This window comes from Gossypium raimondii, chromosome 13 (genome assembly GCF_025698545.1).
Source record: "Gossypium raimondii isolate GPD5lz chromosome 13, ASM2569854v1, whole genome shotgun sequence".
Lineage (NCBI taxonomy): Eukaryota > Viridiplantae > Streptophyta > Magnoliopsida > Malvales > Malvaceae > Gossypium > Gossypium raimondii.
The window spans coordinates 16815057-16887145 of NC_068577.1; the positions used below are offsets into that span (position 1 = coordinate 16815057).

The 72089-nt window shown below is 34.7% G+C and overlaps 1 non-coding gene across 1 annotated transcript; it reads right to left on the reverse strand.

Annotated features, from left to right (window-relative positions):
• Positions 1-19486: 19486 nt before the first annotated feature.
• On the reverse strand, positions 19487-19593 carry LOC128036311 (small nucleolar RNA R71). Its single transcript, XR_008193109.1, has one exon. It is a non-coding gene; the product is annotated as a small nucleolar RNA R71 (small nucleolar RNA).
• Positions 19594-72089: the final 52496 nt, after the last annotated feature.

Sequence of the window (72089 nt, forward strand, 5' to 3'; positions counted from 1 at the left end):
TATCAATGATTCTTTGAAAGATGAAGGTGGCTTTATTGTGGAAAAGAGTATAGCAAGAAAATCTAAAAGACAATGGATCCTGGGTTTTAATAATTTTTGGGAAATTGTTCCATTTTTTATTCTAAATTGTGGGGCATCTGGGATGGCTTGACCCTTCTTTGTTAACATGGCTTTAGTAGCGTGTTAATTGAAACGGATAATCTTCAGGCAGTAAAAGCTATTCAGGAGAGGACAAAAAATTGCTCGAACTCTGCAATGATCAGAAGAATTCAACAATTGTTGTTACGTTTTGAACAATGAAATGTGCGCCATATCCTCATAAAAGATAATCAGGATGCTGATAGATTGGTTAAACTAGCACATCACAGATCTTATGATTTAAGCTTGTATGATGCCTCTCCGATATGCGGGATGATTTAGGCTTTGTAATTAGTTTAAGTGGATCACAAAAATAATTATCAGGATATCGAGAATGTCTTCTCTAGTAAATGTGGATCACACTTCATCGAGTGTCAACGAAACAAGAAATTTTAAATCACAATTTATTTATTTGACACCTTATATATGATATTTATTTATATGAAAGAAAAATTCCAAAATTAATGAATTCAATTATTGTGAATTTCGCTAAAAACTAAAATTTATTCCAAAATTAATTTTTAGTAGTGGCTTTTAAAATTTTATATTACAATATCATATAATGAAGGGTAGAAATATCTGGAGCTAGAAGTGAAACACTTATTCTTGCAAGCTTTCTTTTTCTTATTCACATTTCACAAAACAAATTAATAATTTAGAGTTGGGTCTCATTAGATTTGCTTAAGGGTTGGGTCATTCGATTTGGCCAAAAAGCCTGTCTGAAAAGTGGTAGTGTTTGGGTCAAAATAGAGATCCGAAAAATAGGTTTGAGCAAAAATAATGCCCATTTAAAAATGGGTCGGCCTCGGTAAGGAATTTTTGCCTAGGTCCACCCGAATTCACAAAAGGACAAAAAATGCTATTTTCGTAGTTTTAATGTTATTTTCTTGTTGTTTTCTCCTATTTTGATACCATTTCACTATTATGTTACTACTATTTTGTTGTTATTATTTGGATATTGTATAGCACTTGTTTTTTTGGTAATTTTGTTATTATTTTAGAGGCATTTGCTTGTTAAGTTGCATTTATCTTAGTGTTATTTAAGTATACACATTTTTTAAATTAATTTTCAATTTATTGAGAAATATTTATTTTAATATTTTTAGTATTTTGATGTATTATATATATTTCAAAATTATATAAAAATAATTTAAAAAATAATACAGGCGGGCTAGGGCCATATTTTAGTATTTTTATCCTGGTCGGGTGTGGATAAAATTTTAGGCACATTTGTCGGGCCGGGCTAAACACGGGCCTAATTTTTTTGTTAGACCCAACCCGAACCCAACCCGGCCCATTCCTCTAGTTCTCATAGATTTTACATTAAAGATGAACCAATCATTTTCCATGATGGAAAATTGAACAAGTGGCTCATATTCTTAGGCCAAGATTATCTTTTGATTCGAATATGCTAAACGGGCATTATAAAAATAATAATAATATTAAGTGTTTTCAAAATATGTTTCATTACTAAATTATGCTAACGTTTAAGAGTAGGTAAATCAACTTTCCAATTGATGAAAATAAAATAAATATTTGATTTAGTGATAAGCGCGTTTATTGTATATGAAAAGAAAATTCGAACTTTTATTTTTAAAATTCAAAACAAACAAAAATGCTTACTTATGCATATCCATTTATTTATTATTTTCATTATTCTTAATATATAATAAATGCTAACCAACAAACCAATTACTCCTAACAAATTTGGATTGAAATAAAAATTTTAAAATTTTTATATATTAATATATATTTAATTGAGATATTAATTTCTTATTTTATCATAAAGTTTAATTTTATAGATATTTGATTTAACATATTTTTATAATTTTTTTATCATTCCTTACTTATAGTTGGCGAGATTTGGGGATGTTGCACTGATACAGAGGTTCGACTTGAGGGCAAACATACTATCCGCCTTGGTTGAGCAATGGTGCTTGGAGATCCACACTTTCCATATGTCGTACGGGAGTGCACAATCATATTAGAGGACGTCGCTATACAACTTGCTATACGAGTTGACACCACGTGGTCACGGGAAGAAGCAAAGTGTTGGAACCTTCAACTGTATCTAACAGATTGCTTGGATGGTCCCTCGTTGTTGGGGAACAAAACTCCACGAATTTGACATTCTCATGGTTGAAAGAAAATTTCAAGGACTTATCGAGCACCGCCATTGAGAACGAGCTGAGGTGCACTTTCTATGGAAGGGAGTAATTATTAACCGCAGATGATAGAGGCGTCCGCCAGAGTGAAACTAATAAATATAATTTAAATTAAGTAACATTAATTTAACTTATTTAATTGCAACATGTGACTTGACTAATTTAAGTAACCCATTCTATTATATTGTGCACTTTCTATGGATGTCGTATTCTACACTGAACATAGCGACCCTTATTCCACAATAGGTTCATGCGAAAACAAATGTGTGTGCATTAACGTGTTGGTGCTAAACATCTCAACCATTGAGTGGTACAACGCTGATCAAGTTATGTAACAGTTTGGATGCAAAAAAATTGTGTTAGATGATGCACAATGATTTGATGATGTTTACGATAAGACCAATAGGGGAAAATACGGAGCGGATCGGGTCGTGGAACATCAGGATTATGTACCACTATGGAACACCGGTATGAGAGGTGGTGCGAGATACACTCCTATATGTTTGACTTATCCCTGAGGAATACATATAGTGGTACATGGCCCGAAGGTGCCCTTTTTATATGGTGGTCAACCCATGATAGTCCCAAATCATGACTACTGATGAGAAAGTCAACCTATGGCAGAGAGTTCATGAAGACCAACCTTCAACACACACACACTTCAGGACCAATGGGTTAACGCTTTTGGGTAGGGTCTTAGAAAGCAATGCATATCACCGAAGATGGGTGGTTGAGTTCAACTTACATTCAACCGCAGTCACCTATAATATTTGATATGTTTGGATCAACATCTATCGATGATACCATGCACTCCACCTGTAATAGCCCATTTTTAGTGAAATCAAAATGGTGGTTTCGGGACCACAAATCTGATAAGAAAATATTTATTTTATTATTCTAATGTTTATGGATTTTAGTAAGGTCGTATAAAAATTTTGTTAAGAAATTTTGATGTTTACATGCTAAATTGTATGAAAAGGACTAAATCGTAAAAGATGCAAAAGTGGAGTTCTATTAGTTAAAGATATCTATTAGTTATGAAATTTAAATGTGAAAGGACTTAGATGGTAATTAGACCATTTATGTGGATAATGGACATCCATGACATGGTTTTATTGAAATTTTAATAAGTTATTAAGGTTAATTTTGTAATAAGGTAAAATAATAATATTAGCAAAAGATGAAACAAAACATTGTCTTCCTCATTTTAAACCCTAAAGAACCAGCCACCATTGTTAAGATAGGGAGGAAGTTTTGGCCAAGCAAAATTATCTTTTTTGAGCCCGTTTTTAATTATTTTTATGTTTTCGGCATCGTTGTAGCTTAACCTAGCTAGCCTGAGGATTAATTTGCAAAATTTTTAAAGGTTTAGGGTTTTTCCGTGAATGTTCTTTCATGATTCTTGAAGTTTAATGAAAGATTATGAGTCGTTGTTGTTAAATAAGCAAGTATTGTAAACGGATTTTGATAAAATTGTCATTTAGGGACTTATTCATAAAATTAGTTAATAGTTGCCCTTTGGATACTGCTAATTTTAACTCTCGAACTAAACTAGCGATTAAAGCTCGTCAGGCCCACTAGTGACCCCAGATCGCCAGGCTCCAAACTACTAGGCCCTATTCCAGGATGTTACAACTCTCCCCTCTTAAGGAATTTCATCCTCAAAATTACCTATGTCAAAATAGATAAGGATATTTTCATTTCATTACTTCCTCAGTTTCCCAAGTGGCTTTGTTTGTTTTGTGGTTTCGCCACAACACTTTGACCAAAGGTATTCTCTTATTTCGCAAGATTTTTTCCTCATAAGCTATAATTTCAACTGGTTCCTCATCATAAGTAGGAACGGTCCGTACCTTAATATCATCCACTATCACTACATGGGATGGGTCTGCACGATATTTCCTTAGCATGGACACATGGAAAACATCATGGATTTGCTCCAGTTTTTGTGGCAACGGGATTCGATATGCCACTGGACCAATCCTCTCAACCACTTCATAAGGATCGATGAATCCTTGACTTAATTTCTCTTTTTCCCCAAACCTCAAAACTTTTTTTCCATACAGAGACCTTTAGGAACACTTGTTCCCCTACTTGGTACTCAAAGTCTCGTCATTTTAAGTCTAATAAGACTTTTGTCTGTCAAAAGTAATCTTTAGTAGTCCGCATATCATCTTTTCATTTTTCTCTATTTTTCAAACCAATTTGGTCCAACTACCCATTTTTCATCTAGTTCTACCCAACACAAAGGGGTTCTACATTTTCTTCCATACAACACTTTTAAGGGTGTCATTTGGATGTTGGCTTGATAACGATTATTGTAAGTAAACTCTACCAAAGGTAGATATCATTCCCAATTTCCTGTGAACTCCAACACACAACTTCCAATCATATCTTCAAGTACTTGTATCACTCTCTTCGATTGGCCATCTGTTTGTGGATGATAATCAATAGTGAAGTTAAGTTTCATTCCCAAAGCTTCTTGCAGGCTCTTCCAGAATCTCAAAATAAATTAAGGATCTCGATCAGAGGTAATGGAAACTGGAACACCATAGAGTCGCACTATCTCTGCGATGTACATTTTTGTAAATTTATGCAATGTATAATTTGTACAAACTGCTAGGAAGTGCAAACTACTTGTGATTTGATCCACAATCACCCATATCGTATCATTCTTTGTCGAAATCAAGGGCAAGTCTAAAAAAAAGTCCATGGTGATCCTTTCCCACTTCTACCCTAGAGTTGTAACAATCTTGAGGGAAAGTAATGCTCTGCTTTCACCTTCTAACAGACTAGGCACTTTGCCACGAAGTCTCTGACATCTCACTTCAACCCAGGCCACTAATTCAACTCGCGAAGGTCACAGTACATTTTATTGCTTCCTGGGTACATTGAATAAGGGTTACTGTGAGCTTTAGTAAGGATCACATGTGTAAGCTCTTCACCACAGGGTATGCAGAGTCTCTCACAGAAACAGAGTATCCTTTCTTCAGTCAATGCGAAGTCCCCTTGAACACCTTGCTATACTTGGCAAACCCACTTTGCTAATTTTTTATCTGTGACTTACTTCTCCTTTATTTGTTTTGAGAGGGTTAATTTTACTTGCAATTTGGCAAGCACTCCCCTATCACTCGTCATACTCAAACTGGCGAAAAGAGCTCATAGTTCACTCATCGGCTTCCTTTTCCCATAATGTAAGCCCACGTTTGCCTTTCTAAGGTGATATTCTATCACACAATCATAGTCCTTCAGTAGTTCTATCCATCTTCTATATCACAAGCTCAACTCTTTCTGTTTGAAAAGATACTTGAGGTTCTTATAGTCATTATAGATGGTACATCGCTCGTCGTACAAATAGTGTCGTTAAAACTTGAGTGAGAACACTATTGTTGCTAAATCTAGACCATAGGTTAGGTTATTTTGCTCATGAGGCTTCAGTTGTCTAGAGGCATAAGCCACCACCCTGCCTTCCTACATTAGCATGCAACCAAATCCATGTGCAAGGCATCACTATAAACTAAAAAGTCCTTCCTAGATTCTGATTGAATCAATATAAGTGCTTTAGTGAGAATTGCCTTTATTTGTTCGAAACTTTTATGTCTTTCATCTGTCCATGCAAACTCCACATCCTTCTATAATAGCTTCGTTAAGGGTGACGCTATAGTGGAGAACCTTTCAATGAACCTGCGATAATATCTTGCCAACCCAGAAAGCTCCGCACTTCAGTAACACTCTTCGACTGTCTCCTCTCTAAAATTACCTCAATCTTTTTCAGGTCTACACAAACTCCCTCTACTGAAACCACATAACCTAAGGATGCTACCTCCCTTAGCTACAATTCACACTTGCTGAGTTTTGCAAATATTTACTTCTCTCACAGGATTAGTAACACAGTTCGCAGGTAAGCATCATCCTCTTCCTTGGTTCGTGAGTATATCAAGATGTCATCTATGAAGACCACCATAAATTGATCCAAATACTGATAGAACACTCAATTCATCAATTCCATGAATGTAACAGGTACACTAGTTAAACCGAAGAGCATGGCTAGAAATATTTTCACCAATCGAAGAAGACATGTCCTTGGACCATTAAAGGACACCTATAATACACTCTATTGACCAAAATACTTTCACCAAATGAACTAGTAACATTTATACCCTTATCAAGGTTTCCTACTGGAACACCCAACTCACATGCCAGTTTGCTCAAATTTATGAGTGTGTAAAACCAAAATCAATCAAAGAAAACAACAGAATAGTTCGTAGAGTGAAGGTACTTGTGATGGCGTCGATCATTCCTTGATCTTGTGGTTCCTTAAAAGCATATACTTGTGCGAGTCCTCCTGATCAATATAGGTGGAAATAGTGTACGCTAGGGTTTACTGCCCAACCTATCTTGTATCACTACCTCTACCTTGACCTCGATCGCGAACACCTACTCGTACTGGTGTGATAGTTAAATTCTGAGCTTGTAGACTTTCTATCCGGTCTGGGTAGTCCCTTAACATGTTTTTTTTGGATCCACACTTAAAACATCCCCCAGTCAATTTTCGACATTCCTGCATTCGTAGTGTTTACAAAGCGACGAACTTGACAATCTCAGTGAGCTTCCAACACTAGTCACGGTGTCATGCTGCTGTCATGGCTAATCTATTTTGAAATACATCTAACACTTTTTTCAGAGTTATGGACATTCATCCATATTGTCCAGACGTTCGTGACCCTATTACATTGTAACATCTTGAGATTGGGTTTAGATGTTTGGACTTCGCAGCAAGGGGTTCGCCAATGGTACGATGAACATGTGTCTCTTAAAAGACTTTTAGCAGGTTACGCCAACAGGATCAATGAGCGGTGTGCACCTAGGAAGTTTACTTCTTTTTTAGTTAGAACATTATCCATGTATTTAACCGTTTTCCTTAGTCAAGTAAGGTATACTAAGAGTACTAAAACACTCAATGCCTATAAATTAAGTCATTTCCATGAAAATTTCTCTCACCGATTATTCTTTTTGTTAAGTCTTTGTTCTGAACCAAAATTCTTAAAAACCAAGGTAAGTTTATGTACTACAAGGGTTAATTGTCCAAAAAATTAGGTTCACTTGTGTGTTTGAATTTTGTGTGACTTGTTAAGTAATTTCTATATGTTACAAACCATTCAAACCATCTACCAACAAGGAAAAAGGAAATGAAAAACTTGTCTAAATTCTTAACTAATCGTTGAGTGTTCTGCGCGCGAACCATTATGTTTTCAGGAGCTTAGGGTTTTTAAAAAACTAAGTTCCAAGAGTAAGCTTTTCTATAATCTCTTCTTTCAAGATATGTGGTTATGTTTTTAAAGATATGTTTCATGTGTGCTTTTATGTGAATTCATGTTTTAAATGTTTTAAAGATATGCTTCAAAGCATGATTTTACAAAATTTATTTTTGTAAGCTCTTTATGCGAACTCTATGTGAACAAGTATCTTACGTGAGCTCCTATATTGGATATATTGGCATGCCATAGGATTGTGAGTACTCGCCTATAAGTTTGTGATTTGGGCGTTAAGGCTTTGGGACATATGGAGAGATAAGGGATTGTTGAGTATGCTTCATTCAAAGTGACATGTTGGTGTACATGAGAGTGTTTAGCTTTTTGCTACACTTATAGGACATGTTAAGGACTCTTTGAGTCATAAGTAAGGTGTTATAAGGAGATTCTCTTATCCAAGTATACAAATATGACAAGTATAAGAACATATTTTTATGTTTTCAACTGTATAAGAAGAAAAGTATAAGAACAAGAACAAACACCAAATATATGTGAAGTTTGTGATTATGTTTTTGATTTCTAAATGAGAACAAGTTAAGTTTTTAAATTAGATTTATGCGAATATGATATGTGTTCTACAAGTACATGTGAAATTGTTTTGCAAACTTATATGTTTTTTTAACAAGCAGGTAACTGCGAACTGGGTCCCATACCTTTATAGCGAGCCCACCTCACGAATTCATTTTCAAACTAAGTTTTTATTTTAACTTCGTATTTTTAGCATAGTATGATGTTTCCTATATATTCCTTGATGTCTCAATGAACTCACCCGCTTCTCTCTTACTTCATAGGTAAGTAGATCGTGGAAAACAATGGCGAGGTATTGATCCAAGTGACGCTAATTAAGATGGCTACCAGCGAACCCTGGGAAGAGGTGATGTGGTTATATGCTTAGGATTAGAATTTTTATACTAGATGACTTTAGTGTTATAGAACATAATTTTTTCCTTAAGATTATTTTATTATTCAAATTCAGGACCCATGGAGTTAAATACTTGTTTGTTTGATTATATTGAATTCCTTTAGTATGAATAAAGATCCAAGCTTCATTCAGTTTTGTGTGTGCCCTATTATGTTCTACAAATTTTGACTAAGTATGACTTAACCCCTTATGTGAACCAAATTTGTTGTGAGGTATCCATGCATGCGACCTCTATAACCTCCTAAACCCGGTCTAGATGTTACGACAGAATGATGAAGGCCACATTTGACACCTTAGTGTCGAACCGACTCTAATGACAGTTTAAGACGTTCAAGTACTATGTTTTATAAAATCATGGTTTCTATTGTTAACTTTGGAAAATGTCCCTTTCTTAGCCCAACTATGCTTTAATCAAATTAGCGAATTAGGTGAATTTTTATAAAACTTAATTGTCGGCATTGCTTTAGAAAATCATTTTTAATACCTTCTTAGTAGAGGAAAAATATCATTACTAGTTAAATTATTAACTTAGCCATGTATCATGCATAGTCCAATTTGAATATGCAAGATTTGTAAAACCAATCCAAGTATGAGTGTCATTCATGTATGGTAATCCCCAAAACACAAACTATTCCAAACCACAGTTTTAAATAACTTACAATCCAAAAATCAACTAATAAAAATAATAAGAAAATAAATGAAAAATAAAATTAAAGGAAATTAATATGATGAAATTGAGTCCGAAGTCCATCGTACGTTTGCATTAAATTCAGATCCTAAGTTCGTCAATTATCTAAGAAGTTAGGTAATGGGGTGTGCTTAAGAAGCTTAGTGTGAGACTAAACAAACATGCATTAAGCATTCATTCCAGCAATTTTATGGAGATGCCCATAGCATATTCAAACATTATCAATAACAATTTAAATGTGCATGATCGTGATAAATGCACATGTGAGATCCTACCCATACCATCTGCTACACACCACGAGTTCCCCAAAAGCTGTTTGCCAAACTCCAACAATTACAAGCATAGCTCGATATAGTAAAACCACCAATAATTAATAATGTAGAAAATCTGTTGAATATCAAATAGTGCGATACAATCGCCAATAACACATAATATGCGATAAAACTGCCAATCCCCTCGGTACTCCAAATGTTGTGCACTGAATATGAATATACGCGGACTTAATATGTCGTTAGTACTCCATAGAACTTCTCTATCAACCACAAAATATCCTAACCCAATACATATGCAATATTTCACACAAACTCATACAAATTTATATTTCAATACTCTTCATATTTATTTGACATGTTCAACATGTCCTTAATAATCACATACTTTCGATAAAAGGAAATAGTGTTCCAAATTTCAAATTACCATTAAGATGCTATCTATTAATATCAATCAATTTCACATACTTTACGAATTTCATTTTGCGTAAATAGCAACCTCGTGAATATACATCATAGAAGATATTTCATGCATTTAAATCATGCATAAACCTAATGTCTCAATAATTCATACCATTCAATCAAACATTCTTATATCACATAATACAATAAAGCATAACAATCTCAATCACACATTCATACTGTCAAACTAGCAATTTTGCCAACATATCAATCTTTTAATGCTTGAAACATACATGGTTTCGCCACTCACAAACTAATATTTTGGCAATTAATTCAATCCAAACAGCAAGCTAATTTATCAAATATAACATGAAATTTATCATTATCAAAAAAAATTTACGAGTTTAGGACCCACACCTTATTTCTCAGTTCCTCGCAGCACTCTATCAAATCTTTCAATTTTCCTTAATAAATTCTTATATGAACCTAAACCAAAGTTCATTATAAATTAAATAAATTTACCTTTAAACCAGCCCTTAAATACCCACTTATGGGTTCAAACCAATCGTTGAAATTATAACTATTTTACGAATCCAAACTAGTTAGGTTTCTTACAGTATTTTTATGTTAATTGTACGTGCGATTGTTCTTCGGCTTTACGGTTGATTTGGGACGTTCAGGCCAAAACCTAATTATATAATATATTAGAAAATCAGTAGCTAATAATAATTAAATTCCTTCATATAATCAATCCATAACCTTTACCCAAAAACTATGCCGAAACAACAAACTATTTTACGCTTAATTGCACTTACGCTTCCCAAATTGTGAGTTTCGAATGGCCAATCGATCTAGAACGATTTTACCTAATTAAAATGGGTTTAAAGGTTGATTATAAGGTTTCAAGCACTCAAATTAAGGATGAAATTAAATGGGAAAGATTCAAGAAACAAAACACCCCCTTTTCTACACATATGCGCACGCACCACCACCCATGGTGGCTAGAATTAGGGTTGAACTTTAAAACAATTTGAGATCTAATTAAAAGCTAGAAAAATACCTTTAAAAACATTAAAAATTCCCCAATTTCTAGATTTGGAATTTTAGGTTTTTAACTTAGAAGATTACCCATGAAATTAAAAGAAAAAGAGGTCTTACACAAGCTAATGGAGATGGGCGGCAATGACACTTTCTTGGAAAGGTTGGAGTTGATCTTGGAGATTAAAGATTTCAATTTTTGGGCTGTTCAAATTGAAGAAAAATTTTAGAAAGGTAGGGATGAAGATGATGCTCAATCTTGAAAACAAAAGAAGGAAAAATCAAGAGTGAATGGTGGTGATAGGTGCGACGACAACAATGGTGGGAGAATGAGAAATGAAAGAAAAAAATATCAAGAAAAGAAGAGGAGGTTAGGGACGGCTAAGGTAGGAGAAAAGAGAGTTAGAGACTGATTATTTGATTAAGAATTGTATTTATACCTAGGTTTACTAGGCTTGGATTACAATAAATTAAAAACAAGGGAATTTTACAAAAAATAATTTATTTTACAAGAGATGGAACTTGAACTTGGGAGGTCCAACTAACTTTCATACTTCCACAATTAATTACCAACCATTGAGCCAATTCCTTATTTTTGATTTATTTCTACATTTTTATTGAAATAAATTTTGGGATGTTACAACCACTATGTGTTTGCGACCTTGTATTGTATGTGAACCCTTATTAGTGAAAGCCTTAATTATTTGCGAACCCAATTAAAGTATGCGAATCCTTGAAGGTATGACCTTTCTTGTTACAAAGCCCATACCATATGCGAACCATGTTATATGTTCTTATACGAACCTATGTTTTTATGCAGACCTTAATAATAAGTTCTAAGTACTTGTGTATTTTTGTTCGAATATGCGAACCTTGAAGTCTTTACTATTTGTTGACATGCGAACCCTTCCTCTTTAGAGCATTTATGTTGCAGTTGGACCAGTTTTCAAAATGCAACTTAATATAACACTCATCTATAATTTTTTTCCACATTAGTTTTCTTCTCATTCCCCTATTTGCCATTCCTTGTTCTTCCTTGCTCTCCCAATTGGTTTTTTATTTTGAAACTATATTACTTTGATTCCCATCCTTCCCAAAGCATTAAATATTCTTAGATCTTCAAGAAAACATCCTAAAATTTCATAGATTTCATCATCTTCCTCACATATAGGTGTTCTCAGATTTGCGTCAAAAGTTCATTTTTCTTCCATCAAAGGTAGCCATTCATATAGCAGTTATCTGTTAATGTTAATTAGTATTCGAAACTAATTTTTTTGTCATTAAATCGCATGTTTTGATTAAAAATAAAAAATCAGGTTCATTAATGGTGGATTTTTGGATTTTGGATAAAAATGTAGTTTTAAAGTGTTTTTCAATTATTTTTGATGAGATTAAAAGGTTTCTAATCTTACTTTAAAGTTTCATTAAGAATTTCTAAGGATTTAATGAATTTTCGAAAAATTTCCATAAACCTGTTGAAAAAGTCGATACCATGAATTGAGTAGTGTAGCATAGATTGAAGGTTGATAATTAGTCATAGATGAATAATTAGATGAATAAAACTCGTTTTAGGCAAAAAGATTAAGTTTAGATCAAGATATTTAGATTTCAAGTTCGATATGTTAAAGGTTTCAAATCCATGAGAACATAGCTTAGGCTTATGTTTTTTATTGCTTATTGTGAGTCCTTTGCTGATTTTTGAATTTATTGTTCTGTTAAAGTTACGGATTCACTAGAACCATCTACAAGCTAGGAAAGGCTAGTTTAAGCCTTTGGCATTTCGACGAATTGGAATAATTGCTTGTGGAAAGGATTCAATGTGTTAATTGGGAATTTTGTAGTAGCCTAAACCCCTACTTTAAATTCTGATTGTAAGCTTCCTTATACTCATGTTTATCTCGTGAAATATGTACTTATGTTAATGTGAAAGATTGGACTGAAACGAGATGTTATATATGTGTTATAAGTTCATGATTTCTGTTGTGAAAGAGTGTATGTAAGCATGCCATACATGCTAAGTGACAGTGATAATGTTATGCAAATGATGCAAACATGTTGTGCTAGCAAATGAAAACCGGTAAGTAATATGTGTGTTTAAATACAAACATTTTGGCCTTGTGATTCTTGAGACCATTGGATATAGTTGGCATGTCATAGGTTTGTGAATACTCACCTATATGTATATGTGATTTGGGAGTTGAATCCTTGGGACATGTTTTGAGAGATAAGGGAATTTGAGCTAAGCTCCATTCAACGTGACAGGTTTGGTGTGTTGAAGAGTGTTAGCTTTATGCTTCACTTATGGGACATGTTTAACTCTATGAGTCTATGTGTTGTGTTGGAGATTCATGTATCTGATGAGTGGTGATAGTGCCCAGTTTTACGTTTCATAGCTTAAGTGCCAAATTATCTATAAATATGTTGTATGTATTGATATGTATGCATGAAAGTGTATGTGATGACTTAGTAAATAAACTGTTAGACGTGCATGAGCAAGTGAAATATGACTATCCTAATTGTGTTATGTATGTGTTCCACTAATGCTTGATGACATGTTTGAATAGTAGTTGTTCTAGGCATTCACTAAGCTTGTTAAGCTTACCACTCTTTTTAAAACCATTACAGATTAGTTACGTGCTAGTGTAAGCAGTGTGGTTCCGAGGGGTGATCCAAGCAAGTCCATTTTTTTTTCGTAGGTGTTTATTATTTATTCGCTTATGTTTCGGGAATAAGGCAATATGGTAGACTTTATGCTAGAATTTGATATGATAATTGGAACGTTTCCATGATTTAATTGCTCTTAGGACCTTGAGTTTTGATTTGTATTATGTTGATTACTTCTTGGACTTAATTATGATGTTTGAAACTATTAATATGGATGATTTGATGTTTGGTTGATATAGTAAAGCATGTACGTTGAATGGACATGTATTGGGATGGTTGGAAGGCTTATATGTGCTGTATGTTTTAGGTCTGAAGGAGAGGCACCAATATTCAGGTTGTAAAAACAATACCTTTGTGAATTTTTGAATGAGCAGGGAGTCAGAATCGTAATCTGGTATCGATACCATACCACGAGTATTTATACTCGGGGCAGAATTACCGATACATTTTGAAATGTACCGATATTTTTTGATCTTTTTTTATTTTAGGTGAAAAACAATATGCTGATTTGGTATCAATTTTCCACACGGTATCGACACTATGCAAAGGAAATATCGATACCCATGTTCTAGTATCGATACCTACATACAGGTTTTGGAAATTTTGCTTAATGGACCCTATGCATGTTTAACTATTATTTTAAGACCATTTGATGTATGTTCAGCATGCATTAACAATTATTAGGAATATGTTCAATCAAGAACTATGAAAATGTGAAAATAAAATATGCTCCCTTCTTGAAGTGACAAGATACATTGTGTAAGATGTGAGTCAATGGTGTGGCATCCTGATATTCGGGCTCGATGACGGGGCCATGTATAGGGTGTTACAAAGACCATATCTGTAACATGCTCACTAAGTCACACAAATTCTACCTCGTACTTAGCTACAAACATTTTCCTTACACCGGGTTAATAAATTCACGTTTGTGAGCTTGCATGTGCTGCTCACCCATGAACTTCTTTTTGAACATTTCCAGGAAAATGTTCAAAGTCACACTGTTCACAGTAGATCCATGTTTCACAGTGCTCCACCAGCAATAGGCTTTTCCAATGAGTAAGGACACAGTACATCCTAACTTTTCTTCCTCGATACAGGGCATTTTCTCAAGGATCTTTTCAACACCCTCAAGCCAATATTTTGCCTTAGTAGGATCAACTCCCTTGATACTACTGAATTCCTTACCATCTAGAGCTCACAGGCGTTCTAGTGGCAACCCTCGATTGGTAGGAGCAACATTGGTATGAACAATACGTTGGAAAGCCTCGATTGGCTTGTACCAACAGCTTAACACTCTCATCCAAAACAGTTGCCCTAGGAGGTCACACAAGTGACACTGAAGTCTTGTAGTTCCATTAACACGGTTCACGTTTGCGTTTACCATTTTGGGAGGCATTTTACTAACTCTAAATGTACATAAGACACAAGTTTAAGAAAGAGAAATGAGCATATACAATTATGCATCCTTAGCTCGACAATCATAATTGTAAGCATAGTTTTCCAAACACATCTACGGGTATAGCTTCCATCTCACAGTTGCAAGCACAACTCACCAAAGCATATCTGCGAGTACAACCACTAAGAATGTGAGTAGCAGAAAGTGATCCAAGGCATAATATTATAAAAGAAAGAGTTGAACCAAGTTAATGTGTTTTTTACAATCCCACCCCAACAATAAAGAATCATACTTATTACCTAAAACAATTTACCGCCCTGGCGGACCTGATGAATCATAAGAATCTAACAAACTAACTAACTTGGCGAACCTATTAAATTAACTAACTAGGAGAACCTAACAAGATAACCAACCTTGCGAACCTGTTAAATTCACCAACAAATTAGCTCTGATACCAAAAAATATAATACCTTATACCCGATCCTGTCATCAGGCCCGAGCTATGGAATGCCACATTAGCCACTTAGATGACTCTCTGACCTAACACTAACCAAGCCTCCAACACACTTCACAAAACATGTTTAGATTAAAGAAAACAGAAGCTTGCGAACTCACATTGCTTTCAATATGGTACGCAACAATTTTAATATGCGAGCCTACATCACTTGCAAAAACTTAACTTCTCATTCTTTGAAGACATGTATATTTGATAAAAAAATAATTAAGAACATGTGAACCCTAAGTCGTGCGAAACAGTATGCCCCATGGAACAGAGTAGTTCAACTAATAAGCATCGAGGTTTGCGCCTTGCATAGCTTACATATACTAAGTCTTCATTGATTAAGTCTTCTAAAATAGGGTAGGTCTTGCTAATGACCATTAATCATTTAGATTTTGCAAACACATTTCACAGGGTTTCTCTTCTTTCACATATTTTAAGTTATTAAGGGTTCAAAGGTAGTAGTTCACCAATCGTTAAGGTTCGTACTTAGTAGAGTTCGACAACCTTGTCACATTGCAGCAACTTCGACGAACTCTATATTAATTAATCAATTTTTATTATTTCAAGCTTTTGCTTATGGCGAACACTCTGTTAGAAATTAAATACTTAAGCATAAACTTGTAAATTCGAAAAACATCAAACCAAAGTTGGACTATATTCATATACTTAAAATTTAGGTATGTATATATAGTTTTACCGGTTCGCAAGAGATATTAAGTGAAAACATAAAAAAAAAACCAAGTGTTAGAAAAAGCAGCAAAGTTTATAGAGAGAAAGATATCTCTAAGACCAAATGTAATCCTACATTGCCTTTTAGTCTAGAGTTCATTTGTACCAATTATTCAGTGTTTATGCATCACCTAGATCACTCACTTCACCGCTACTTATCATGCAATCTAGCTGCCTGCAATGTTCAGTAATAAGTGTCTGAGCTATCGCAGGCCTAGTGAATGTATAGAGAAAACCACATAGCATGCACAAAACATAAGTTAAACAAAAGCTTTAACAAGGGTAATGAGCTGTGAAATGGGTTCGTAATACATTTGCGAAGCTTGGTTTGCAAATACTTAGTGTCAGTTAGCTTAAAATAGTAAACTACGATAATTTGGAAAACATAATCTTATTCACATGTTGTTTTATGTTGGATAAATAGATCTCCTTATGACTCCTCACTTTGACTTAAAGAGTCTGAGATATCCCATAAGTGTAGCATTAAGCTACGACTCTCCATCACACCAGCATATCTCATTGAATAGAGCTTGGCTCAACATTCCCTTATTTCTCCTAACCTATCCCCGAGCCTCTAACCCAAATCATAATACACAAGGGTGAGTACTTACAGTACTATGGCATGCCATTATATCCAACGGTTACAAAAGATTATATTATCAAAACATTTTCTTAAATATAGAGCTCACAAATTACAAGAAGCATGCAGAACACTATTTATGTCTAGCTCGAAATATAAAGCTCGCATATCACTGTTCATAAAAACACATATTTAACACAATCACAAAACAGATTTTAGAGATGATTTACTCTCAAAACTTAGGATAAAGCCCTAAGCTACCGATTAACACTATGGTTCGCATATACATGTGGCGATCCCTGAACGCTCACTAGTTTGTTGAAAGCTTCAAACAAGCTTCGCATTTCCCTTTTCTTTGCTTGTAGAGGGTTCTATTAGGTTCACAATTTCACAAACATACATAAGTCACTGAAAGCACATTAAGACTCATTCATAAACATGATAACTCTTGAAAAGAGTTATATTTAAGGCTTCTAAATAGAATTAATTAGTTGTAATTAGGTGAATATATTTGCGTTTTTAGGTTATTTTTAGAAAATTGCATAACAAAGCTTGGATTGTGATATAATGGTCATTATTTGTAACTTTTATCACTTGGGGAGGAAATGTTTGGTTTTGCGTGAATACAGGTGTAGGAAGAGCAAGAAGATGAAAAGGGAAAATAAGGGAAGTGAAACATTATCGTGGCAATTGGTAAGATTGATTGCCAACAAAATGTCCATGGTAATTCCGGGAAGATGAATCAGCACTCTATCCACGTCACTCTCAACTAACATGAAAAATGTCCATGTACCAAAAAAACCAACCAGAAAAGAGGAATAAAAAATGTGTGCTGAGGTGCAACAGATCTACCCAATAAAAAAAGGAGAGAGAAGAATAAAAAAGGAAAGGAAACTTTGCATGAGAAAGAGACTAGTGCGGCAATCCTCTCTCTGCTTAGCGAAAAAACTCCCTTGGAGAATTTCAAAAAAAAAAGGGTAGCAACTACAAAGAGTAGAATACATACGTGAAAGAAGGAGAAGAGACATCTATCCTGGCTTCACGTATGATCGGAAGATAAAAGAGAAGCTGGACTATGGCGAGAAATCCTGCAGTTTTGCCTTTAGTTTTCCTTATTTTTGTTCTTCAAATTTCTTTAAATGTTAATGATTTAAATTTGGTGTTTACTTTTCCACCCATGAACTAAATCTTTTCTGGGTTGGAGTTCTTTGGGTGGATGTTTATCATCTTTAATACTCATGATTTGAGATTGCTATATCACTGTTTCATTCGATTGATGCCTATTTTAAATACATGCATGCAAGCTCTAGACATAGTTGATTGTATGTTTTGTTCACAGATGTATTTTTAATTCTAAAAAAGTTAAATATACTAGATCTAGAATCATTTGATACAAGCGAATAGATGTTGCAAATTGTGTAGAGAAGAATGTTAATTATAGTTATTAATTCAGAGTTCTGTAGACATACATTAGCTTAGATTTTTAGCTTAAGTGTGGGTTTCGATGGGTGATTGGGTGCGGCGCGGTGCGTTTAGCTTACTTTTTGTCTCACGCTACAGTATCGCTACAGTATCTAATCTCACTGCCACCGCTGTTTTTACACTAACCGCAGGTAAACGCACCGCCCATCCAAACTCACCTTAAGTCTAGCTATCAAAAGAGACAGGTTATAGTAGTAATTCTCTAAGCAATTGATTAGACAATATTTTTCCATGACATTATTTTTATATGAGCATTTCACCTGAATAAGTCCAGCCCTATTCATTTAACAATATAATTACTCTTGCTTTTCATTGTAATTTGCCACTACATTTTATTTGACATATCAATTCTTCTTTTAGCATTAAATTACATTAATTCATTATACCAACATCTTGTTCAATTTAAGGGTATTTTCGCTATTTAGTTAGTATAGTTATTAGGATTATAATAACTTAATCAATTTCTTACCAATTTTCGATCCCTATGGAGACAATACTTATCTCTTTATTACTTGAATGATGTGTACACTTCCACAATTGCATTAGTTATTTACACGTAACAGGTGAAAGGTTGATTTGCTGTTATTCTTGTTATTTTTTTAGAACAGTTAATTAGTATTTTATTTTATTTTTGAGGTTTTGTACTAGTGCGTGAGAAAAAGTATTCAAGAGGATTCAAAATATTGTTTTAATCTTGAGATTGAAAGGACATGAAGTCGAAGAAGGAAAATATTAAGAGAAATGGAGAGGAGTATAAATGATCCAACAACAGAAGATTAGGTACTCATGAATGAAAGGAATGTTGTTATTCCTCGAATCTTAAATTATAAAGATAGACCCATCAGAAACATGTAGTACCTAATTTGGGTGATCTAAGTCTAGGAATTATTAGGCCACATATTCAAGCTCAACACTTTGAATTAAAACAAGTAATATTTCTGATGCTGCAGACGGTAAGGCAGTTTAGTAGTTTACCAACTGAAGATCTCAGATTGCACTTGAGACTTTTTCTTGAAGTCTATAACTCATTCAGGCAGCAGGGTGTTCCTGAAGTTTCCCTTAGATTAAAATTATTCCCTTATTCATTGCGAGATCGTGTCAGATCATGGTCGAATGCATTACCATCAAGTACGGTGGCGTCTTGGAATAAACTGTGTTAGAGATTTTTGCTTAGGTACAATCCTCCCAACATGAATACCAAGCTGTGGAATGATATTACATCATTCAGACAATCTAAAGATGAGACATTATATGAAGCATGGGAGCATTTCAAAGAATTAATTAGAAAATGCCTGATGCACTGTTTTCAGCATTGGACACAAATGGAAATGTTCTAGAATGGATTAAATGCTTATACACGAATGGTGTTGGATGCATCTACTAATGGGACGTTGCTTAAGAAATCCTACAATGAAGCATATGAAATTCTGGAAAGAATAGCAAACAATGATTATCAATACCCCACTACCAAAGTTGGTACTAGTAGAAGAGTTGCTGGAGCAATGGAACTTAATGCGTTTACACCATTAATAGCTCTTGTATCATCGTTAACGAATATTATTAAAACTTTGAAAAGACCCTCTACAATGCAGGAGATGAAGATTGCAGAACTAGCATGTGTATACTGTGGAGAAGATCATGTTTTCGATGAATGTCCATCCAATCCATCCTCTATGTATTACATGATAAATTTTAATCTTAGCAACAACAATCCCTACGCCAACACCTACAATCCTAGGTGGAAGCGACATCCAAATTTCAACTGGAGTAACCAGGGAATGGGAAATGCCAACACTATTTATAGATAGAATGTGGCTGGTGTACCACCTAGACACAGTCAACCAATGTTGCGGCAAAATGTGCAACAAAGTTCATCATCTTTAACATCAACTATGGAAGCTTTATTAAAATAGTATATGGCTAAGAATGATTCAATTATTCAGATCCAACCAACTTCTTTAAGTGCTCTGGAAAATCAAGTGGGACAAATTGCCATTGTATTAAGCTCCAAACAACAAGGAGCATTCCCTAATGATACAGAAAGTTCTAGATCTCAAGGAAAAGAACAATGTAAAGCCATAACACTCCTAAGTGGCACTCAGTTTCCAAGAGTTGTGAAGGATGCCTTGTCTGAGGAGGAAAGTTCTGAAGTTCCTTGAAGCACAACTTTTCAACCAGAAGTGGAACAAACTACAAAAGATAGGAGTGGACAAAAGCATACAGAAGCGAATTCATCTTGTCGAGCCAATACAAATGCCATGGCAAGGTAACCTCAACAAATGGAAAGAAGGCCACTGCCACCTTTTCCCCAGCATTTCTAAAAGTCGAAATAAGCTACTCAATTTAAAAAATTTCTAGAGGTCTTGAAGAAATTATACATCAGTATACCTTTGGTGGAAGCATTAAAACAAATGCCTAACTATGTGAAATTCATGAAAGATATCCTATCTAAGAAGAGAAGGTTAGGGAAGTTCGAAACTATTGTACTTACTGAAGCGTGCACAGTAATGTTGAAGAACAAACTACCACCAAAATTAAAAGATCCAGGGAGTTTCACTATACCTTGTTCAATTGGAAACCATTTTGTAAGCAAAGCATTATGCGATTTAGGTGCAACTATCAATTTAATGCCTATGTTTGTTTTCAGGAAACTTGGGATAAGAAGGGAAAGACCTACTATAGTCACACTACAACTAGCTGATAGATCATATGTCCATCCAAAAGGTAAAATTAACGATGTATTGGTAAGAGTTGACAAGTTCATCTTTCTAGCAGATTTTATTATTCTGGAATGTGAAGCAGATAAAAAGGTACCTATAATACTTGGACGACCTTTCTTAGCAACTGGTAGAACATTGATTGATGTACAGAAATGTGAGTTAACCATGGGAATTAATGATCAGTAATTGACTTTTAATGTGTTTGATGCTTTAAAGTGTGCAGACCTAGATGAATACTTCCATGCTGTAGAATTTGTTGACATTGTTATTGAGGAAGAATTTGTAGGACATATGCACAACAATTTTGATACAGACTCTATCAAATTAAATGAAACAGATTTGACTGAAGAATCTAAAGAACTGATGGAAACTCAGCAATTTGAAAATGGATGCAGAAGGAGCTTTGAATCATTAGATTTATCATGTCACTCTTTCAACCCTCCTTGTTCATCAATACAAGATCCACCGATGCTAGATTTGAAGCCATTACCAATGCATTTGGCATACGCTTATTTCGGAGAAAATGATACACTACCTGTAGTTATTTTTGCTGACTTACAACAGACCAGGAGATGCAATTACTGGAGGTTTTAAAGAAATCCAAGAAAGCTTTAGGATGGTCAATTGTGGATATCAAGGGAATTAGCCCAGTAATTTGCATGTACAAAACAATACTTGAAGATTTCCATGGAAAATCTATTGAACAAAAAAGGAGACTAAATCCTGTCTTGAAGGATGTAGTTAAGAAGGAGAGTATCAAATGGTTAGATGCTGGGATTATATACCCAATTTTTTATAGCTCTTGGGTGAGCCCTATCTAGTGTCCCAAGAAAGGAGGAGTCACAGTAGTCAGCAATGATAACAACGAACCTATTCCCACACGTATTGTCACATGTTGGAGAGTTTGAATGGATTATTAAAAGCTCAACCAAGCAATGAAGAAGGACCATTTCTCTTTGCCTTTTGTAGATCAGATGCTGGACAGACTAACAGGGAAATCCTTCTACTATTTTTTTGATGGCTACTGAGGGTACAACCAAATTGCCATATCTCCTGCTGATCAAGAAAAAACTACATTCACCTGTCCTTATAGAACATTTACTTTTAGAAGAATGCCATTTGGGTTATGTAATGCCCCAGAAACATTCCAATGTTGCATGATGGTAATAGTTTTCGACATGGTGGACAAATTCCTTAAAGTATTCATTGATGATTTCTCAGTGTTTGCCGTCACTTTTGAAGATTGTTTAAAAATTTTGGAGTTAGTACTTTGTCGATGTTAAGAAACAAATCTGGTGTTGAATTGGGAAAATTGCCACTTCATGGTTTGTGAGGGCATTATTTTGGGCCAGAAAATTTTACAGCAATGAATTGCCATTGACAAAGTAAAAATAGAAGTCATTAAAAAGTTGCCACCACCCACTTCAGTGAAAGGAGTCAGAAGCTTCCTCACACATGCTTGAATTTATCGTCGCTTCACCAAAGATTTTTCTAAGATATCAAAGCCTCTATGTCAATATTTGGAGCAAAACAGACCATTTCATTTTGATGAGTTATTCTCAAAGGCGTTCGAAGAGTTAAAGGAACGATTAACTACAACACCTATAGTTACTACACCAGATTGGACTCTACCATTTGAACTAATGTTTGATGCAAGTGACTTTGCTATCGAAGAAGTGCTATGGCAAAGAAAAGCTAAGATGTTTCATGCTATATTATGCCAGTCACACACTGACAGATTCACAGCTCAATTACACCACCACGGAGAAAGAATTATTAGCAATGGTGATTGCCTTTGAAAAATTCAAAGCTTATTTAGTGGGCACCAAAGTCACAATTTTACCTAGACTCGTTAGATGGACATTTCTACTGAAGGAATTTGATTTGGAAATCAAAGATAGGAAAGGCACGAAAAATCAAGTGGCTAATCACTTGTCACAACTAGAAGCAGGGAATGAGTATGGTGAGGGTCAAATGATTAAAGACGAATTCCCTGATGAACAAATATTGTTAGCTATGGCATTGCCATGGTATGCTGATATTGTTAACTTTCCGGTCAGTGGGTTGGTGCCACCTGCCCTCAATCATCAACGACAAAGGAAATTATTTCATAATGTCAAGCAATATTACTAGGACGAGCCATTTCTATTCAAGCAATGTGCAGATCAAGTAATTCAAAGATGTATTCCAGATGATTAATTTCAAAGTATCCTACATCACTGTCATTCTGCACCTTATGGTGGACATTTTGGAAGAATGAGAACTGCTGCAAAGGTTCTCCAATCTGGTTTTTATTGGCCCACCATGTTTAAAGATGCTAATGAGTTTTATAAAAGTTGTGATCACTATCAAAGGACTGGTAACTTATCAAAAAGACATGAGATGCCGCTACAAAATATTTTAGAGCTGGAATTATTTGATGTTTGGGGAATTGATTTCACGGGTCCATTAGTAATACCAAATTAGTTGAGATTCCTACATACAAATATTTTTACCAGGTTTGGTACCCCTCGTGCTTTAATTAGTGATAAAGGCTTACACTTTGACTACAGATTAGTTGCCAATGTTCTAAACAGATATAGGGTTAAACGTAAAATTTCCACGGCATATCACCCCCAAACAAATGGACAAGCTAAAATTTACAATAGAGAAACCAAGAAATTTTTGGAGAAAGTTCTCAATCCCAATTGCAGCGATTGGTCAATAAGGTTAGATGAAGCCTTGTGGGCTTATCGCCATTTGAGCTAGAACACAAAGCATTTTGGGCAATCAAGAAACTAAACATGGACTGGGGTGTTGCTGCTACTCATCGCCTATTGGAGTGTAATGAGATAGATAGATTTTGAGCCAAGCTTATGAGAAAGCTAGACTGCACAAAGAAAATACAAAGCGCTGGCATGACAAGAAAGTTTTGCCATGGCAATTTGTACCTGGACAACAAGTCTTGCTTTCCAATTCTACACTTAAACTATTTCCTGGCAAATTAAAGTTGAGATGGTCTGGACCATTCAAAGTCGAGCGTATATATCCTCATGGAGCTATCGACGTTAAAGATGGAAAAATAGGATCCACTTTCAAAGTCAATGGTCAAATCCTAAAACATTATTTTGGAGCTCCTTTAATGCGTGACAAAAAATTCATTCCTCTTCGGAATAATTAAAATTTCTCTCTTGCATTTAAACTTTTCTTCATTTAATTTTAATTTTATTTTCTTATTCACTAAACTCATTTAATTTTTCCTTCTTGTTACAGGTTTTTCTTTGGGCTAGAATAAGTATAGCTTGGAGCCATTAGCCCAAATTATTTTAATCATCCCAACTTGCATCAATTGCATTTCCTTTTCCTGCTAAATGTTAATTGTTTTGCCTTTTCAATGCATGATTAAGGTTAGTCTTATCACACAAGTCACAATTTCTTCTCCGCCACGTTTTAACCTAGCCGATTCAATTTTCTTCCACACTTTCATCCTGCTTTCTTTTCTGCTTTTCCTCTTTGTTTCACTCATAACTGAAATCAAATCTCTTTTTTTTTTTCATTTTTTGACGTTCTATATTCTCTTCAATGGATTCTAAAAAGGTTTCTGATTCAACCTATGCCTCTCAACGCACCTTCTTTAGTAAACTTTCTAAGAAGAAATACAATAAAAATATTTAAAAAGGACCATTCTGCATTGGAAAAGGATTCCTTTTTCAAGATGCTCCCTTCATGGGGTATACAGAGGTTGTTTCATCAGTTGTCGAAAAGCATGGGTGAGGAATCTTCTGTCACCATCCTAATGGTGTCCTCCCAAATGTAATGAAAGAGTTTTATGCCCATATTACCTTTCCTGACAATGCATTTATATACGTGCGTGGCGCATCAGTTCTATTTGATAAGGACTTTATCAATGCTCAATATGGATTATCCGAAGGTCCTGGCAAGTATGCTAACTTTGTGAAGATAATGTCCCTAGAGCATTTAGCCCAGGTTCTCATTGATGTTTGTGTGGAGAGAACACAATGGAAAATCTCAAGAAATGATTGTTACACCATCAATAGAATCTCATCGAAACCTCAATTCAATATTTGGTACCATTTCTTAAAAACTCGTCCCATTCCTTCTACACATAAAGCTGAAAACTCTAAGGACTGATTATTGCTTCTCCACGCCATAATGGTGGGCCGAAAGATTAATGTTGGAAACATCTTCTTTCATGAGATTCATCATTGTGCCCAAAAGAATATTGGCACATTAAATTTCTCCTCACTGATTACTGTACTCTAACAAAGAGTCAAGGTTTGTTACAAAATGAAGGCCACCTTCCTATCAAAGGGGCTATTACTACGCACATTGCACAGAAACTGGCTAGCGAGCAAATGCCAAGGTAAACTGGCATACCTCCATCTTCTCCCCTTAGGATTAATTTAAGCAGTGAATGATTGAAGTTGTAAAAAGTTTGAAACAATAGTTTGGTGTGTTGGAAAAACATCAAAAAATTCTTCTCACTGACTTTGGCAAAGCTCAAGAGGAAATGGCCATCTTTTGGGGATATGTTCGCGAACGTAACATTGTCATTCGTAAATCCCTGTTGTAATAGCCCAATTTGCCCGGTCCCGTGTAAACAAATAAAACCAATATAAAAACAAAAATTAAAAGTCCATTTTCATAAATAAGTCCATTAAATAGTTAACAGAAACCCAAAATTATAACCAAACCCAATTAACCCCAAGCCCAAAACCTAAATTTAACCTAGCCCACTAGCTTAAAAAAAACCTCTAGCCTAATGAGCCCAAAACAAAAAACAGAAGCAAGAAACCTTAGCAACATTCGGCTCCCAGCACCACAACAGCCAAACCCTCCTCCGTGGGTACCAAGCCTCTGCCCTCACATGCGCCTCCGTACTCGCCACGTCCACCGCCACCGTACGCTGTACCTACAAATGGAACAAAAAACAATGCAACAAAGAGGGCAAATGTTGTATTTTCTTGATTTTTATTTTTGTTTTCATTTTTTTTGAAAAATCTGGCTATAAAAATTAGCGAAAGAGCCTTTGTAATGGTTTACACGTATACTGAATACAAAAAAAAACAAAGAAAAACAAAAATTGAAAAGGTAATTGGAATTTTATTCCTTTTCTTTTGTTTCTTTTTTCTTTCTTTTCGGTTGTGATTTTCATGCTTTTGTTTTATATTAATCGGGGGAAAAAATAAAAAGGGAAAAGAAAAGAGGTTCTTACCATCGTGAGCACACCGACGGGACTCTGGTCACTCCGTCTGAAATCAGAGTTGGAGGGGCTTTCGGGGTTGCGGCGCCAGAGCGGAAAGGAGTTCTCTATTTCGGCTAGGGTTTAAAAAAAGAAATTGATGAGGGTTTTAATTTTAGGGCCTTCAAATGGTATTTGTATGCTGCGTGAAATGGCACCATTTGGGGCCTGATTAAATGGCAATAAAACGGTACCGTGTTAACATCATAACCCAGCGACCCGATGACCTGACCCAGATACGGCTAGATCAGTGCGTTTTGGTATGTGGAGGGATATTTGCATGCCGAGCCCCTTTGCTTTTGTTTCGGGATACAATCTAGTCCTTTTTTTATTTTAATTTTGGCTATGTAATTTTTCATTGGTTTCATTTCAGTCCCTAATAGAACGCAGCGTTTTGGAGGGCAGGGATTAATTTCCCTTTTGACCCCTCTTGGTTATTCGCGTGTTCAATGTGGTTTGCACCCTTGTATTATTTTCGAATTTGCTCTTAAATTTCAGTCTTGATTTCAAATTAATCCTTCTATTGTTTTTGTACTCTTGTTATTATTATCATTATTATTATTATTATTATTATTATTATTATTATTATTATTATGATTACTATTACTATTATATTTTCATATGGATATATTAAACTTTTTATATACTGGATTTTATTCTATTTTGTATTGTTATTTCTTTTTATATTATTATATGTTATCATTTAATTTTATAATATACTATTTAATTATATTTTATATATTAATTTAACATAATATATATTTTTAAATAACCTTTTAGTATATGTAATATTTCTTAGATTCACTTAAACATATTTCTATGTTTTAAAAGATTTATATGATGATATTTCTTATACAATATTTCTTTTTGTATGTATACATGAATTATATTTAATTATTTTCATTATATATATACATACACATGATATATTTTTAGTTTGATATATTATATTTGTGATAATTAGTTTGGCTTTTCTTTCAAAATGGAGTTTAATTATTAGCTTTTGGGTTTTAGCTTTAGTTTTAACATAATATAATGTGAGGTAATTGCTATGTGTATACAAATGTATGCCTTAATTTGCCTTGTTGTGTTCACATGTTGTTCATATTCTTGTTATATATCCCTACACCATGCATGCGATTATGCTCTTACTTCTTGATTCGCATCGCAAACCAAATCCCAATGCATGTGAATGATATTAATTGTTTTTTATGTCAAGTCAATCGACTAAATACTTTTTGAGTCGTTTTTTTTAAAATACGTTTCGAAGTGTCGAGTAATCGTACCTTAACTTACAGGGTCTCGATTTTCTTATTAATTCGAAATGACCCTTTATTTTCAAAAGACATATGTTACTTTAAAATTTTAAAAGCAGGTTACAAGCCGTCTTTGGAACTTCGAGAGATCGTACCCTAACTTACAGGATTTCAATTTTCTCGTCGATCTAAAACAGCTAAAACCTCTCTCGTTTTGCAAAATCACTAAATTTCAATAAATTTTTGGAAGGTTAGCTTATTCTTGAGAATTCAAACGTCGCATTATAACTTACGGGATACGATGTTCTATTGTCTCGAGACGAGAAAGCCTTCCACACCAGTTCAGATTTATCCAAGTTTTGTTTTGAAATACGGTATTAATAAAAAGAGAATTATTTTTAATCTTTTCGTATTTTCGATATTTGACTCTAAGACATTAATTAATCAATTTGGTCCCAATTTTGGGCATTACGAGGGTGCTAATCCTTCCTCGTACATAACAGACTTCTGAACCCATTTTTCTCCCTAAAATTCGTAGACTGAAATTGTTTTCTAGGTGATCCGATCACAACTCAATAAAGGATCGGTGGTGACTCCCAATTTTCATTTTATAAAGTCGATCGTATATTTTTATTTTTTTTAAAAATGGTTTCGACAGCTTGGCGACTCCAATAGGGAATGGCTTTGAGAGTCGAGCCAGAAATTGATTAATTTTTGTCTTATATTCGAAAAATCAAATTTTGTTTTAAAATTCATGATTCCCCTTTGCATTATGCATTACATGAGTTGGACGATTTTATCCCTCTAATTGGGAGTGAGAAACTAATCCTTCGTGAGGTTTTCACCTCCGTATAGGATAGTGGATCGCTTCCGGAATACATTCGTACCTATGCCTTCGTGAGACTTTCAGCTCTGTATAGTCATAGAGAAATGTATTCCCCTGAACCGAACTCAGTCCGCATGAGCCTATAATGGGTGAGGATCGAGGAATCTACTGGTTCAAGTGCCTTTTCCCTAGAAGCCAAACCTCATGTAGTGAACCTTACGAACTCACCCTAGATAGAACTACACCCAAACCTTATTAGATACCCGAATAGGTGTTTTATTTTTTCTTTGTTGTCCTGGATTCTATGTTTATACATAATACTGACTTTTTGTGTTTTACTTTGAATACATGACATTTCAACTACATGACATTTCATCATAAAAGGCGTTGGTTCATATTCGGTTGCAAGATAGAAATCTTACCATGGAAAAAGGGTTTCTTGATAACGTGGAAGATAATGCGGCTATCTGAACTTGGTCAGAAACGACACAGCATGAGAAAGATGATAGTTTGGCTAAGGGATATGTATCAGAATTGTGGGATTTTGCACATATTAGTGTAACTCAGAACAGTTTGCAAGAGTTGAATAAAATTTGGGATTAGTGGAACGATGAGGTTAGACAGCTATTTTATTCTAATTATGGGGATTTACCTTATCTGCTTGATATGAAAATAGACAAGCATCTGTTTCGGGCTCTCGTACAATTTTGGAACCCTACCTACAATTGTTTCACATTCGGGAAAGTTGATTTAGTGCCTATGGTAGAAGAATACATGGCTTTACTTCGGTGTTCGAATATTCAAGTCTACAGAGCCTACTCGAGAGCTGTAAATGTACCGAACTTTTTGAAGAAGTTGATGAACATAACCTGGATGAGTGAGCAATGGGTTGTAGCTCGAATCAAACAGAAGGGGGATAGCAAGTGCATTGCTTGGAAGAATTTGAAAGATATAATTCTAGCACACCCAGACATGAAGAAGAGGTTAGGGGTCTTTGCTTTGAGTACATACGGCTTAGTTGTCTTCCCCAAGGCTTTGGGACATGTTGATGAGGCAGTCACTGACTTGCTCGACCGACTTGATAAGAGGGTTAAACCAGTTCTGACGATTTTGGCAGAAACATTCAGGTCACTAAATGCCTGTCGGAGAGCGGGTGAAGGTAGATTCATCGGATGTGCGCAGCTATTACTCGAATGGTTCCATAGTCATTTCTGAAAAGTTGAGAAGGTTTCGTATTGGGTCTTCTCTAACTATTCACCACTAAAAGACATAGTAGCTACCCTGAGGAGGGACGGCATCTCAGAGGAGAAGTGGATGGCAATTCTTTATAATCTGCAAGAAGAGGACGTTGACTGGACAGCTCTGTGGTTGCTTCCGGATAAGATTTTGTATCGGTGCAGTGATTTTGATTGGGTCCCTCTACTCGAAATTTTGAGAGCTGTTGGTTATGCCCCGTTCTTAGTGCTTAAGCAGTATAGGTCAAGGCAGTTTATACCTGTAACTCAGGGACTAGCTAAATGTGAATTCCCCTACAAGGGTGATGGTTACAAAAAGAAGATTCAAGAGATGTCCAATACGTGGAACTAGACTCGTCGGATGAAGAGAATAGTCGTAGGTCAATTGACGACTCTTGAGTATAATGAATGGTGGGTTAGAAGAATCAATGATAATATCCCCGAGCCAAGTTAGGAAAACAGTTAGTCAATAGAGGAACATTTGCGGGTTGTTCCATCTGAGCTAGAAATCATAAGGTAAGATTATGAAACAAGAAATGTAGAATTAGAAAAAAAAGATAGAACAAATGGAAGAAGCAAAGATAAACTTGAGATTAGACATAGATGTTCAGAAACTCGAAGCCAAAAAATTAAGAAAAAGGAAAAATAAGGCCGAGGAGGATTTAGATAGATTGAAGACAGATTATAAAAAATTGTGCATATCAATGAGAACTATCGGGTTGGGAAAAACTTCGGAGCAGTGGCGTGAAGAGATTCAAGAAGAAAAGAACAAGGCCGCTGGATGGGAAAGGAAATTCCAAAAGGTTCAGGCACGAAATGAGGCTTTAGAGAAGAGTATGTCAGAGAACCGAAAGGAAAAAGTGAACTAAAAGGTAGAGTGACTGAGTTAGAAAGATCTCTCCATCAGTATCGAAATCGAAATTTCGCGATGGAATTGAGAGTGAGCTTGAATAAGATCGAAGAAATGAATGAAAGAATAGAAGAGTTAGAATCGACATTACGAAATTGTGAGATCCGAATTGAGTACCTGGAAACAAATGAAGATCGTCAGAATAAGCAATTTCACCACTTTCAGAATCAAGTTAGAAACAGATATCATATTATGGGAGAAACTGTGGTTTAAATTCGAGAGGTAGCTGATGACCTGCAGACTTTGGCAGTACAAGCCAATACACTGAGCGTAAAGTATGAGCTGGAATCAAATCGGGGACAAGAGTTAGCCTCGTTACTTAGGAAGATTAGAGTTCTGAGCATTAGGGCAAAGCCTTATTTGTAGTCCATCTTATGTAAAGAAATTTGTTTTCTAGTAAAGTTTTTTAAATGAAATTTAATTAGAATCGATGCCTTTTTAAATTCATTTCATGCATTTGCATTACATGACATCATATGCATTAAAGTCCCTCAAAAGAGCCTAATTGATTTAAAATTATTTTAGTTAACCTGGGAACCAACCATCCAACCAAGCACCATTATGGTACTCGAGCAAAAACTAAAGGAATGGACCAAAGGTTGGAGAGATTAGAGCAGATGAAAATACAGATGCTAGAGTAATTGACCAAATTTCAACAAGATATGAAGGATCAGATGCTAGAATGCTAAAGAAATATGATGAACCAGTTAACTCAGTTATTGGTGAGGGGGTTAGAAGAAGGAAAAAACCCAGTGGTCCACTTTGTAGAATATAAGGAAGACCCTACATATCCCCTAAGTTTTACCCCGATAAGTGTCCATGTCCAGCCAGATGCGCGTCCACAAGGAGTACCCTTTACTATCAGACCCCAACAATATCAGACTGGTACTTTAACACCAATGAATTACTCGACAGGCTCAAATTCCAACCTGAGGGATAATCTAACCAATCCTATGGTCCTTGATGATCTAGCAGAAACAAAATAGGCGAGAGTGGAGTTCCTAAAGAAATTTGAAGATCGTTACAAACAGAAAAGGCAAGAGTGGAGTTCCCAAGTCAATACCTTAAAAGCTCCGGGGAAGAGGAAGAATGAGGTAAATAACACAAGCATGAATAACAAAGGATACCCAAAACCAATTACTGTAGGCAAGCCAAAGACAGTAATCGCTAGCCATCAGGGCCCTTCAAGGCAAGAATCTTACACGAGGACAAATACAGAAAGGTCTTAGTTTACACCTATACCAATGATGTATGAAGAGCTATATCAAAACCTGTTTGAAGCACATATAGTATCCCATTTTTACTTGAAACGCATGCAGCCCCCATTTCCTAAAGGATATGACACAAACGCCCAATGTGAATATCATGCAGGAATCACGAGGAATTCAATAGAAAACTACACTGTTTTCAAAAAGCTAGTTGAAAGGCTCATCAATATGGGTATCGTCAAGTTCGATGACTCATCTAATCTGCTACCCAATCATGTTGATAATGGGTTAAACATGAGGGAAAGAAGGGGATTAGTTATTTCTGATTCAGGAGGAAACAATGGAGAGACAATGAACCATTGTGAGTTCCATCACGAGAAGGGGCACGAGACCCAATAGTGTGTGGGATTCAAGGCATGATGGACGACAAAAAAGAGAAAAACATATGTACAATGTTGGGAAACGTTCACAACTGAAAAGGGTCCTTGTTAGATTTTCGCCCTTATAAACCTGGGAGTGTTCTAAGTGATCGGACTGCAGAAGAAATCTCTGTAGAATTTAGAGCTTATTTAGAGCAATGTTCAGAACACATTTGTTGCTTTTAGCCTAGAGGAAATAAGAATTCCTTTGTGAAATAGGCTCATGTGTGAACATTGTTATTTTAATGAAATACATCATTGCGATCATTTTTGAGCCAATGTTCTTTCATTCTTTACGATTCTTTCATTCTTTTGGATTTTCCTCCACAACATTCTTTTATTCATTCATAATCATATTGTACAAATAATTATTCATAAATTCATACATTCTTTGTATGTTCTTTTGTACCTACAATAGGTCCCTAGATATCAATGACATGAATGATGCTGCTATAGACTCAAAATCTCCTTTCGAGTGAGACATGTGTTTAGAGGGATTTCATTACTTTAAAAATAACATAGATTGCATCCTATCTCCGGACTTGTTGAGGATGGTAGAGCAGGAAGGAAAATTTTATCTCATGAGGAAACAATGAATATTGTAACCTTAAAGGAACACGCATAACCGGAGAAACAAAGCAAGACCTTGTCGAGTTACTTTCAGAGTTCAAAGATGTCTTCGCATGGTCATACCAGGATATGCCCGGGTCAAGCACTGACATCGTAATCTGAACAACAGCACGATGTCAGAAATTTGTAGTATGCTCAAGATTAACATTATGAATGATACAGTGAAAATTTTTATCAAGGCAACACCTTTCTCTTTGGCTTATCATAGTTTTGCCCATTGAAGTCGAGTTTCCATCTCTCCGAGTTTTTGTTGGTTTTTATCCCGATTGAAGAGGAAGATCCAAATATTTCCGTCATGGTTAAATTTTGCCCTAGAAGGCTCTATGAGAGAAACCTGATACTAAAGAAGATCTTTCACATACAAAATGGAAGTGAAAGATCTTGTGTGGAAGACTTTATCTGAAAAGCATTGATTCTAATTGAAAGACTTGCCTAATCCTATGAGTACAGAGCCAATAAAAAAATCCAAAAAAATCCAAAAAATCCAAAAAATATTTTTCAAAAAAAAGGAAAAAAATGATGAAAAAAAGAAAAAGAAAAGAAAAAGAAAAGAAAAGAAAAAGGAGGGACCAAGGTGAAAATCCGCAAAGGGGCGCTTTGAGTCCTAAAAAAGACTAAGGTGAAAACCTGCAAAGGGCGCTTTGAGTCATAAAAAAATAATAAGAAGAAGACAAAAAAAGGGAGAGGCCAAGGTGAAAACCTAGAAAGGGCGCCTTGAGACCAAAGGGGATTTGAGTTGAAAACCCGAAAAGGGCGTCTCAAATGTTGATTAGATTGGGGCATGTGGTGATCTTGCTATACTTGAATCAACAGAAAAGGGTAGACAACATATTAGGGCATCAACAGAGTACTGTAGATCTCCTAAACACATGTCAAACACATCTCCTAGTCTTTATACTATTTATATTGAATTTGTTGTTCTTGGAATACTTCATTCTTTTTCAAGATATGTGTTCCCAATTAATTCCTCCTTTATTTTTACTATCCTTGATAATTTATCCATTTCGAGTCATAATTCTAAATCAACCCTATTTTTATCCATTGTTATGATCTTTTGCAAGCATGTTGCATTGGAATAATGAATGGACTAGTAATACTTTCACAAAAGAAGTTTTGCATATTACTCTAGAAGTTTCTAAATAATATAGGAACCTGAAACAAGACTATTGTTTAGAATTCACCAAGTTTAAAGTTTGGAAATATCTGAGAAGGAAGAGTCTAAATTAAGACTATCCCTTCGAATTTTGTTGTCAAAACATTGATTGAACAACAAGATGTCATGTTGGTGACAAAGCTTCAATGAACAAACAAGCAATGATCACCGAGTGATAAGAAGAGGTTTCTTGGAAGAAAAAGTTCTACACTTGTGCATAAGCATTTGGTACGACACCCTGGGAATGGTGTAGGAGACCAAAGAGATTCAGATCCTGTATCCAAATTATAGTAGCAGAGGATTGAGAAAGATTCAAACCTTATACTCCTAAATTACAGTAGGAGAAAGATGATCCAAATTTTTATGTCTCCAAAATTACAGTGAATTGAACCTTAAAAATTACAGTGTTACCAGCCGAACAAGATAGCATTCTGACGTGTTGGTAATGAGGCATTAATGAACAACGAACAATAACAACTCAAACATTAAGATATCATTTTCATGATATTTTGCATTCATGCATACACATCTGGTTAGGAAATTTTGATTCATTATAATCATAACATTCTAATCACTAGGCATAAATAGGCCCATGAAATAGATTCTACAGGTTATTTTCCCCAGAACAGATCGGTGAAACCACAAATCCTATACCACTAAAGTTGCAGTGGAATGGATTGAAGAAGATAACAGAACTTGTCTTCCTGTATTGACAGCAAAATAGATCGAAGACACCAGCCTTGCCTCCCTGAGTTTGTAGCAGAGCAGACTGAAAATAGCAGATCTTGTCTTCCTATATTGGCAGCGAAGCAAATCGAAGACACCAGCCTTGCCTCCCTAAGTTTGCAGTAGAGCAGACTGAAAATAGCAGATCTTGTCTTCCTATACTAGCAGCGAAGCAGATCGAAGACACCAGTCTTATCTCCCTGAGTTTGCAGCAGAACAGACTGACAACATCAGATCTTACCTTCCTGTATTGGCAGCGAAGTAGATCAAAGACACCAGGCTTGCCTCCTTGAGTTTACAGCAGAGCAGACTAAAAACGACAGATCTTGTCTTCCTGTACTGGCAGCGAAGCAGATCGAAGATACCAGCCTGACCTCCCTAAATTTACAGCGGAGTAGACTGAAGATAGTAGATCTTGTCTTCTTGTATTGGCAGTGAAGCAGATCCAAGACACTATCCTAACCTCCCTTAGTTTGTAGCGGAGTAGACTGAAGATAGCAGATCTTGTCTTCTTGTACTGGCAGCGCAGCAGATCGAAGACACCAGCCTGACCTTCCTGAGTTTGCAGTGGAGCAAACTGAGGATAACAGATCTTGTCTTCCTGTATTGGCAGCGAAGTAGATTAAAGACACCATCCTTGCCTCTTTGAGTTTGCAGCGGAGTAGACTAAAAACAGCAAATCTTGTCTTCCTGTACTGGCAGCGAAGCAGATCAAAAGTATGTTGAAGATTGTAGATCCTATATCCCAAAGCAGTAATGGAGTAGATCAAAGACGGCGTATTTTATCTTCCCAAGGTAGTAAAGAAGCAGATTTAAGCCATCAGTCCTATCTCCTTGAGTAGCAGTGGAGTAAGTTGAAGATTGTAGATCCTGTCTCCCTAAGCAGTAGTGGAGCAGGTCGAAGAAAGTGAATCTTATTTCCCTGGCATTGCAATGGAATAGATTAAAGCTTAAGGCAGCGAATCTCATTTCCTTGGCGTTGCAATGGAGCAGATTAAAGCTGAATGCAGCAAATCTTATCTCCCTGGCGTCGCAGTAGGTTAAAGCTAAAGGCAGCGAGTCTCATTTACTTGGCATTCCGGTGGAGAATATTAAAGCTGAAGACACTAATCTTATCTCCCTGACGTTAAGATTGAAGACACCAGTCTTATCTCCCTGAAGTTGCAGTGGAGCAGACTGAAGAAACCAATCCTATCTCTCTGAAGTTGTAGTGGAGCAGATTAAAATGATGGATCTTATCTCTCTGAAGTTATGGTAGAACAGATCGTATCAGACCTTAGTTCCTTGAAATTACAGTGAAACCAGTTGAAGCTACAAGTCTTATCTCTTTAAGGTTGCAGCGGAGCAGACCGAAGATAGCAGATTCTGCTGAAAAACTACAAGTTACGAATCCTATTTCCATGATGTCGTAGTGGAGTGGATTGAAGCACCAATTTCTACACCGCTGAAGATGCAGTGTGTTAGAACGAGGCTACTTGAAGAAGAGAAGCACGACGAAGTCGAGGATCGGTAAGATCGGGTACAATTGGGCTTTTAGTCTTTGCTCTATTCCCGTTACACGACAACGAGCAAAGAGGGGCAACTGTAATAGCCCAATTTGCCCAGTCCTGTGTAACTAAATAAAACCAATATAAAAACAAAAATTAAAAGTCCATTAAACTGTTAACAGAAACCCAAAATTATATCCAAACCCAATTAACCCCAAGCCCAAAACCTAAATTTAACCTAGCCCACTAGCCTAAAAAAAACCTCTAGCCCAATGAGCCCAAAATGCAAAACAGAAGAAAGAAACCCTAGCAACATTCGGCTCCCAGCGTCGCAACAGCCAAACCCTCCTCCGCGCGTGCCAAGCCTCCGCCCTCACGTGCGCCTCCGTACTCGCCATGTCCACCGCCTCCGTATGCCGTACCTACAAATGGGACAAAAACAATGCAACAAAGAGGGCAAATGTTGTATTTTCTTGATTTTTATTTTTTTTGTTTTTTTGAAAAATTCGACTATAAAAATTAGCCAGAGAGCCTTTGTAACGGTTTACAGGCATACTGAATACAAAAATAAAAGAAAAACAAAAATTGAAAAGGTGATTGGAATTTTATTCCTTTTCTTCTGTTTCGTTTTTCTTTCTTTTCGGTCGTGATTTTCATGCTTTTGTTTTCGATTAATCAGGGGCAAAAATAAAAAGTGGAAAGAAAAGAGGTTCTTACCATCGTGAGCACATCGCCGGGGCTCCATTCACTCCATCTGAAATCGGATTTGGAGGGGCTTTCGAGGTTACGGCGTCAAAGGGGAAAGAGGTTCCCAATTTCAGCTAGGGTTTAAAAAAAAGAAATTGATAAGGGTTTTAATTTTAGGGCCTTCAAATGGTATTTGTATGGTGCATGAAACGGCACCATTTGAGGCCTGATTAAATGGCTCTAAAACGGTGCCGTGTTAACATCATAACCCAGATGCGGCTAGATCTGTGCGTTTTGGTATGGGGAGGGATATTTGCATTCCGAACCCCTCTACTTTTCTGCCGGGATACAATCTAGTCCTTTTATTATTCTAATTTTGGCTATGTAATTTTTCATTGGTTTCATTTCGGTCCCTAATAGAACGCAGCATTTTGGAGGGCAAGAATTAATTTCCCTTTTGATCCCTCTTGGTTATTCGCGTGTTCAATGTGGTTCGCAACCTTGTATTACTTGCGAATTTGCTCTAAAATTTCTGTCTTGATTTCAAGTTAGTGCTTCTATTGTTTTTGTACTCTTGTTATTATTATTATCATTATTATTATCATTATTATTATTATTATTATTATTATTATTATTATCACTATTATATTTTCATATGGATATATTAAACTTTTTATATACGGGATTTTATTCTATTTTGTATTGTTATTTATTTTTACATTATTATATGTTATCATTTAATTTTATAATATAATATTTTATTTTATTTTATATATATTAATTCAACGTAATATATATTTTTAAATAACTTTTTGTATATGTAATATTTCTTAGATTCACTTAAACATATTTCTATGTTTTAAAAGATTTATATGATGATATTTCTTATACAATATTTCTTTTGTATGTATACATGAATTATATTTAATTATTTTCATTATATATATACATACACATGATATATTTTTTAGTTTGATATATTATATTTGTGATAATTAGTTTGGCTTTTCTTTCAAAATGGATTTTAATTCATTAGCTTTTGGGTTTTAACTTTAGTTTTAACATAATATAATGTGAGGTAATTGCTATGTATATACAAATGTATGCCTTAATTTTCCTTGTTGTATTCAAATGTTGTTCATATTCTTGTTATATATCCCTACGCCATGCATGCGATTATGCTCGTACTTCTTGATTCGCATCGTAAACCAAATCCCAATGTATGTGAACGATATTAGTTGTTTTTTATGTCAAGTCAATCGACTAAATACTTTTTGAGTTGTTTTGTTCTTTAAAATACGTTTCAAAGTGTCGATAAATCGTATCCTAACTTACGGGGTCTCGATTTTCTAATTAATTTGAATGACCTTTTATTTTCAAAACACATATGTTTCTTTAAAAATTTAAAAGCAGGTTACAAGTCGTCTTTGGAACTTCGAGAGATCGTACCCTAACTTACAGGGTTTCGATTTTCTCATCGATCTAAAATGGCTAAAACCTCTCTCGTTTGCAAAATTGCCAAATTTCAATAAAGTTTTGGAAGGTTAGCTTATTCTTGAGAATTCAAACGTCGCATTCTAACTTACGGGATACAACGTTCTATTGTCTCGAGACAAGAAAGCCTTTCACACTCGTTCAGATTTATCCAAGTTTTGTTTTGAAATGCGGTATTAATAAAAGGAAAATTATTTTTAATCTTTTCGTATTTTTATATTCGACTTTAAGATGTTAATTAATCAATTCGGTGCTAATCCTTCCTCGTACGTAACAGACTCCCGAACCTATTTTTTTCCCTAAAATTTCTAAACCGAAATTGTTTTCAAGGTGATCCGATCACACCTCAATAAAGGATCGGTGGTGACTCCTAATTTTCATTTTTTAAATTCGACCCTATATTTTTATTTTTTTTAAAATGGTTTCAACACCTGTAAAAGAATTTCTTGCACCCAATGCCACCATTCCCCCCCTTTTTTAAGGAATTGTTACTGAATCCTGAAGCAGAAGATGAAGAACCTACTACTTCCCCCATGCACAACCAAGACCCAGAGCAAGATGAAGCCAGGACAAAATCTGTCCACATTGAATCTGATGGTGATGGAAGGGATACCACTCAGACTACTGCACCTGCACCACAATCCAAGGCCTCTATGATTGCTCAGGAACGTGCAGTTCATCAACTAATTGATGAAATCACAAAGTCTAATTCCGATGATGATGAGGAGTAGATCTCCATCAACCAGCTTAAGAGAAAAAGATTTAGGACAGCTGCCAATAAAATAATTCAAGTTGCCAGAGATAACTAGGATAGGCCGCAACGTTACAAGAGAGCTGCAAAGAAGTCCACCCAACCCAAGTGAAGTAATTTCCTTCCCCTCCAAGTTTTGATTTTTATATTTCATGATTACTCATTTTGATTTTTTTATCTATTTCATGCATTCATGTAGCTTTTAGTCATTTTATTTTGTCATGTTCTTGCATTAAGGACAATGCATCCTTTAGGTTTCGGGGTATGTTGTGCATATAGACTGCATTATTAATTGTTCATATAGTCCTTTCGCCATAACATTCAATTTCCATTCAACTGCCTGATTATGTGAGTATATGGTTATTAATAATGTTCAATGAGAATAATAACTCTTCTTTGTAAACTTGGAAAATATAGTGATATTTGTTTAGGCATATTTAGCATAGGACAGTTGTTGAAAATGACTTTCTAAAAGTAAAATAATTGAAATATAAATGCAATTACGTTATAGTAGCATTATTTGAATAAATTTAGTCAAAACATGCATAAGATCTAAAGAATGTCACATTCTCGTAATCAAATCATTCAAGAAGAAGATAAATTTATTTTGATTATATGTTTATACTTATAGATAGAACACAATCTGGCTCATGATACCAATTGTTGGAAAAACGAGTTTCGAAAATGTAGCGGAAAAATAAATTTAGGGAAAAATCAGAGTTTTAATTTTTTTTCCAAAACAAGATCTTTTTTGTGATATCTAAAGTAATAAACACTTAATCAAAATTGTACATTTTCGATTCGTTTAGGATGAGCCCTTCGACCGAGTAGTCTTTTCTTCTATACTTTTAGGTAAATATTACCAGTGGGGTAATATTACAATTCCACTAAACTTTTAGGTCAAGCTGTAAATCAGAAAAGATATCTCTAGAAATTTTCTGAACTAATCTCCTTAGAGAATTTTCTCTCTACCACTTTTCATTGATTAAATTAATATAATATTTATCAAGATAAATATTAGATTCAATTTAATATTAAATCTTATTAAAATAATAAAATGTTTATCTACAAGATAAACATTAAATTTAATTTAATATTAAGATAATCATTTTAATATTAAAATAATAAAATACTATTAATATAGGTATTAAATTAAATTTAATATTAAACTATTAAAATATTATTATTTTTAGAATAATTAATATGAAATTAAATTCTTTGGTAGAGTCTTACTAGAAGTATAATTCTTTCACTACTCAACCATCGATGACCAACCGCCGTCAACAAACGGGACGCCGCCATCGCCCACCGGGACGCCGCCATAGCTGCCACTAGCACCGCCATGTCTGATGATGCAAGTGCGACACCCTTATGACACCTTGAGCTGATTCGAGTGCTGCCAGCTTGGTTAGGGTCACTAACAACCCGACTAGTCCGGTCTAGCCACCGATTGGACCGTCGGCCCTATTTCACATACCTGGCCCGGTTCGACCAGTTTTTGGGTTTTAGTTTTGGGCTCCTGGGCCCAATTTACGTTCTCAGGTCAAAATTTTAAGGTCAATTACCCATTGGACCAATTTTCTGACTTAAAATTTTACTTCCAAAAATATCATATTAATTTTAACTGATTTGATCAATTTTATTTTATTTTATCAAAATTTATTTTTCCAAAAATCACTTTGATTTTCCAAATTAATTTTTCAAGAAAATTATTTAATGAAATTCTCTTGTTGAATAATTCTTACGACCTCCTAATTTAATTCCACATTGAATAAATTGACTCAATTAAATTATTCCCAAAGTTGTAGAATTTTTTTTTGATTCAAATGTAGTCCAATTGAGGTTTTATTGAGTTAGTGGAGAGACCATTCGGACATATACAATTAGATTTTAGTGATTGCAATTATGTCCAGAAGCATCGTTCCGATAATTTGCAATTATTTAATTATAGAGTCAGTCCACAAGAAGTACCATAATTGAAAAATCCTTATTGTATACTATTTATGAATGCAATTCATCCAACTGCTTTGTCCAATGACCTTGTCATGCGTATGTTACCCTCATATGATATCCTTAATTCCTTTGAGTTAATTCTGTTCACTCAATACAATCATATTTTATCTCATTGTAATCATTCTTTCTTCTTAATGATTAATACGATCACTATTAGCAAATGACTATGATAAATTACTCGTTAAAGAATGAGCAAATCGTGGCCACGTTCCACATTCATCAAGCCACACAATGTCAATGAGAGGATATCATTAACTTTTTAATTGAGCTATGAATTCCATCGCTGCTAGTAAAGCCCTGCCATACACAAGCCATGTACCCAACATACTGGCTATGGGCTTGATCAATTTTAGAGCATAAGCCTCCAGTTATATCAAAGCACATGAGTTGCATACGCATGGTCAGTGACTAACACAAAATTTAGGTAAATCACACCATGAACATCACAAGTGAATTAATTCACAAACGGATTTAGAATTAATTCATCTTGGGTCCAGTCCAATGTATTATTCTACGAATGAATACATCTATGTCTGTACTCGTGGAGTTAATTGCTCCGATAACTGAGACTAGCCATCTCCCCAATTGAAACTATAGACGACATAATAATCCTTCTCAGTATTTGAATCAAATGCTCACTTTGATTCTTTTATGGGATTACGGACTCATTTAGATTATCTACTGAAGTGAGTTGTCTTTCTCGCAATGTAAACCTTCTTTACAATGCCACTTATCTTTAGTTTGAACTTTAGACAACCAATGAGCTAATATTTACTTGTCACAATTTTGCTATGCATGCAAAATATAAAAGAGAAAAAAATACATAGTACATAATAGTGAAATGTGAAATTAAATTTATTTGTTCATCGTTAAAATAAATAGAAAATAGTTACATGTTTACTACATATAGGCATATTTCCCAAAAAATATAACAATCAAAAGAATAAAGTTTGCAAACTGTTAAGATCCATATATGGACTCAAGTAGGCATCTTACTCATTCAATCTAAGGTTTGATCTAGCAATCAATACCTATGGGTTTTATCAGAATGTTGCTGAACTTTGTTTAGTACTTAATGATATCTTGCTAATTTGGAACGATGTTAGAGTATTATCATTAGTTAAAATTTGGTTAACACAATAGTTTAGTATGAAAGAATCAAGTGAAGCTAATTATGTTCTAGGTATTAAAATCCTCAGGGATTGAAAGAACAAAATCATAGTTTTATCCCAAGCTTCATACAGAAATAAATTTTCTAGAACATTTTACAATGACTAATGCGAAGAAAGGTGCAAAATCTTTCGCATCAAAGTCTTACCTTCTTTGGAAGACTTGTAACACCCATTACCCATCTCGATGTATGAAATGGATAGGAGGTGCTACTGAAAAACAATTGGTTAACAAAACCACTAAAAAATTTATAAATGAAACTTTGAAAACATTAAATAAGATCATTTAATTAGGTTTAAAACAACTCCAAGGTTTTAAAATAATCCTAAAATCATTTAGAAACATTTTGTGAGTGATCGGAGGTGTTCAGGACTGATCTACCACAATTCGTTGTGGAAAATTATAATTTTTTTCTAGTTAACGAGCTTGTTTTCTAGTCATTTTATGTTTAGTTATTACATTGTCAGTTTTATTAGCTTAGATTTATTTTGTTGCAAAATAAGCATTTATACACATTTTTTGTTGTTTTGACAACCCGTTAGGCCAACTTGGGCCTCAAGAACGACTAATAGGCTATTTGAGTGTGTAGGGTGTGAATTCAAGCTCAAGAATACAAAAGACAACACAAGTGTTGTGACACCAGCATGGAATGTCGCAACACCAAACATCGAAGCTGCCAGGGCTAAAATGGGACAAGTCACGATGACATGATAAGTTTATGGAAAAAATGGTTGTTTCATAGACAAAAAATTGGGATTATTTCCTTAATTAAACCATATCCATTTAATAGTATATTGTATTAATTAGACTTAAAGTGTATCTAGGGTAGTGTGGGCACCAAGCAACATCTATCCTATATAAGCTAAAAACTCGCATTGTTGATACTAAGCAACAAATAAGGGATTCGAACAAATATCAAAATAAAAAATGGACGTCTCAATCTCGCTCAACCGAAAAGCAAAATCGAAATCTCAAAAAGAAATTCGTGAGAGTAGCATTCCACAAATATAATGGATGATAAGATGGATGCAAGAAACGAGCCCAGTTCTTCAAGAATTTGCGTGGTAGAATACTATAAAAGTACCAAATTATTCGTCAGACATGTTTGATTTAACACATTCCCATTATAAAGTAGAAGAGAAAAGAAGCGAGGAAATGGAGGATAGCGAAGATGACGAAGGTGATGAGGAAAGGAATGAGATGGATTTCGAGGACAGGGAGGATTGAAAAATATTTTTATTTTTATTTTTTGGATTGTAATTAATTTCGAACAACTTTTATTTCAGGAGTAGGTTAATAGTAGATTTTTAAATATATTCATTTTCCTTGTCGTTTCAAGTTTTCTTTGTAGGAACCTCACACAAAAGAAGCACGACATTTACGAGCTTAGAACGAACAATGGAAGGAAGCACCCACCATTAGACTACGATAATGTCACAATCAATCGGATAACTTCTTTCCTTATCTACAGTAGTGCACATTAGGGACAATGTGCTATCTAAAGTGCAGGGGGTAACATAGGAAATTTGTTTTTAATTTTTTACACTTTTTTGTCAATTTTTATTGTCAAATGTGTGCTTGAGCTTGTAGAAATACAAGTCATTAGTTAGGAGCACGTAGATAGGTTGATTGTATTTACTATAAATTTGACATAATAGTAGATGATTTTAAATTTCTATTATTAGACTACTACGTTTTATATATTACACTGTAAATACACATTGAGCAATTGAATGTACCAAAGGATATACAGAATACAGGGAAACGAGCATGCTAGTATGTATAATATATTGTTGAATTTGGGATTCTTTGATTGATTAAATTTGTGAATATCGAGACACCTAGGGATGACCTAAATAATTGTTTGGTATACACCCAAAGCCAAAAAGCTAACCCTATTTATTCATCTTCAGTACCTATATTTGAGCCAGAATACATTTCTTGATGAACCTTCAATACAAAACTCGAGCCAAAAATGATAATTTGTATTTACCCGTTTTCCTTGGTCCTTAACTGTACGACTATAGACATTTTACCATATTTATTGAGGGTTAAGTAGATACATCAAGGCAGATTTTATAAAACTAAGAGTGAAATAGGAAGAAACAGGGTGATATAGTGATTATAGGTTAGCCATTATGTGCCAAATAAAATAAAATTACAAAAAGAAATGCAAAACGAGAATAAAAAAGTGCTTGAAAAAGAAAAATAAAAGCATTTGTAAGAGACGTACAAAAAAGGAAAAAATTTGATAAAGTCACAAAAGTAAAAGAAAAAAAACTTGTTCATTAGTGCACAAAAACTTGTAAGCTAGTTGTAGTTGCTATGTTATGTTGTGACTTTCTATATGGAGAAATAAGACGGTGAGTGGGTAAGGGCCACTAAAGGGGGAGAATAAGGAACAATACAATGTGTCAAACTATTTATGTGCTTGAAACTATTTTGATGCTTACTGTTTTTGAATATCATACATGTCCAAAGCCTCAGAACATTACAAGCCTAAAAGTCCTATGTGATCTAGGTGGACTAATTCATAAATTGACATCATATCAAATAATTATATTTACGACTATTTGTATTCTATTAGGATCATCAAATTTCCTATATAATTTATTGGTAGATTTATACATTTGAAAACCTTAATGTTTGTATACTTTGTAATATACTGAACTTAGGTGTTTGATATTAAAAGTGGTAAGTCGCCTACATATCATGTCAAGACTATAAGTAAATATGAAATACCTAATTATGCACTCTGAAGCCAATGTTGTACTAGACTTAAGTGTGGGGGAGTTTGAGCTGTCGTAATACGGTGTACTAGATTAAACTAGTTTTCACACTTAAGAAGCTTGAATACAAGCATTTTTATTATGCTTTAGTCGAGTTTATATAGTTTAGTTTACATTTAATAAAATGTGTATTTTGATTCTTTTATTTACCTTAAGGGCCAAATAAGGCTTTGAGGTGAGCTAACGTACTTAGTTAGTGTGCAGGAGGCCATGCAAGGGCAAAGGAACTCAATATTGGTCGCTGTGTTGCAACACAGGGAGTTCGATGTCGCAACATAAGGAGCAGAATGCAAGAATTGCCATACTATTTTTGGTGCCACGACATAGCCATAGGATGTTGCAACACAACCCTTAAGATATCCTTGAACTACACATACTACCCTCAATGTCATGACACGAGCACTAGGGTGTCGCGACACTAGCCCTATACGAGAGATAATTACGAGCAATGGGTGTTTTGGTCCGCACAATCAAAAGTTAAACACGAGAGTGTCAACTAACCTAGGGTTGAGGATGGTGGCAACCCTAACTCTATAGATAGGCTAGTAAACACCTGTTAAAGTACAACTTTTGATATTCTAAGTTTTTCTTTATAATTTAGTTTTTAGGTTTTTTTTCTTTCCCTTAAGGTTTAGATTTCTTTTTAGATCTTTTCATTTGTGTTCTTTGGAGAACTTGATTTGTAGACGCAAGCAAATGTTTGAGGATTTTTGTGCTTCATCAATCAAATACAATCAGGATTCTTTCAACTTTATTCTTGATTTATTTTTCATGTATATATTTATCATCAAATTTACTATATTTATGGATTTCATGAGGAACAAATCCTTTTATAGGGGAATAGCGAGTAGAGGTGTGATTGATTAATTATTATGTAGGTTTTCTTATCGGATCAGCTGTTCAGGAGAGGAAGAACTTAAGCCCTAGGCTTGATGACCCTAGGAAGTCATTTAGGTAGGAATTAACTCAAAATTGGTATGGCCTATCCGTAAACACCTTAGCCCCAAACCAATTTGGACTGTGAGATTGAGATAGTTTAGTGGAAGATCGAGAGATCCTGCTAGGGTAACGACTAGTTGACTGAACAGAAAGATGAAATAGGAATTAGTTATAATCACCAAAGCAAGCTAATCACCCATGTCTTCGTTTGATTGAGTTTAGAAATTAGTTTTTCGAAGTCCCTTTTATTCACGCAGTTTTTAATTTTTTATTTATAAAATCCCCCAAAATCTTTCCTTTATGTTTTATCGTAATATAATTTACTTAAACTACTAATTAATTCTATTTGCGTTTAGGTTAACTTTAATTTAGTAATCGCCTCCCTTGGATACAATCCTCAGAGTACTTACCTATTTCGTTGTAAAAATATATTACAATCTAACCCATATACTTGTGGACACTGCCTCAAATCTATATCTTTAGTTGCAATATTCACACTCTGGATGTTAGTACATTCAGAGATAGTCAGTCATCTTATCTAACTCGTTTGATAATATGTTGGATGTTTCATTGTTAGCTTGGTAGATTTGATCGGACTCATATGGAGGTTTATTCGGCTCATGTAATGATTCGTCCGGGTACTTGCTTTTATCTTTGTGGTCATAACTCTCATACGCATTGTAAGGTAGATCATCCAGATGTTCAGGCATATTCTATTCGTGGTTATGACTCTACTAGTTTTTCAAAGCTCCATTCAACCAAATTTGTCTTTCATTATTATGCCAATCATCATACCAAAAGGACAACTCATCTTACTCAGACCAGCTATCGCCATCATCAAATTTATCCATGTGTGTATCTAAGTCCTATGTTGAAGGTTTGCCGGGCTCAATTATTTCTTATGATGATATCTCTTGTGGATTAGAAAGAGACTTTGTTAGGTATTAAGGCATATCAATCTTTTTATCTTCTAACTCATACAAAGGTTCATATGAATACTCTTCTTTTTCACATTCGCTATCCGAACTCAATTGGTCCATTGAATCTCCATCAAACCAACATGATTCTACGTCATCGTATAAATTATCCCATGCCTTGCCTTCATACCAACTGTAATCATCATTAATAATGAAAATGAAAGTAAAACCAGAATAATAAATAAATAAAATTAGAACACTATATAAATTGTTCATCTTTTGACTAATATTATTTACAAAGTAATTGATTCAATAACAATTATCACTGTCGCAATCCTCGGCAACAACACCAACAACTTGACTGCCTCTCGATGTACTATCGTTGAAAGTGAAAATGTTGCTACAAAATATAGGAAAGTATGCGGCTTTTGCAAGTATATGGGTCAGGTTGTAATATAGTTTGTTTAGAACAAAAAACTTGGTAAGTATTTCGTGGATCGTACCCTAGAGATTGTAGTTTGGAGAAAACTGCTTTTAGGTTAATTACCGAAAATAACTACTAATCTACTCGAGTTACGAATTAGTAGTGTTAATCTGGATGCAAGATAATAAGAATAATAATAGCCAAATAAATTTAATTAAACCTAAATTTATTCCTAAGTTCATGTATCAACTTCTCCTATCCCTTGTTTTGACTACGCAAGTTCTTTCAGCGTAGATCCAATTGTTTTACCTGATTAACAATTTATGTAAGGTTCTAAATAATTTGTTGCTAATTAACCTAGCAGGGCTTCTCAACCTTCTACTAACCTAACTAGTCGGCAAGAACTACTCCCCTCTCGATGACACAATTCAAACAGGGGCAGGGTAAGGTTTTCACAGATAGGCAATACTAATTTTGGGTTAATTCCCACCTATATGACTTCCTAGGGTCGTCAAGCCTAAGGTTTCAGTTCTTCCTTCCCTAACCACATATATGGTAAGTGATGCTTGGTAGGTAATACTAACTTTAGGTTAATTCCTACCTAAATGACTTCCTAGGGTCATCAATCCTAAGGTTTAATTGCACTCAACTAGATCCAACCAATCCAAATTAAACACTAACTTTCAATCAATTAATTAGGTTAATACAGTTGAAACATGTGAAATACATATAAAGCATAAATTGATTCTAGTCTTTACACAAACATTCAATTTACAATGTTAAAGAAATATATATATAAAGAATAGAATAAAGAAAAGAGATGCTCATGGATTTAGCAATGAATGGGTGGCTCCGAAACAATCTCTGCTCATGAAAGTCGCACTTCGAAATAGGATCTTTCGATTACAATAACATAACGTAGGCTAAGAATAAAATAAAAACCTAAGAGTACTCCTCCCCAATGTGTTGTTCTAAGAGAGTATTTATAGATTACATGTATCATGACCTAAGTAGGTCAAATAAGGACAACTAAGCATTTTAATTTAGGTTGTGTAGACGAAAGCACCCATTCTCAATAAATTAGCCTACTTGCAACTGTGTCGCGACGTCCTTAAGCCTATGTCACGACATCGAAGGTTGTTTGATTTATTATTGGTTTTTTCAGAGTTATTTCGCGATACCGTCTAGACTATATCACAACATCCTCGGCAGGCTACTCTTTAGGTATTCTGCTTGTTGTGTTGTGACATCCCAGCTCTGTGTTGCAACACAAGGAACATTCCACTGTCTTTTTGCCCTCGAATGATGTCTTGTAGACTTAATCAACATGTTAGTATTCCTTTAGGCCCAGATTGGCCTAGAAGGTCATAAAACACAGAAAAATGCTTATTTTATTCACTAGGTCCTACGAAGGGAAACTTAATAAAAACTATATTAATTTGCTATAAGACTATCTCATTAAGTATAAAATTGGGCCTAATCTACTGCAACGAATTGTGACAGATCAAGAAGGAAAGAAATCCCTTTTGTGAAAGTACTGTGGATTAACCATAGCACGAAGGAGGCCACATGGGAACTAGAAGACGTATTCGTGAAAAATATCCTCATCTATTTGAATCAAGTAAATTTTGAGGATGAAATTTCTTTAAGGAGGGGAGAATTGTAACACCCCAAAATATATAGGGTCAAAAGAAATAGATAACCAAGAAATGACATTGCCTGTTAGTTAAGTAGTTAGCACACACCCTAGAAGCCCTAGGTTCTATCCACAACCCTCCCATTTCTTTTGTTTTTTATTTCAGCAAACTAGGATGTAAAACACTCCTAAAATAAATATTAAATGGGGTAAATACTCCACAATAGTGGGAAACAAACTAATTGGTAAAGCATTACCCTTTCCCATAAGAGACTTGCATTTGAGCCTCACATTTTTGTTTCCCTATTTATTTTCTTTAATAGGCCAAATCTAGGGAAAATTACCCAAACCGCCCCTAGGGTGCCCAAACCTTAGATATTTAATCCATTTTTCTAATTAGGCTAGGATTTTTCTTCCTTTTCCAATTCTCCTAGAATTTTGCTTCCATATTTTGTATTTCTTCCCTCTTTCTTTTCTTTACTTTTCTTTCATCAAAATTTTGTTCCATTGCTGAAAATTTTCTTGATTACCCCAAATCAAAATCTATTCCCAATTTTAACTCATTTTTCAAAAGGATTCGTGATCGCTATTAGAAACATTATTCGATCGTTGCCAAGAATCGGTAAGAACATTCCAATCACAATTTTAGATACTAAATTCCTGTAGATTTTCTATCCACGCTAATTTTAGGATTAATTAAACGATCTTTTACAAATCTTGCCAAAAATTTCTTGTAATCTTAATAAATCTTAAAATTGATATTAATTCTTGCATAAATTTTGTTTGAAGGACTCGATTAAGGTACCTCGAATTAGATTTAAGCGCGAAGAATGACAATCGAGATCCCGAAGGCAGGTGTGTGTTATTTTACAAGTGAATCGAGGCAAAACCATGCCTAGGATAGGGCCACACCGGCATGTGGGCCACACGTATGGACCACACGACCCCTCACACGACCATGTCTCCCCTGAAATCCTTGGCTTATTCGTGAACAGCCAAGACCTTTCCAAATGGCTCGCTACACAGCTGTGTCTCCCCTGTAACCTAAATTTTAGAATTTCCACATAGGCACCGTCTCGCACAGAGATGTGTAACCCCTCGAGACGGTTGGGTCACACGGTCGCGTTCCCCTGTTATCAGATTTTGCAATTTTTTTCGAGAAATTTTATGATTTGATCAGTTTAGTCCATGAATGATTTCTGAACTATTTTATTGTTTTATCCCTAGTAGTATGAATTATGTTAAAATACATGATTGACTGAACTAATATTGTACTTATATATAATTGCATGATTTGTGAATAGTACATATGAATATTGAATCAATATTTGCGATCGTACGTACAACATACCTTATGTTAATGTTAAATCGAACATATGAAAAGCATGACTTTTGCTACTGAATTGCCATGTATAAGTACATTAATTGCTACCATATTGATATGTATTAAATATGCCACATTGCATTTCATGGGGTGGGACAATATGAATGATGGAAGTTTGGCATTCTATCTATAAAACTTTTGTTGTGCACCCACAGCCAGAGTTAGATTTCAGTTGCGGGTACTTGTTGTGTATCCACAACCAGAGGCAGATTCCATCTGCAGGTTAATTGTTGTGTAATCTACAATTTAAAGTAGATTTTATCTATGAGACATTTGTTCTGTACTCACAGCCAGAGGCAGATTCCATCTGTAGGGACTTTGTTGTATGTCCACAGCCATTGGCAGTTTATTTGTGAACCAGTAGTGGTTTATCCACAATTCGACGTGTTGGAGGATGGAGTTCAAGAGAACTCCCATCGTGGTGTGTAGCGGTGGAGTAGGATCTATTATGTTAAAATTAAAACTGTATGACATCTATAAAATCATGTGCATAGAAATCTGGAATTTTTGTTATTACATATATGTATATATATATATAAGTATATTGTGGGCAATCCAAAAATTTGTTATTCTGATGGTTAAATTGAAAAAATTGATACTCTAAACTGTTGTTTGATTGCGATTATTTTATGCGATATTATTTAATATGTTTTATCTATTGTTTGCACTAATTTGCTTATGAATGAACTCACACTAAGTGTCATAGCTCACTCCCCATTTATTTCCATCCTTACAGATAACCCACCAGGTTAGGACGCAGACACGACTTCTGGAGGGTCTCGGCTCGATTTCTATCTATTGAATTATTTAGGCTTATTAATTGAGTTATTTTATTATTCAAAGTCTGTAAAACTTTATTTTGAACTGTGGTATGAGACTTAGGATTTGAGTTTGTTTATATTTTGCATGACATTTAATTTGAATTTTAGGATATTGAGTTATGATTATTAGTGAGTTATGCATGAACCCTAGTTTTTATTAAAATCAAATAGATATAAATTTTCAGCTGCTAATTTGTAAATAAGATTTTGAGTAATAAATAAATTTGTAATTAATTAAGTTTCTTTCAAAGATAATCTAATATTTTAAAATGACTACTTTGAGAACTCGAATAGCTAATTGGGTCACTTCAGTGGCTAATGTAATCATTCAAATTCGGGTCTAACATCTAGACCGGATTGGAGAGGTTACATGTAGGCTCATTAAGCGTAGATGTTGGCCACGTGTTTAAATAAATAGAAAAATAATTTTTAATTTCACCGATGGATTTAATTCGTATGCAGGGCGAAGCCAAAATTTTTTTAAAGAAAACTGAAATTGAATTATAAATTTTTAAGAGATCCAAATATAATTTATCATATATAAATTTATAATTCCCATATTTTTGATAAAACTAAATCTTTTTCATATTTAAAACAGTCAAAGTAAAATTTTACTATAATTTAATTTACAATTATATTATTTTTTAAAAAACGGAACTGAAACTTTTATTAAAGCTCCTGTAGCTTCGCTATGTTTGAATATAATCCTAGTGTTTTAAAAGGTAACTGCACATTGATTTTCATTTTAATTTTTTGGTAAGCCTTTGATATAACTTCTATTAAAATAAGATCAGCACACATACCTTTACGAGGCCACATTGTTTTCAAAAAGATTTCCAAAGCTGTTTTTGAGAACCACCAACTCTGCCAAATTTGAATCAAAATGCCATAGAAGGACTTGAAAACAGCGCTTGAAATCCGGACCTCAAAATTTATTTACTTTTGTAACATTAAGATACAGTCAATTCTCATACAATGATTTATTCCTTTGCATCATTATACAAGCCCTTTTTGAAGTCCACCGAAGAACCACTCAAAGATTTTCCAATCTCTAAGGTTCAAAAGAGAGACAAAAGAAAAAGACAAAGTGATTTCTCCATTTCATCGTTTCAAAGATCTGTTAAATTAGTAAAAACATTAAAGATAAAGATCTAACATCTAGGGTTCCACTAATATACACCTACCTCAATTCTGTCATTTGTGTAATAGTAATGATTTGCTTTAATTAATTATTGGTTCACATACATCAAATTCAAACTTCAAAATAACTCTTTTCTTTACCTCTCAATTAATTTGACTTATTAATTTAATGGTAAATTTACATCAACTTTAAATTAATTAGCATGAAATTTAAAATTCGATAATTATATTTGTAAATTATTTTCTCCTATCATTATAATGTACTTAGTTATTTGTATTAAAAAGTAATAATAAATTGACTCTCCTACAAGCTTACAATAACAGAAAAGGAAGAAAGAGAAGCCACTTTACAACTTGCTCTTGCTGCTCTTAAGATGCACTTAGAGAAAAAGACTCCAATTGTTATTATTACTGCACTCTTCCATTAAAGAATCTAGTTGGATATCACATTGTTTGTTGATGCTTTGATGGCCTTCAGCTCGTCTTTGCAGAGTAATGAGTGTGTATCAATGTGGTCATACAAATAATAACAGTGTAACTCATAAACTCTTAATCGCTGCAGTTGTCAAAGACCCTACCAAAAAAATTGTAAGAGCCAATGCATGGGTGTCTTGCAGAAATGACCAAGAATCATGACTGATAATCAATCATTCTGGAATCTGACAATTTAGGAATGCTGCAACCCAAGGTCACTAACAGCAGTTTAACATTGCTGTTGTGAAATAAAAATGTTTTTAAAAAGTTTGTTCCTTTTAAAAAATATATGTTTTTAAAAAATATTATCAAAAAAATGTAACTTGTTTTGATATTATTCTCAAAAATTATGGTTAAAAGTTAAAAGGCACATATATTGAATATTAAAAAAAGGGGTAAACTATCTGCTAGAGTTGTGTGACTCAAATTCTAAGAGATTGCTTGTAAGTCAAGTTAAACAAAATATATTTTCTTTCTCGAAGATTTAGAATTTATTAATATAATATATTTAGCATTTATTAACATAACATATTTGACATTGATTATAATTAGATTTTTTCAACCTATAAATAGATATAGTCGAAACTCCTCTTGTATCATTCGAATTCGATCTTACTGAATTTTCTTCTCTTCTGCCAGTGATTTTTTTCCCGAAAAGGTTTTCACGTAAAATTCGTGTGTTCTATTTTTCTTTATTTTTCTTTGCAATCTCTCTACATTGTCATTATCGACGTTCAGTTTTTAACACTACCAAAATAGTCAATTTTATTTACCTCAGGTTACATTTTAGTCACTTATGATTAAAATGTTACGTTTTAGTCACTTACATTAACGTGTTGTAACATTTTAGTCACTGAGTCGTTAACAATGTAACGGTAAGCTGACGTGGCACATTAAATCATCATTTGAAACAAAAATTTTAGGTTAAATTATACAATTAGTTCCCATATTTTTTTCATTTTTTGCAATTTATGTTTTTTTCTTTTAACTTTCCTTTTTTTTTCTTTTTTTTTAATTCTCTTCTGCTTCTCCCTCTGTTTTCCTCCATTCTCCATCTCTTTTAAAATAATTTTTACTATGTTTTCCATTTGTTAATTTTCTTTTATGTTTATGAGAAAAGAAAGGTGAAAGTTAAAATCAAAACAAAATTTGCTTCGCATATTCTCACTCCACAAGTACAAACCCTCATTGTCCATAATTACTTTAACAAACCAATTTGGATCTTTCAATGACCTAGTCCACAAGTTCACCTCACTCGAAGACCTCGCCAATGGTGACTTATGGTAGTCCACCCTCAACAAAATTTCTCGAGCCCGTTTCTTTAACCTCCTAACCAACCCCCATGACCACCTTATATATCTTACCTACAACATTTTCGCCCTCTCAAAACCAGATTGTTTCATGGATTCTTCAAATGAGCTCTACACTCTCAATGACTAAAACGACCATCATACAAATGTACCCTCAATATTACTCAAACCAGTTTGGTTCCATGCTCCCTTTTTCTCTTCAGTTCATCCATGCTTGGCTTCAAATCAAATTTTCTTGGGAATATCCAAAAAGGTTTAGATCAATTTTATTGTTTGCTTAATTTTATTTGTTAGAAAATAAAAGAAAAGGAAATGAACAATCTACACGATTCTGTGAAAGTTTAGAAATGGAAAAAAATGTTTTGAATATAAAGAATTCAATTTATGTTTAGATTTGATTAAGGATGTGGTTTGTTATATTGATTAGTTAGATCCAATAAGTTTCAAAGTTAAGTTATATTCAAATCGAGATTTGATTAAGAATGATTGACATTCGGTTTTGAGTGAAATTCAATTTAGGAATCATGTGAAAGAAACAAGGACTTGGTTTATTTAGTGCTAAAGATTATGTTTATTTAGTGAAGAATATGAGAAGAGAGAAAATAAAGAAGAAGAAGAAAAGAAAAATAAAGAAATAAAAAGAAAAAATTAAATTATTCAAAAAACAAGTATAGGGACTAGTTTTAACAAATGAAAACATAAAAATTACGTTAAAAGAAATAGAGAAGGAGAAAATAGAGAGAGAAAGAGAAGGAATGGAAATTAGAGAAAAGAGAGATAAAAGTTCAAAGAACATAAAAGAAAAAAATTAAATTGTTCAAAATGAAAAAAAAATTTATAGGGACCAATTGTATAATTTAACCTAAAATTTTTCTTTGAAATGATGATTTAATGTGTCATGTCAGCTTACCGTTACACCGTTAACAACAATTAACACTCAGTGGCTAAAATATTACAACATTGTAACACCAATATCATGTTTCTGTTGTCGAAATAAGATACCGAATGTTACCAGTCAAGTTGGAACAATTAATACGATTTACATTCAATAATTAATTCGATTTTATAATTACAAGTGATATTCAATATAAAAGAGATCATTCGGTTTTGGGTCTTAAATCGAGCTTTCGAAGCTCTAGAAATAAGTTACAAACATTCAGGGACCAAATCGGAACAAATGAGAACTTTTAGGAAAATTTCAAAAATTTTCAAGTCAGGGGTCACACGGCCGTGTGTCTAGGCAATTTTAAATAAGATGATTAATTTTTATCTTATTTTAATGAAATTTAAATTATTAACATAATTACAATTTTACCCTTTAATTTCACTTAATATTTTAGCAAAAAGGAAACCAAAACCGTCCACTATCCCTTTAAATGGTATATTTACCATTTAAGGGTCTTGCCTTACATTCCCATTATCGTTTGATGCCTTTAATCTATAGAACTCCACTTTTACAGTTTTTATTATTCAATCATTTTCACTTAATTAACTATCTAAACGATAAAATTTCATAACAAATTTTTAACACAACATTAATAACCTTGTGGCACTCAAACCACCATTTTCGATCTTACACATCAAAATTGTGTCCCTGAAACTATTATTTTCAATCATACTGGAAAACAGATTAATTAGTAAATCCTCAATTAGTTAGGAATTAATTGCAATTTACCAAAATCTAGAGAATTTCATATCATTTCTATTATTAGGTCATTTAAGGAGACTCCAATTACACCATTAGTCCTTTAATTATTTTAAAATTTAACTAACAAGTTTATTTTCAATTTAATCCTAAATTAATTAGGATTAAATGAGCAAATAGCCCAATAGTTAGTGGATTTAATCATACCACCACCGCTTGGACTTTTTGACCATGGTCTACTTACCATTTTGGTCCTTTTACTATTTTAAATCTATAGTAATTAGTTTTTACCTCTTTTACAATTTAATCATTTTACCTCAATTAAGTAATAAATCATCAAAATTACGGACATAACTTCAATTCACATATAATTTGACTCTATAAATATTTAATAAAAATATTTACGGCTTTATATTAAGGAAACAAGGTCCTAATACCTCATTTTCAATAACCACTTGAATTTTGAACCTAATAACTTACACTAACTTTAGATTCAATTGTTTAAAATCATCAAATCAAAATCCAATATAAAATTTACTATTAACTCATATAATTTTAATATCAATTATACGAAATTACTCATTGGATTTGTGATCCCAAAACCACTGTTTCAGTCACCATTGAAAAACGAGTTGTTACAAACACAATAATGTAAGTGGCTAAAACGTAACATGTCAAACATAAGTAACTAAAATGTAACTTGAGACAAACAAAAGTGGATATTGTGATAGCTTACCCTTAAAAACTAAATTAATTTATAATATATTTAAATAATTTAATATAATTATACATGAAATATTTTTTTAAGTAATTAATAATTTATTTGAAAATTTAATTATGCATGAAATATTTTAAATAATTACAATATAATAATTAATACTTAAATAATTTACTATAATGATATTTGTAAATAGAGGTGATCATGGGCCAGGTTCGGGTCAGGCCCAGACAAAATTTTAGGCCCGTTTTCTAGGCCCGGGCCCGGCTCGGCCCGAAATATGGACCTAAAAATTTGTCCAAGCCCGGCCCAGCCCGACCAATATTAAATTTTACAACACCAAAATAGAATATTTTAAAAATAAAATAACATATTAAATTTTAAAAAGTATATTTGATTAAAAATAAAAATATATATATATTTAATATATAATTCGGGCCAGGCCGGGTCAGACCCGGGCCAAAAAAGTTTTACCCGAGTCCCGGCCCGTTTTCTAAACGGGCATTTTTTTTGCCCAAACTCATATTTCGGGCCTATATTTTTACCCGAACCCTTCCATTTTTCGGGCGGGCCGTCGGGCTGGGACAGGTAGCCCAACCCATGATCACCTCTATTTGTAAATAATATTTAAATAACTTAATATAATGATAGATAAAATATAAATTAATCTAAAATTTTAAATATATTTTAAATATTTAATATATAATATTAATCTAAATTTTTATATCCATTTTAAATAATTAATATAAATAAGATTATTTTGATTAGTTTAGCTACAAAGCGTAATAGCCAAAGTTGAAAGCACCTAAATACTATCTTTGCTTTTGGGTCGAAAAATACGTTTTGAAAGCACTTTTAACACTAAAAGCCAAGTGTTTCGCATTGTTTATGGGGGTGAAAAAGACCTTTTGGCCCTATAAGCAATGTTGAACAAGGTTTAAACTATTAGTAAGTTTACATTTTGGTTACTCAATTTCAAAAAGTTATAAAATGTTTCTATTTAAGTCACTAGGTTATGTTTTTTTTTTAATCTAGCTAATGGACTCCAAGTAATGATTTGACAATTGATATAGTGGATCAGTACTCATTGACAAGTAGAATAACATAGCTTAAATCCAAGTCGATTTGACAATCAATATGAGAGATCAAAGAAGAAACAATTTCTGATGACGCACAAGGAAGATCAGATCCAACGAAACATTCTTGCTCAAAGGTATCCTTTAACTGATAATTGGGTTCACTTACACATTGTTGGTGCTGTTAATGTTTCTACAGGAATTGCGTCCACTGTGGGTGTGGTGAGAAACCATCTCGGCGATTGGATCATGGGGTTTAATCATTTCCTGGGTAACTGCTTTGTTTTTTATGCCAAGCTATGGGGTATTTTGGATGAGCTTACCTTGTTAAAGGAATAGGGTTTGGAGAGAATTTTGATTGACACAGATAATATCGAAGTGGCCCAAGTTCTACAAAAGGACTTCCAGTTAGTTCGATCTCTTCGCTCATTAGACAAATTCGAAAATTGCTACAACATAAAGAGTTTTGGGTGCAAATAGATAAAGCCATACAATAGCGACTTTAATAGCCCAATAACTTAAATGAAAACTTTCAAATACTTCAATGACTATTTTATAACTTTTTGAAGTTGAGTGACCAAAGTAAAGTTACTAATAGTTTTGTGACATTGGGTGTAGTTTACACTCTCTTTTTTTTTGGTATTGGTTAGTATTGATATCAAATTCTTTCTGTAATGTTTTGGACTTATTGTTATTTTTAAAAATATTTAATATATGTATATATAAAATATTTACAAATATCAAATAATAATATTAAAAGTTTTTCAAATATAACATACTATTCAAATATATAAAATTCTTATCAATCAATTTCACAAATAAAATCCATCATTAAACAAATCCAAAATTAATAAGCAAAAAAAAATCTTTTTCTACATTAAACAATAAAATCATCTCATACTAAACCTATTCAATGGCAGGGTTACTTATCCAAGTTTGAAGGTTCAATCGAAATTTGAGAGAGTTTGGACAAAAATATTAAACTCAAAAAATTAGTTCAAGTGAAAACATAGGTGCATTTAAAGTATGTGTTGGGCTTCAATATTCAAAGCCCAAGCTCGGCCTAGCTTAACCTATTTTTAAGTTTATAATATATATCATTGTCATTTACTTTATACATTATGTAATTTATAACATAAGAAAAATTGAATATATTATAATATAATGTAAATATTAAAAAGTCTATAATATATTTATGTTTCAAATTTTAAAAAATTATATATAATGATAGTAAAATATATATAATTAATACATATTAAATAAAAATATAATATATTTTTAAAACTAATATGGACTATCCAAAACAAGTTTGGGTTAGTCATTGTGGTAAACCAAGACACATCTTAAAATATTGCAAGATAAAAAGAAAGATTGATAATTTAAATCTAGATGAAAAATAGAACAAAAAATTGAAATTCTTTTAGAAACAACTTCCTCTAAAAATGATACGTCCATCGAATCGATGAATTACAAGTAGACCAATTACATATAACATCTTAATCATCGATGAAAATTAACCTTCAATAAATATGTTAACTAAGGATCAAAATTTATGATTGAAGTTATTGATAAAAAAAGACCCATAACTTAATAGAGAATATCTTTTAAAATTAAAATCATCATTAAAAGATAAAATAGAAAAGAAAAGAAATTATCCCTAGTCAATCACAAATGGACAATATGCAAGATATAATATTTAATAAATATGAAAAAACAAAACCCAAACAAATTACAAATTTTGAATTACAATTGAAAATAAAACTTATTAAATTGGAGCTTTCCTAGCTTAAAAATGAACAACAAGAGAAGAAAAAACAAGTGCAAACTTTAAAACATGAAATCCCAGAAGATAGTTCTTCAGAAACTGAACCCCAGCCTGAAGAAAATACAAAAGAATATATGATGGTTCTCACTGAGGTATCTATCCAAAGATATTTAATAAAAATAAATCTCATTGTAAATAATGAATTTCAATTGGGAACAATAGCCCTTTTTGACACAGGAGTAGATAAAAATTGTATTAGAGAAGAAGAATTCCAACAAAATATTATGACAAAACATCGAATATCTTAAAGCCAAAAATGGTAAAAACTCAAAATTACTTACAAAATCGCCAATGCATAAATATGTAACAAAGGTATAAAATATCAAACATGTTTTTAATGGTAAAGATATTACTCAAGATGTCATATTACGAACCTCATTCATATCCTTACTCAAGCCATATAAAGTAAAAATAAATTAATTTTAGCCAAAGTTTTAAACACTAAGATAGAATTTCTTTTGAGAAAAAACCAAAATAAGAAATCTCAAGCTATTAAAATCTTTATCCATCTATATGGGCAAATCAATAATTTAATTAGTCATAAACATAAGCAAATTTCTTTTCTAAAAGAAGAAATATGTTCTGAAAAATTGACTGAACAATTATAAAAAAGAGAAATTCAAAAAAGGATAAAAAAAATTAAAGACAACATATTGTTCTAAAATTTCTAATGCTTTTTGGAATAGGAAAAACCATGAAATGTAACACCCCAGACCCGGCCTGAACGTTATGGTCGAATCTGGCGATGTCACATGGTAGTGTGTTTGAAAACCGTAGCTTGTGTTGGGAAACCGTAACTTTGCTAAATATATTTTCCGTTTAGCGTTCTTGCATTATTATTTATTAATTCTAATATTGTGTTAATTACTCATTCGAAAGCTTTCAAAATGTTTAATCTATGCGGAAGCTTTTTAAAACAGATTGCATAATCGTGACTATTTTGTTAAAACGTTTGGTTCTTTTGAAAACTCGAATTTTCCTAAAACTAGTAATTATAAATTGAAAATCCCAAATTTAAGAAAAATCCTTAGAGGCCATATTTACAATAAAATTCTCAAATAAATTTTAAAATCATAACTAAGTACAAAACATAGTCAAATAAGGTTGTGTGGCCATCGCTGAGTCCTCCGCCGCACTGATCTGCCCAAGCCTAGGGATTACCTGTATAGATAAATCAGAAGGGTGAGTTTACGAAAACTCAGTGTGTAAACCCATATAAGCAAGCACTCAGAATGCAATCATAGTATGGGCCTAAGCCCATTTCAGTAATAGTATCAATTTCAGTTAAGGCCTTAGCCCATTACCGTATCAATATTCAGTACAATAATAGTTATGCTGTATCAATTCCTAACCTGCCAGCCTCTACACTCCAACTCCATCCAACCCTACACTCCATGTGGGGCTATAATCAACCCACTCATCCCTACACTCCAAAAAGTACCAGATGCGGCACTAGACAGTAGTTTGCAGCTGAGCTACCAGTAAATTAGGCTCGAGGCCTTTCAATACACTTCCTCCGAACATTATGATTCCCAACCCAATGTAATACAATATACAAATATGACATGCTATACATAATATCATGCATGTAAACCGGACATACAACATCAAATCAGTGGGACATCATCATACTTAATCATATCAGTCACACAGTCATTTCAGTCAATTAGGGGTCTAGGTAAGCTCACTGACCCTACAATAGGTCCACAGTTGACTCGGGTTACCCGTGCAACCTGAGCAATAAAATAGTAAAAGTGGGCCTACAAGCCTTTGATGTTCCCCCGTGTGTTCCCACATGCCCGTGTGGCCCACATGGCCGAAATTGGCTTTGGCCGTGTAGTTCACATGGCTTGGCCTTAAAAAAATACCACACGCCCATGTGGTTCAACCATGTGGGCCCACATGGCCCAATTCGATCCAACCCATGTATCGCACGCAGCCAACCTCGTCGATCACACGCCCATGTTCGATCACACGGCCTACCAGACAGATGGCCACACGCCCATGTGGCGTCGACAACCTCATTTTTTAGCTTTTCGTTGTTTCCCGTTTACAGTGTTATAGTTACACACCTGCTTCAATTTTCACGTCCAAAAACTCCCGAGCACACCTATACCTAAAAACAAAAATAAACACTAGGTTAATCATTTAAACCATCAAATTTCTCTAAATCCCGAAGAAGAGTGATCATCTTTCGAGCAATAAGCCATTACCTTATAACGAGTAGCAGGAATTCTCCGTTTTCAGAATGTTGGCGAGCGATTAACAGCCCTCTGATAAACCCCTAAACCAAAAGAATCCATATTAACACTTGCCTAAATCCTAGTTTAAAATTAATCAAAACTAAACTTACCAGAAACGCGAAGAGAACGATGCGCAGAAAGAGAGTAGAAATAAAAAGGACCGGAAAAGGGAAAGTTAGCAAGGCGAAGGTTCGACTAAGGAAAGAATAGGGAAACGTTAATAGACTCTTAGAAAGAAGGGAAGAAACCAAAAGTTGAGAAGAAAACCAATACCGCCTTATTTCACATACCGAACAGACGGAAACGAAGGTTGCCATAAACGAACGATTGAAGCCAGGAAAAATAAAAAGAAACGCTAAGGGTAGGGGGAGGGAAGCGAAATTTGGCTACAAGGGGAGGAATTAAGGAATGAAAATAGTAGAGATGGGAAAAGAAATCGTCAGAAAGATGGAAAGAAAATCGACTCTTTTTTTTTTCAAAAAGAAAAGAAAATGATCAGATTTTGAATGTTTTCCCCATATTCCCATATTTTCCCCCCACTTACCCCTAAATTCACTCCCACACTTCCCCACACCCCTCAAACACTCCTTAACCGTCCACTACCTCCCCATACACCTCAAAAACTCAGTATTTTACCATAACACAAACTCCTACGTGGCACAAGCAGCAAAAATAAATCCTATTTGCACAAGTACGGGTTCGAACTTCAGATCTCTTGCTCCTTAGCTCTCCACTTAACCACCAAACTAGCAAACCATTCTGACATAGTTTACTAATATTTAATTATAATCCTACTGACTCGTGACAGGGCTTTGTTCAGAAAAATACAAAAATTTTCTCAAGCCAAGGCTTGAACTTAAGACCTCACACACACACCCAGAGCACTTAACCACTGAAGCAGATACATAGTTGTGTCATAAATACACGGAAAAAATATACAAACTTTGGGGCGTTACAACTCCACCCCTAAAAGAAATTTTCGGCATCAAAATTTTACCTGATCAAAATAGATGAGGATACTGCTGACGCATCGTATCCTCAGGCTCCCACGTGGCCTCCTCAGAACTATGATTACGCCATAGAACCTTAATCAGTGGGATGGACTTTCTCTTTAGAATCTTTACGTCGCAATCCAATATTTAAACCGGCTCTTGCTCGAAGGTTAGATCTGGCCTAACCTCGATCTTCTCAACAAGAACAATATGTGTGGGATCATAACTGTAGTGCCTCAATATCGATACGTGAAAATAATCGTGAATCCGGTCCAACTCTAGAGGTAGCTCTAACTGGTAGGCAACCGGTCCCACTCGTTTTAGTATGTGATAGGGTCCAATAAACCTAGGGCTCAACTTGCCCTTATGACCAAATCTCAGTACCATTTTCAATGGCAAGACCTTAAGAAAAATGAAGTCTCTCACAGAAAACTCAATCTCATGATGCTTTAGATCTACGTAAGACTTCTGTCTATCGAACGTCGTTTTCAATCGGTCTCGAATCAATCTAACTTTATCCTCGGTATCAGAAACTAGTTCAGGTCCCAGAACATACTGCTCGTCCAACATGAAGTTGTACGACACCTATGACAATATAATGCCTCGTAAGGTGACATTTGAATGCTAGACTGATAGCTATTGTTATAAGCAAACTCTGCTAGTGGCAGATAATTCTCCCAACTGCCTCGAAAGTCAATGACACAGCTCCTCAACATATCCTCTAGTATCTGAATCTTGCTCTCAGATTGACCATCTGTTTGAGAATAGAACGCAATACTGAAGTTCAATCTTGTACCTAAAGCTTCATGTAGCTTCTTCCAGAACTGAGACGTGAAGCAAGGATCCCTATTAGGTATGATCGAAACCAGTACCCCATGCAGTCTCACTATCTTAGACACATACAGTTTAGCCAGCTTCTGCATCTAGTAGTCAGTGCGAATCGGTATGAAATGGGTGGACTTGGTCAATCGGTCCATGATAACCCATACAGAATCCTTCCTAGTGGGTGTGAGGGGTAACCCACTAACGAAGTCCATAGTCACTCGCTCCCACTTCCAAAGTGGAATCTTAACTGGCTGCAATAAACCCGAACGTAACTGATGCTCTGCCTTAACATGCTGGCAAGTCAGACATTTACCCACAAAATCGGTAACCTCTCGTTTAAGTCCTGGCCACTAATATAACTCAAGAAGGTCTCGGTACATCTTATTTCTGCCAGGATGCATAGCATAAGGGCTACTATGCGCCTCTCTCAATATAGACTGCCTCAACTTAGTATCATTTGGTACACAGATTCTCCCACAGAAATAGAGTACCCCTTTGCTATTCAGTCCAAAATCCACAGTTTTCTCACTCTTAATTTGTCGAAAGTGAAGACCTAAAGACTCGTCCTCCAATTGTTTACCCTTAATATGCTCTATCCACGTCGGTTTAACTTGGAGTTCGGCCACCAGACTACCACCATGAAATAAAATAAGACGAGCAAACATCACCCTCAGATCAGTCACAGCCCTACGGCTCAGTGCGTCGGCCACCACATTAGCCTTACTAGGATGGTATTCAATCGTACAGTCGTAGTCCTTAAGCAACTCAATCCATCTACGATGCCTAAGATTTAGCTCCTTCTAAGTGAGGAGATACTTGAGGCTCTTGTGATCTGTGTAGGTGATACACTTTTCACTATATAGGTAATGCCTCTAGATTTTCAATGCGAACACCACTGCGGCCAACTCTAGGTCATGCGTTGGATAATTCTCCTCATTAGTCTTAAGCTAATGAGACGCATACGCTACCACCTTACCCTCTTGCATCAATACACACCCAAACCGACGTATGATGCATTGCTGTAGACAGTAAACTCTTCTTCACACTCTGGCTGTATCAAAATAAGGGTCTCAGTCAGTACAGTTTTGAGCTTCTCAAAGCTCTCTTGCTGTGCATCAGTCCAGTTAAATGGCACACCCTTACGTAATAACTTAGTCAAGGGTATTGTAATCAGTGAAAAACCCTCCACAAATCGTCGATAATACCCTGCCAGTCTCAGATACAATCTTAGGCTGTTCCAATCCAACACTGCTTCAATCTTTCGAGGATCGGCCCTAATCCCCTCAGCAGAAATCACGTGGCCTAGAAATGTTACTTCCTGTAACCAGAACTCACATTTACTGAACTTGGCGTACAGTTTTTTCTCTCGCAAGATCTGCAGAACCTCTCTGAGGTGTTTATTGTGCTCATCCTCAATCTTCGAGTACACCAGTATGTCATCAATAAATAACACCACAAACAGATCCAGATAGGGCTAGAACACTCGGTTCATCAGATCCATGAAGGCTGCTGCTGCATTTGTCAGTCCAAATGGCATCACTAAGAACTCGTAATGATCGTATCAAGTCCTAAATGCTGTCTTGTATACATCAGTCTCCTTAACCGTCAACTGATGATATCCTGATCGGAGGTCAATCCTGAAGAAAACTGAAGCCCCTCGGAACTGGTCAAACAGATAATCTATCCTCGGTAAGGGATATTAATTACTTGTTTAATTATCGATAGCCAATACACATATGCATGGATCCATCCTTCTTTTTCACGAGCAGAACTGGTGCTCTCCACGGAGACATACAGGGCGAATGAACCCACGATCCAGTAACTTTTGAATCTAAGCCTTAAGCTCCACAAGTTCTTTCGGTGCCATTCTATAGGAAAAGATAGACATCGGAGCTGTACTAGGAAGGAGCTCAATCCCGAACTCTACTTTACGATTTGGAGGTAACCTAGGTAGCTCTTAAGGGAAAACATCTAGAAAGTCGTTAACCGTCCTGATATCCTTAACCAAAGAACCCAAAAATCTGAAATACTGATGTAGGCCAAATACGCCTCACATTCTTTACGAACCAACTTTTTCACCCTCAATGAAGAAATCACATTCGATAAGTAATTCTGTCGTTCCCCAATTACAACTACCTTGCTATCTTCTTTAGTTCTCAGTAGAACCCTTTTTGTGGCACAATATAAACTCACTTGGTGTTTAACCAACTAGTCTATTACCAGTATCATATCAAACTCTCCAAAAGGTAGTTCCATCAGATCAACCAGAAAATATCCCTTAAACCTCTAAAGGAACGTCTCTAAACATCTTATTTACCCTTACTGATTGTCCTAGGAGACTCAGTACAGTCACCTCACTCGCAATGCTCTCAACCAAGATACCCAAGTTCTCAGACACCGTACAAGCTATATAAGAGTGAGTGGATCCTATATCTATCAGTGTAGTATAAGGTACATTATAAATAAAGAATGTACCCGTAAGAACGTCTGGAGCATCTTCATCCTCTCAGCGACGTGCAAAATAAACTAGAGTCAGCTACCTCGCCTCAATATGACCAGTACTTCTGCCCGGTGCTATCTAACCACGGCCTAACCCATTACCACCTCTGGCCTGACCACGGCCTCTCAGTGGTTACTGAGCTGCTCTCGGTGGTGGTGCAGTACCAGTATCCAGAGCTTGCATCTGACCGGACCTCCGCAGACACTCTCTAATACGATGATCTAATGAACCGCACCTCAAACAAGCCCCAGTTCTTTTCCAATACTCGCCCTGATGGCATCTACCACAGTCAGTATAAGGCGGCTGCCCAGTAGCAGCAATAGGAGCCCTAACTCTAATGGGCCCATCAACTCTAACCTTTTTCTTAGGCCTCTGAACAAAACTCGAGGGCTCCGAATCCCTCTTGCTCCTACCTCTCTCTCGGTTGTGACGCTTAGCACACTTCACTTCCTCGGTGATCTTTGCCTTATCCACTAGTGCTGCAAAGTCTCGCTCGTACTCAGTCGCCACCATTCCTCGCGCATAGAAGCTCAATCTCAGAAATTCAGCCTCATACTCGACCACCGATCTATCTTCCTGAGTCAGATTTAAGAACTCCCTCCTACGGGCATCCACAGAACTGGCCCGCACATACTTCCCCTGGAAAGCAGTCTTAAGAACTCCTAGGTCAATAGATCAGGCTGAGTGCCCTCCTTAATAGTGAGCCACCACTGATATGCCTCATCACGTAACAGCAATACACCACCCTTTAATTTTTGCTCGGGTGTGCAGTCTAGATCATCCATAATCCTCTTTGTGGCCTCTATCTAGTACTTAACCATATTAGGGGAAACTCCAACAATACCCCTGAAACGCTTAGCTTCGTTAGACCAAAGTCGTTCCGTAACTAACTCGCGGCCTCCAGCTCCAGTATTGGGCCTAGCGACCCTCTCTAAAATCCTCAACATCGCCTAGAACAGTGCGTCATCCCCAGCCGCTCGATCATGAGACCCAGCCTCAGCCACAAGTGAAGCCGGTGTCTCACTAGTATCCAACTATGGTAGATTACCAGATGACGAAGACCCAGCTCGAGCACCTCTATGGCCTCTAGCACGGCCTTTTGTACCCCGTCTGCGAGTACCTTTGGAGCTCATTGTCTAATTACGTTTTGTTCGTATTAACAGTTTTATGCATCAATTTATAGTTCCAGTGTTTATTAACAGATATTTTATGAAAACAATATCAGAAGTGTAAAGTTTGTTTCGTACATCACAATGTCAATCAATATTTATCAGTTTTACTACAGTCTCAGTATACACTATTTCAATGTCTATCAATTTTACTACAGTCTCAGTATACATTATTTTAAGTATTTTAAGAACAGTCTATCTATAGTAGTCTCAATATATACTACCTATAACAGTTTCAGGATAAAATATAAAAAATAGTTTTAGAAAACTTACTAGATCAGCGCCGGAGACTAGGTGTACCACACTTTCAGTAAAATTATTTAGAAAATTAGTTCTAAGAAATCACGTCTTAAAACCTACATCCACAGTTGAGTTTTGTAACTTGGCTCTGATACCACTAATTGTAACACCCCAAACTTGGCTTGGACGTTACGGTCGAATCTGGCGATGTCACATGGTAGTATGTTTGAAACTCGTAGCTTGTGTTCGGAAACCTTAACTTTTCTAAATACATTTTCCATTTAGAGTTCTTGCATTATTATTTATTAATTCTAATATCGTGTTAATTACTCATTCAAAAGCTTTCAAAATGTTTAATCTATGTGGAAGCTTTTTTAAAACAGATTGCGTAATCGTGAGTATTTTATTAAAACGTTTGGCCTTTTTGAAAACTCGAGTATTCCTAAAACTAGTAGTTATAAATTGAAAATACCAAATTTAAGAAAAATCCTTAGAGGCCATATTTACAATAAAATTCCCAAATAAAATTTAAAATCATAATTAAGTACGAAACAGAGTCAAATAAGGTTGTGTGGCCATTGCTGAGTCCTCCACCACACCGATCCGCCTAAGCCTAGGGATTACCTGTACAGATAATCAGAAGGGTGAGTTTATGAAAACTCAGTGTGTAATCCTCATATAAGCAAGCACTCAAAATACAATCATAGTCTGGGCCTAAGCCTATTTCAGTAACAGTTTCCATTTCAGTTAAGGCCTTAGCCTATTACTGTATCAATATTCAGTACAGTAATAGTTATGCAGTATCAATTCCTACCCAGCAAGCTTCTACACTCCAACTCCATCCAACCCTACACTCCATGTGGGGATATAATCAACCCACCCATCCTGACACTCCAAAAAGGACCGGATGCGGCACTAGATAGTAGTTTGCAGCTGAGCTGCCAGTAAATTAGGCTCGAGGCCTCTCATTACACTTCCTCCGAACATTATGATTCCCATCCCAATGGAATGCAATATACAAATAGGACATGCTATACATAATATCATGCATGTAAATGGGGCATATAGTATCAAATCAGTGGGACATCATCATGCTTAATCATATCAGTCATACAGTCATTTAAGTCAATTAAGGGTCTAGGTAAGCTTCGGCCCTACAGTAGGTCTACAATCAGCTTGGACGACTCGTACAACCTTAGCAATAAAATAGTAAAAATGGGCCTACAAGCCCATGATGTTTGCCCGTGTGGCCCACATGACCCAAATTGGCCTTGGCCGTGTAGTTCACAAGGCTTGGTCCAAAAAAATCTCACACGCGCGTCTAGTTCACCCGTGTGGGCCCACTCGCCTGTGTGGCCCACACAGCTCAATTTGGTCTGGCCCGTGTATCACATGCGGCCAACCTCGTTAATCACACGCCCCTGTTTGATCACACGACCTACCACACGGACAACCACACGCCCATGTGGCGTCGATAGGATCACTTTTTGGCTTTTTGTTGTTTCTCGTTTGCAGCGTTACGGTTCACACCTTCTTTAGTTTTGACGTCTAAAAACTCCCGAGCAGATTTATACCTAAAATCGGAAATAAAAATTAGGTTAATTGACTCTATCTAAATCCCGAAGCAAAGTGATCATCTTTCGAGCGATAAGCCATTACCTTATATTGAGTAGCAGGAATTCCCATTCTTCAGAACGTTAGCGAGGGAGAAATAGCCCTTCGATAAACCTTTAAACTAAAAGAATCCATATTTACACTTGCCCAAATCCTAGTTTAAAGTTAACCAAAACTAAACTTACCGGAAATGTTAAGAGAACGATGCGCAGAAAGAGAGTAGAAATAAAAATGACCGGAAAAGGGAAAGGTAGCAAGGCAAATGTTCAACTAGGGAAAGAATAGGGAAATGTTAAGAGACTCTCAACAAGATGGGAAGAAATCGAAAATTGAGAAGAAAACCAATACCACCTTATTTCACTTACCGAACAGATGGAAATGAAGAAGGTTGCCACAAACGAATGATTGAAGTAGGAAAAACAAAAAGAAACGCCAAGGGTGGGGAAGAGAAGCAGAATTTGGCAGCAAAGGGAGGAATTGAGGAATCAAAACGGTAGAGATGGAGAAAGAAATCGTCAGGAAGATGGAGAGGAAACAGACTCTCTCTTTTTTTCAAAAAGAAAATAAAATATCAGATTTTGGATATTTTTCCCATAATCCCCTAATTCATCCCACTTACCCTTAAATTCGCTCCCATACTTCCCCACACCCCTCAAACACTCCTTAACCGTCCACTACTTCCCTACACATCTCAAACACTCAGCATTTTTCCACACCTCAAAATGCTACACGACACAAGCAGCAAAAATAAATCCCATTGGCACAAGTAGGGGTTCGAACTTTAGACTTCTTACTCCTTAGCTCTCCAGTTAACCACCAGTCGAGCAGACCCATTCTGACGTATTTTACCAACATTTAATTTTAAGCCTACTGACTGGTGATAGGGCTTTGTTCAGAAAAATACAAAAATTTTCCCAAGACGAGGCTTGAACTTAAGACCTCTCAGACACACCCAGAGCACTTAACCACTGAAGCAGATACACAGTTGTGTCATAAATACACGGAAAAAAAAATACATACTTTGGGGTGTTACATGAAATAACGTTACCATATGAAAATAATTTTGATGAAAGAAAAATACCAACATAAGCAATGCAATACAAATGAATAAAGAAATACTAGATCTACTTAATCAAAATTAATCAAAAAAGGCAATTCTCCTTGGAGTTGTTTAGCATTTTATGTGATGAAAAATACATAAGTCGAAAGAGGAACACCAAGATTAGTCATTAATTACAAACCCTTAATGAAGCTTTGAAAGGGAAAAGATTCATTACAAGAACTTTGCAATGCAAATGTTTTCTCAAAATTTAACATGAAATCAAGATTTCTGCAAATACAAATAAAAGAAGAAAGTTACAAAATGACATTTATTGTACCATTTGGGCAATATGAATGGAATGTGATACCTTTTGGATTAAAAAAAACTCTCCATCCAAAATTGAAAGAATAATTAGTGACAATTTTTTACCAATATTCCCAATTTACAATAGTATAAATTGATGTGTGCTAGAGTTTTCTGAAAATTTAGAGAAACACTTTAAACATCTATCCATTTTTGTCGAAGTCATTAAGAATAATGGTTTAGTAGTTTCTAAATCCAAGAAAAATTTGTTCTAAACAAAAATAAGGTTTCTAGGTCATTACATTACCCTAGGAATCATTACCCCAATAGAAAGATCTATAGAATTTGTCAGCAAATTCCCAAACCAAATACTTGATAAAGTCCAATTACAAAGGTTCTTAGGAAGCCTCAATTATGTCATATATTTCTATCCAGGTCTTAGCAAATTATGTAAGCCTCTATATGATAGGATCAAAAAGAATCCACAATCTTGTACAAATAATCACACTAATATTGTCACCCAAATTAAAAAACAAATCACTTAACTTTCTTGCTTACATTTAGCTTATCCAAATGCCCCTAAGATTGTAGAAGCCAATGCTTTTGAAATAGGGTATGGTGGGATCTTAAAACAAATTATGGGAGGAAATGAGCAAATAGTCCAGTTTACTTCCAAACACTAGAATCCAACTTAGTAAAATTATAGTACTATCAAAAAAGATTTTTTATCAATTGTTTTATGTATTACAAATTTTCAAAGTGATTTATTAAATAAAAATTTCTTTTACGAATTGATTGCAAATCAGAAAAAGAAGTTTTACAAAAAAATGTTCAAAATATTACCTCAAAATAGATTTTTGCAAGATGACAAACAATTTTGAGCATATTTGATTTTCACATTAAATACATCAAAGGAGAAACTCATTTTTTGTCTGATTTTCTCACCAAAGAGTTTCACAAAAAATGCCACCCAAGCTCAGAAAGAATGAAAAAGGAAAAATAGAATAACCACCCACAAACCCCAATTAAGTTGTGGTATGAAATTTGTCTTGGAGAAGAAAATGAGATATCATCATCCTATCGAAATCTGCAAAAAATCCATCCCTTCAGAATGCATAGGATCTAAATAAAATTAGTTCACAAATAAAAAAATGTATTGAATCCTTTTCTCAATCCCTAGATATGGCATTAGTTTTTTTCCAATTAAAAGAGGAAATTCCTCTCAAATGATTTGTTGCTGAAACAACAAAGGTTTCGAAAAACAGAAAGATTGCTTTACACAAACAAAAAAACTCTCAGAAATATTTTAAAAGAAACATCTCTCCAAGATGTTTTCCAAAAGAAGTAGCATCTTTACAGAATGCTACCAAAAAATCTTCAAAATATTTGCCAAACAAATGTTTTGAAAAAAAAATTATTATAGAGGAGAACTTTTCAGATAAACCACCACATATTCTGGTAAAGGAACTTTTCAAATGATGACATTTTAAGCCATTGGACTTCCCAAAACCTCAATAGTATTATGAAAACATATTGGTTTAGACTGGATAAGTATTGTTCAAACATTACACAGACCCAAAAGATCCAAATTTTATCACTCCTTCAACAACACAAATAGTTAAAAATTATTCGAATAAGAGATTGGGGGTGAAAACCCAAATTCCCTAAAGAAATTCTCAGCGAAATTTACTACCAAAATAGACCACCACCCATATTTCACATATTGAGATTAATAAACAGCCTGGTACAATGCATTCCTAATGAATAATAAACATATGAGACATTCTTGGCTCATATTTCAAATATGGCATCCAATTCAAATTCCCAAATTGGTTTCAAGAATGAAGGA